Source organism: Varroa destructor, unplaced genomic scaffold, assembly GCF_002443255.2.
Source record: "Varroa destructor unplaced genomic scaffold, Vdes_3.0 BEIS01000001.1, whole genome shotgun sequence".
Classification (NCBI taxonomy): Eukaryota; Metazoa; Arthropoda; class Arachnida; order Mesostigmata; family Varroidae; genus Varroa; species Varroa destructor.
The window spans coordinates 61,228,698-61,300,786 of NW_019211454.1; the positions used below are offsets into that span (position 1 = coordinate 61,228,698).

The 72,089-nt window shown below is 39.8% G+C and overlaps 3 protein-coding genes and 3 long non-coding RNA genes across 19 annotated transcripts in view; 3 read left to right on the forward strand and 3 right to left on the reverse strand.

The window, feature by feature from the left end:
* The window catches only part of LOC111255248 (uncharacterized), a 171,444-nt gene extending 167,165 nt beyond the window's left edge, over positions 1 to 4,279 (forward strand). For all 6 annotated transcript variants that reach the window (XM_086987148.1, XM_086987157.1, XM_022817005.2 and 3 more), the window contains one exon: positions 1 to 4,279. This exon is cut by the window's left edge and continues 422 nt beyond it. The gene's annotated coding sequence lies outside the window, so the exon portion shown is untranslated.
* Positions 4,280 to 7,022: 2,743 nt separating this feature from the next.
* Positions 7,023 to 14,420, reverse strand: LOC111245040 (uncharacterized). The gene is made up of 2 exons (XM_086987679.1): positions 9,422 to 14,420; positions 7,023 to 8,680 (listed from the first exon to the last, which is right to left on the reverse strand). Exons 1-2 carry the CDS (start codon positions 9,431 to 9,433, stop codon positions 7,736 to 7,738), a joined length of 957 nt encoding a protein of 318 aa, XP_086843805.1. The 5' UTR covers positions 9,434 to 14,420; the 3' UTR covers positions 7,023 to 7,735.
* A 3,691-nt stretch (positions 14,421 to 18,111) lies between these two features.
* On the reverse strand, positions 18,112 to 30,053 carry LOC111255333 (lysosomal dipeptide transporter MFSD1-like). Of its 9 annotated transcripts, none has more exons than XM_022817205.2 (9): positions 29,729 to 30,051; positions 24,144 to 24,303; positions 22,977 to 23,119; positions 21,984 to 22,260; positions 21,455 to 21,660; positions 20,658 to 20,868; positions 20,213 to 20,441; positions 19,583 to 19,793; positions 18,112 to 19,346 (listed from the first exon to the last, which is right to left on the reverse strand). In XM_022817205.2, exons 3-9 carry the CDS (start codon positions 22,978 to 22,980, stop codon positions 19,216 to 19,218), a joined length of 1,269 nt encoding a protein of 422 aa, XP_022672940.1. In that variant the 5' UTR covers positions 22,981 to 23,119; positions 24,144 to 24,303; positions 29,729 to 30,051; the 3' UTR covers positions 18,112 to 19,215. The 9 variants fall into 9 exon arrangements, with proteins under 9 accessions (XP_022672940.1, XP_086843790.1, XP_022672933.1 ...); XM_086987664.1 differs by lacking the exon at positions 22,977 to 23,119 and adding an exon at positions 28,857 to 28,923 and having other exon boundaries at positions 24,144 to 24,300; XM_022817198.2 differs by lacking the exon at positions 22,977 to 23,119 and adding an exon at positions 28,857 to 28,923.
* Positions 30,038 to 31,592, forward strand: LOC111255334 (uncharacterized). Its single transcript, XR_015326826.1, has 3 exons — positions 30,038 to 30,177; positions 30,920 to 30,971; positions 31,504 to 31,592. It is a non-coding gene; the product is annotated as an uncharacterized LOC111255334 (long non-coding RNA).
* A 16,886-nt stretch (positions 31,593 to 48,478) lies between these two features.
* Positions 48,479 to 55,313, reverse strand: LOC147758903 (uncharacterized). Its single transcript, XR_015318477.1, has 2 exons — positions 54,041 to 55,313; positions 48,479 to 53,775 (listed from the first exon to the last, which is right to left on the reverse strand). It is a non-coding gene; the product is annotated as an uncharacterized LOC147758903 (long non-coding RNA).
* A 7,366-nt stretch (positions 55,314 to 62,679) lies between these two features.
* Positions 62,680 to 70,740, forward strand: LOC147758904 (uncharacterized). The gene is made up of 4 exons (XR_015318972.1): positions 62,680 to 63,228; positions 63,608 to 63,750; positions 68,155 to 68,246; positions 70,139 to 70,740. It is a non-coding gene; the product is annotated as an uncharacterized LOC147758904 (long non-coding RNA).
* The last annotated feature ends 1,349 nt before the right edge of the window (positions 70,741 to 72,089 follow it).

Genomic DNA, 72,089 nt, shown 5'->3' on the forward strand with positions numbered 1-72,089 from the left:
CTCGCCCAGACATTATTGATTACAGTCGAAAATCATTTTCTGGTTGCATTGATGTTGTTCATTCTTACGGATGTGCGGTTTAGAGAACTTGACGCCGGACGCTCGCAACATCAGTCGCAGCTGCAGGACAATACGGGGATTACATATGAAATCTATTAGGGCAAGAAAGAAGGAAGTCTGTGTGAGAGCAAGGTTGACAAGGAATCGATCGAGACGCTAATGGACCTAGAGAGAGATAGCAACAGCTGTGAATAATGTACAGAGTTTCATTGGAGAGAGCGAAAGAAGAGGAAGAAAAGAAAAAAAACTAATAACAAAGAAGAGCGACCTCATATTAACAAAGACAAAGCAACATCACGCCAACACAACGTTAACGGTCTAAACAGAGACCACTGAGATTAAAAAATCTAGCTCGACCGCCCGCACCAGTTTGTCTACAATGCAATACATTATTTTATGACTATTACTATCATCTTATTCGTGTTCTGGATCCCTGTAGGCGGAGAGAGAGAGAGAGAGAGAGAGAGAGAGAGAGGGAGAGAGAGAGGGAGATAAACGATGAGAGCGAGAGAGAGAGAGGGCAGAAAGAAAGCATGGACAAATGGTAAAGCTCTCGTTGGTTTCAGCCGATCCGAGTTGGCTGATAGCCTAGTTCTCAGGGAGTCGCACGACATGAACTAGCATCTTTCAGCACTAATCGACGACTCAATCTGCCAGGTATGTTTCCGTTTTGCAGGGGAACACGAGGGAGATGGGCGTCGTGTTATGACCATGTACATTGCTTACATATGACTACTTCTCGAAGTAAGGAGGTTGGTCGCTGCACGGCACTAAGGAGAAAAATAGCACCACCATAAACGGGTGACAAACGGGCACCACTTGCCAGAAGCCCACGGCAGTCGGACGTAGGCTGCGCACCGAGCTCAAGCCCCCGGAAGTGAGACGAAGGGAGAAGGTGAAATCCAGGGAGGTGGCGTACTGCGCCCGGCTTGCTGTCCGGCTCTCAGACGCAAATACAGAGGATACCAAAGAACCGGAGTCGACTCGACAGCAGCGTTAACTTTGAACGGCCCCGATTCACCTGTGGTTAATCACAACGCTACGCTACCCACGGGAAGCTGCAGAGCCCGCCATGCACAGGCTGACGTGTACGGGATACGCCTATATCGATATCTCCAGAAGCTCGCGGGTCAAAATGCTGTTCGTGCGACTGTTCGCTAGGACAGCAAAAAGGAGTACGAAAATCAGGCGCTGAAAACGACGACGTAAGCAATGTTGATTGGTGACAGCCACAGATCAAGCGGGGACATCGCAATGATACAGTCAGTCGGCCATTGTACACATAACTTTGATTGATTGGTCGATAGATCGATCAAGTGAGCATCGATTCATTGATACATAATACAACCGCATTGTATTTTTATTCATCTAATGACGACGACGACGACGACGCTGCTAAACGAAATTATTATCACTGTTCTTTCCACCCGTATCTGTTAGTACCCTTACTGCAACGATGAGTAATATATAGATGCTGAACATAATGGCGTAAATAATTTATTATCAGAAGCGGAAACACACAGAAGTATCCACACAAATAATCCAGAGAGCTACAGATGTTGCGCTATGGCAAAACAACGGCGTAGAACATTACCAATGTCAGAGTGATCAATCGGGCCAACTACGGAAAACGTAATATTTAGCGTTGTCGCAAATCATATTTTGTTTTTTTTCATGAGCAATGAAAAGATCCGTACAAGACAATGAACCACACGAACGTAGTCACAGGCGGCGTGAACAAGTATTGCTATACGTCACACGCTGACTTCTAACACACGTGGCAACACATTGATATATAAACAAAAAATATTCAAATCTGTGAAACGTTGAGCTGCTGAGGAAGAATAAGTAATATAATTTCTCATTTTATATTACCTATTATAGCTATAAGTATGGCTATTATAATTCTAATAACACCTATACATGAATATATACATAATTACAAACGTTCTGACGATATGATATAACAATTACTATGAATAGTAAGATGATAACAAGGATATTAATAATAATACTGTATTCATTTGAAACTAGACAACTTAGGTAATGCATATATATATATATATATATATATATATATATATGAAAAAGCGCGGGAAAATTTAAATTTGCGACCGACCCCAAAAGCAGTGATGTCACAATCACACGGGGTCGCTGTTTTGGAGGGGCTGGTGCGAGAACGAGACAATAGTCGAAAAAAGCTGATACAATAAGGTTTATGTATATAGTATCATGACACCAATTGATATATATATATGGTTATTACTGTAATAACCTACAGCGCCGATGGTTCTGTGCCAACCAACGTCCGTCTATATAAAACTCGAACTTGAAAAAACCTCATCATATTATTAGATTATTGATAACATTATTAATCTTAGCGACGGTAATACGGCAAACCTGGGAAACTCGCGTGTGCCCCATATCTGCGTTGAAAATTGTGCCTCTCAATAAACACAAAAAACGAAATAAAACTAGTTTACAATTAACTGCAATTACGAGCATAACTTTTAGACGCACGTGGGAAGTAGAAAAAAAAAACAGACAACTGGTGTGTAATCGTTTCGTTTTCCCGTATAAACACTTTTTACTGGCGGTCAACATGAGTTCGCTTTATATTTGCGTGTATTCCCGTGTATATTTGCCGTAAGAATATCACAACTAATTGCCCATTTATTAGCTGAGTTGAAGGGTTCCTCGATATCGTCAACCAATTCATAAAAGAATACCGTCTCAATATTATGCTTGTTATTACTGTAATATCGATAATTACATTATCACTAATATAATCTAAGATAATTATATTGTGAAATCTTCGTTGAGGTTTTAGTTTAGGTAGCACGATTCGTTCTCGCCCGGTGCGTTTATGTTCGATCTTCATTAGTTTCGTTACACACAGTACAGCGTCAGATAGAACCTTATGGATATATCTACGCGCTGAATGGTAGTGGACGCTTAAAAACTCGAAAATAGCTATACTTGCGTACGTATTAGGTCTTCGCAAAAACGTACTTCTTTCTCTTTTTTTTTTTTTTTTTTTTATTTTTTTTGATAATTCGTTTTACAGAACATGCGAGTACTATAATGCTGGTAGTCACAGTAAAAGCTTATTCGAGGAATGACATTAAAAGAAAAACAAAATAATTCCTGATCGTTGCGTCCTCTTTGCAGAAGCAAAAATAATCTCATACTGATACTGATTTTATGGCTGTCATATCTAGACTAATCCAATGAGAAAGTTCTGTACGAAAATACGATAATTATAAATATATAGACATATATCAATCGACAAGGATATATATGAGTAATATATAATATTACTATACATAAAAAATAAGAGCGAAAGTGAAGGATGAGGAATAGTTGTCATTGTACATATGAGGATAAAGCAGCACTCGTCTATTCAAATTTCAACACAACACTAAAGGCAAATTACCGTAATACTATACGAATTTTGATAATCTTTCCATAAAACTGACGGCACGCAACTCAGCGTGCCTGTTCAACCAGCCGAAACGGTCCCCAAACTACACAGACCCATTATGATATATGTAGGATGCTCTACGAATTAAATAATTATAGTTATCTAATTCATGTTTTTTTTTTTGCTTTTCATTGAATTAAGAAATGAATTGTAATTAATTGTTGCATGATATAATTGCGATCATTATCATCTTGCAATGTTTGTCGCGCCCTAAATATGATGCCGATGTCTCGGGTACATCGGGTGACATAATACAATAACCGACCATAACCGATGGATGAAAATATGTGTGAATGGCAACAGGAAAAGACGGTTGGCTGAAAGGAAGGAACAAAAAATCGAGAGTGGATTTGGAAGTCATAAACGAAGAGTGACTTTTACCACAGCGATCAAATGAAACGCGTGGTTCGTCTGCGTCATATTTATTGCGTCGATGGTGCGGACGGGAACGATCGCAGATTACCCCAACATACAACATACAAACAAAATGTATTGGTCAATCGTTGCGCTGATGCAGAGAACATAACAATAGAAAAATGCTTGCGACAACAGTAACATCTGTTGAAAATCCTGACAACGGACAACAACCGCTACAATAGCTCTACCCTAAAAATCGTTGTAATAAGAAGGTGGCGACATCAATGGGATTAACGAAAGCAACCCAGTTTACCAACATCAACAAACAAAACCCCATTACAAACCTCAATAAATATTTAGACTATTACAAAAGAATAATTTTCCTGTCTACTCCTTGTAGTTAGTGTAGTAGGACTGCAGACGCTTATGCTTTCCCTCTTGGATAAGTTCAATTTTGGCCTTATTCAAGCAGTAAACGCTGTTGAAATTTTTAGAACTAGGACAAAGAGCCAATTGATATTGGCTCATACGAACCGATTTGACAATGTTGTTAACTTTCGCCCGATTTCTAAACTGTTTTTTCCAGACAAAACGCTAAAGCAGAGCTACAGGTAAGGCTATTTTCAGCCTTGGCCTTTGGTCAGTCAACCTCGGTTGCCTATTTTGCCTCATTACCTAGTAGCCATAAGCGAAAGTTTTCGCAAAGAGGATGTAAATATATTAGTAAGTGGTGCCGTATGAAATGCTTTCAACAGTGCGCGATGTGAATATCGTCACTGGAACTTGTAGCAGGCAGGGCATCGCAGTGAACCATGAAAATCCGGAAAATTTTAATGATTAATGAATGCATTGCCGAGCCACGGCGGCACACGTAGCCCGTCATATCGACGTTTTAAGTACGTACCGGGGGAAGTAGCGAAAGTCGTTAGTTTAATTCTAAACTTGAGCACGAACCCGTAGTGAAAATCATTAACATCGAGCTAAGTTCTGTACCGAAATGGGTACGCCAAGTGAGAACCAAAAAATGACAATATAGGGCTTCTTTCTGCTCTCACGCTACAAGAGTGACCATATATCACTACATCGAACTGTGATTTGTAGTGACAAATGTATCTTTTAGGATCACTACAGATAGGCAAAGATTACACTAAAGCTAACGTAGATTTGCAAAAAAAAAAACCTATGGTGCCTGTTTCATATCTAATATAGGTATTATCAACCGTAGGTCACAAAATCTGGAAGTGTCGTGTTAACAAACTTCACATTGAGCAGGCAATAGAGTTAAACCGTTTTTGCTTTGCGGCAGTGCTCCATTTCGCACTGCAAAAGCTGTTAGTAACAAAAATACAAAAGCTACAATTGCTAGCTCCTTGTCATGCATCGTACCCATTATATATCGTTCGCGCAGACTGCATTTTTCTCTTGAAAATCTCGAAGAATTTTTCAAATTTCAACGTAATGTCGAAATTATTTTTCGAGAGTACATATGCTCGATCCACAGGCTTCTACGACCAGATTTAAATAAGTTATCACCGTAAGTAACATAGTTGCATAATTCAAATAGAAATAAAAGACCTACGTTTGTAACAAAAGATTCCAAAAGATGGAACAAAAGTTCCACTAACGCGCGTATAAGGAAGCTCAACGTAACATAAGCACGTTTGCCATTGACCGATCGTCGGCATAAGATGCTTGACAGCTTTCGGGTCTGCATAGTTAAATGTCTCTATTGGACATACATAGAATGAGAGGTAGTCTTACATTTCGCTGTAAAAAGCGGCGAAAGGCGATCCTTCCTTTGGGCCGTGTATAAAATAAATGTATACATTTATGTAGATATTCTCTTCAACTTCCGGAACCACCGGAAAAGTGTCTCCACTAAGGCTCTGCTAGTTTTCTCTGTGTTGGTAGTAGAAACTTCAAGAAAGGTATATACATATTCCTACCTATAGAATCCACCTGTTTTGCCTTTGTCAAACTTAAAAGTGAGAATAACATTGCTGATAGAAAGGTATCGAGTTCCGTAAACAAAATACAGAACGAACAACAAATAAATCGTTTATTACATCTTTTATCGATGATCTGCATTAAGGACACCTCAGATTTTTGAGGTCGACCTATCGACGAATTCAGTATCAGATTTCATTTTGTCCTAAATGTAATGAAAAAGTATTATAAGGTAGTTGAAGTTTCCTAACACCAGTCTCCGGTCACTGCTAGTGGCCGCTACGTGAAGACCTATTTAAAATATATTGCGCAGAATAATGAGCACGACAGTGGTTATCTAGACGTAACTGCACTATAATCAGATGTTCGGAAGTCGAATTCGATCTTGAATAAGCTTCAGATATTACTAAGTCCCTTAGCTGGCGTTCAAATCCTGTGTTAGTAGGCGCAGCATCTGACATGATTTATTATAATCGAGGCAATCGGAAACACAGATTTTCAGTAACGAAACTTTCACGGTGAAGGTTCAACAGCTGCTGAAAGAATGGTATCATAGCCTACTGGAAAAGTAAAAAATACCTTATCTGAATACTATTCAACTTATCCCTAGAAATGAAAAAAAGGGGTGGGTGGGTGGGTGGGTGGGTGGGTTAAAGCCTTCAGTCTTATCCCTTTAAAATTAGACTGATGGACATCTAGAGTCTCGGTATTGTAGTTATCAATGACACGGACACTTGAAATTATAGCAGTAACTGCGAAGATTTGCACCTAAATTATTAGATCACAGGAAATGACTGAAGAAACAGCGGATTACACTTCAGGACAATTATGCTTATTGTTAATTACACTTCGTTTGCAATAATCAACGAACGAAGATTTTAGCACCTGCTTCTATTTTAGGCAAATCCTTTTGCGTTAGCTAATTATGATGTATTATTATCATGTAAGGAGAGATAAATTTTACATAGAAGCTCCAGTATGCACGTATCTACTCTCGTATCCTTTTTTTGGCCACGTGTTGGGCTTCACGTCGAGTACGATCTTCACTGAAATTGACTCATCAGATTCAAAGTCTCGTTCTGCATGGCTTCCTAGATAAAACTATAATCTACAACTTATCTGTAGGAAGCTTAAATATCTACTGTAAAGCAATTACAATGTGTAAGTTGGCCTATTGCTGAACACCCGAATCTTTTATTAATGTAACTGTTATTCATACATATTGAAACGACTGGTCGTAAGCGTAAAAAATTGGGTTACTCAATCGGTTTTTAGCACATCAGAAAATACATTTTTATCTTCATTTGGATCATCCTGTCAGTAGTGTGTATATGTTAAATAATCACATTTACAAACCCCACCATTATACATATATATATATATACACATATGTACATATATATAATTATTATAATTTACAACACTTTTACAATGTACAAATAAACGGCTACAGACTACCAGTGAACATTAGACACGCACTAGATTGGGTAAAAATCGTAGGTAAAACACCACATTTGCTTCAACTGAACAAAGCAGATATGCCGCAGACGACGATGCACAAACATGCAATACAAAATGATTTTTCCTTCACAACACGAGAGCACTAGATCAGCATAATTCGAAAGTTTAGCCGTGCTAAACGGACAGATATGTGAAACATACATTTCCTCATTTGTTGTCATACGGGGACAAAAAGATCTTCATTGCTACATTTTTATAAATATATAGCACGAAGGACAGATGGCGATACAAACGGCTAACAGTCGCTGTACAAACTCGCTATAAGAACAGGTTAACAATAACAATCGAGGAAACGGGAAGGGACGATAAATTAGACATCAAAGATGACCACAATAACAACAGTAAGATATTGCTGACATTTCGCCTTCACCAACCGCCACTTCCGCCTCCTCCGTGACCACCGCCCCCGCCGTTCCATCCGCCGCCCCCGGCGTTCCAACCACCGCCCCCGCCGTTCCAACTACCGCCTCCGTGACCACCACCACCACCACCGGCAGTTTGAACCTTCACAATGTACTTCTTTCCACCGCCGTGTCCATGGCCGCCGCCCCCGCCTCCTCCGCCTCCTTTCTTGCCACCGCCGCCACCTCCTTTACTGCCGAAACTTCCTAGACTACTCAAAAGGCCACTAAGTTTACCACCACCGCCGCCGTGGCCGCCGCCACCGCCGCTCTGGACCCGCTTGATGATATAGGATTTTCCGCCTCCACTAGGGGCCCAGCCGCCGCCGCCGCCGCCTCCACTAGGGGCCCAGCCGCCGCCGCCTCCACTAGGGGCCCAGCCACCGCCGCCGCCTCCTCCATGTCCGCCTCCTCCAGCAGCCCAGCTGCCGCCTCCTCCATGTCCGCCTCCTCCATGTCCGCCACTACGGGAGAGCTTCTTTATTATAGCTACGAGGGCGGCTGCTTGTTGTGCGCCGTCGCCACCGCCACCACCTCCGTGTCCACCGGCACCACCCCCGTGCCCACCGCTCGGAAGTTTTTTGATGATGTAGGCTTTGCTGATGGCACCCTTGCCGCCTCCGCCGCCAGCCCAACTGCCTCCACTATCAGCCCAACCACCTCCGCCTCCATGTCCGCCTCCATTACCGGCCCAGCTTCCGCCTCCATGTCCACCACCGCCAGCTGTTTCATCTATTTTAATGATGATCTTCTCTCCTATCTGTGGGCCCCCGCCATGACCGCCCCCTCCTTCTGCCCAGCCTCCACCGCCTCCTCCGCCTCCAGCCCAGCCATCATTGCCTCCATCGGCCCAACCTTCTGCGCGGCCATAGCCGCAATAAGCAATGCCAACTAGTGTAGGTAACAGTAACTGAAATATGGACATAAAAATAGCATTAAGGTCAACGTTGGCATGAGCTGCACAGGCATTTTTGATTAAGAAAATTGACATTTTTGTTAGTTTTTTTACGCATAAAACGAGTGTTGATGCAAACTAAGTTAGGGAAAAATCCGGATCTACAAAGAATCATCGCTAAGTATGTAAATCGCGACGCAGACCCTTCGTCACTATAACGTTATATACAGGCGAAAACCTTCAACTCTGTTTTGTTATCCTACGTTATTGTAAATGGAGGATTGTAGCTGTTTGGAAGGCATATTGGTGTATATATATGATCTGTATCCAACGGTCCTCAATTAAGGGGTTTAGTTAAAAAATGTTCTCTGTTTTGGTTATAAAGAGTACAATTTGTTGAACTAAACAGATAGATTCCAAAAAAGAAAACGAGAGTGCATTTATGTGCAGCACACATCATAAAGAAAAAATGTGTACGTATTTATCCGCGCACAAACACTGTATCACAGGCGTGGCAATTTTATCCCAAGCACTAAGTACGATTTTTCACGCACAATCAGTTTATTTTGCACGAGATTAGCCATGCGCACGTATCAAGCACAGCACAAGTCACACATATACAAATCAGCACACTAATTAGAAACAATTACGTCCGCATATTGTGAGATGGGGCAAAGATTTCGAGGTTTTTCAATTTCAATCCTCCAGAAGCGTTCGAGGTTGCCGTTTATGGCATTCTATTGCAATAACACGTACCAATGCTCTCATCGTTGCAGAAGCTCTAGTCTCTAACACAACAAGGGGGTAAATTTGTAAGCAAACAACGTCCCTTGTTGCTTTTTGACGGCTTGTCTTCCCGTCAAGACGAACAAGCTCTTTTATCTTCAAGACGTTGTCAGCTGGCTATGGGGAAGACATCGGTTGTCTCTTTCACTTTCCTTTTTCTACTTCTACTTTTTCTTTTCTTCAGCAAAGGCATTAGGTCCAAGCGATGCCGGCAACAGCAACAACGCTAATGTACACATCTTTAGCTAAGAGGTGACGCAGCCGCATGTCAACTAACAGCAGCAGGTTAAAAGCTTGACGTGAATGAAAAAAAAAACTTAAGCATTTCAACATGAAACGCATTTGTGTGCGTGCGTGCGTGTGTGTGTTCAACTGTAACTTCTATGAACGATTGGCCCTAACACCGAAAAAACGAGCCCCTGATGACACCGTCAGCTTAAGTAATAATAATCACACACGCTTACCTTTGCGCTGCGCTGATGATTAGTTTGCCTCCAAACCTGGTAACATTGCAGCTGTATAGCCGTTGCGCAGTTGCTGCTGGTCTCGTCAATTTTTTTACGGTAAATTTTGGCAAATTAAATATAGCTGCGGCTGCCGTTGTTTCAATGATGTATAATGCGATATCTGCAATCATTCTAATGTCTACTATGAAGGGCAACAAAGTTGACAGCGTATAACAACTGATCATTTTGGTAAGGGACACAGCATCTTTAGATAGTCAAGCTAACTGACAACGTAATTGAGAAATGCATACGCAGAGCTATCCGGATTGGGATACATTTGTCCCGTATAAATTGACGTTTATGTAGTCAGTAGATGTAAAATTACTTTGTGTTATTAAGCACCGTGTACTACCGAAATAGTTCCGAATCACACTCAAGATATCTAGGTAGCACCTAGCAATAGCTTAACGGCTAATGTCATTCTTACTTAAAAAAAAAAAGTCGTTTATAAGGCCTACAATATTGGTGCTTTAATTAATTGCTCATGCTCAAGGATTTACTTTAACGGGGTGCATGACTTGACCATTCATTGCATGAATATTGTTAAAGTTAACCGCTAATACATTAGATTACGGCTTGCAGTAGACAAATACGACGAAGTGACCTTTTCAAACTATTTGGTGTGCCAACATCGCTATTCCAGGCTAGAAACGCCAAGAGTCAAAGTGCGATGCATTGATGTCCACACAGAACGTTGGTCTAAACAGTATCAAAAGTGTTTAGTGCTTTGTATCGGCGTCATACGCAGAAGTGCGAGAAATATAAAATATGTAAAACCATTGCAACTGCATGGAAAAATGGTGGCTGAAATTGCCTTTGTTTATTGACAGGTACTTTAAATATGGCTCATGCTTTATCACATTCTAAGTGTTCTTTTAAAGGATGCCTTTGCATTATACGATCTGATACATGAATAAATCAATCTAAATAACATTAACCAAGATACATACGGAACCGCAGAGCAGGCGTAATCGATTTGACTTCAAAAAAATGCCAAACGATTATTTGATTTGATACAATATAGAAACACATTTAGGTTCGCTGTAACGCTGCCGGCAGTATCAGTTGTCGTCCACGAAACCTCGCGTTAATCTGTTAACACGGCTATTCACAACAGAAGCGAAAATTGTATAGAAGCTTTGATATCTAATGTTATCGTCCTATTCACGATAGTGACTGCAGTTTGTCAGAAACATGGCAAATATCTGAAAACATACCGGGGCTCAACGTTATTTTTCAGAAGTAGTATTGAAATGAAACATGAAAGTATTGTGACCGTGCATTGACCATTAATAGATTGCCGTCAGATGCCATAAGAGATTTGGAAAAGACTACACTTAAAGATTCCGCAATAACCGATCCTCTCATTACATAGAACTTCAGAAAAGATTGCTTGCTAACAAAAAGTTATCAAACCACTATAATACATGTACTCCCTGAAGATTAAATTAACAATACTGTAGTAAGCTGTACTAAATTATACACGTAAATTCTACACATTAGCGAATATATGTAATACGATAGTGATACAATCTACTTGCGACGATAAGTTCCTGATGGGCAACGAGAACTCGTAAAAATACGCTGGCATTATCCGATGTTGTATTATGTATTATGCGATCTGCCGACCGGAAAACGACATAAATTTACAACCAATTTTGAGTGATCGCAAGTTCGCGTCGTTTATATATATGGCCTACAATAAACGCCTGTTTATTGTAGGCCATATATATAAAGGGGAACCCGTTCGTCACTTCTTACTCAATCAAGCGTATTCAATGTTATTCATTTGTTAATTTCACTCTAATACGAGTACTTGCACGAAACCTCTCTATTGTTTTGTCGCCAGTTCAAGCCAGTAAGATTTGTGAACAAATATAGCGGAGTAGTTTATTTTACAAGTACGATTCGAAAATCATTGTACAGGTTGGCTTTCGCTGCCTTTCGAACGGCCACAGACTTTGCTAACCTAGCTTCGCTAAGCGTACTTCTATAGTAATTATCGCCCTTAAAGAATAACTAAATTGGTTTGGAAATGAACCATTTAAAGTTCCCTTGTTTCCTATTACTTCATAAATTTATGTTTGTCAAGATTTTTGAGCGAAGGTCTAGGCCACCTTTTCTGTTTTGGCTATCTTCCTATATGTATCTACTGCAATGGCACGTTTGAGCGTAATAGCCCTTCGTAAACATTAATTTGAAATTTTTTTTTTAGTTTGTCTACATAGCTCGGGAGTTAGTTGTGACCGTAAGCTACATATTCAGCACGCCGACAAACAGAAACAAGTTACTCCTCCAGCCCGATTAGGTTTTGAACTCCAATTTTGTAACCCTCATGTAACTCTAATTACTTCTCCATTTCAGTTAATAATCATAAATATTTAGTTCTTATTCAGATAGCGTCAATCCTGCACTCGCCCAAATCTGTATAGTTGATACGTATAGTTGGAAACACGTGAACGTGAAGTCGAAAAAAATATACTAAAACAAAGCTTCTTATCGGTATCATTTTATTTAGTCGTTCACCCCTCGGTCACAAAAGAAGCTGTATACTATCTATCGTTAGTTTTTTTTTTGAGGTTAGCTTTAAAACTGACTGGGTGGATTTTGTCGCTGCGGTGTGATATCTTGACTTTTCTGATTCATATGAATTGTGCCCACGCAAGCGCTCAATCATCAATTTAAAGTCATTATTTTGCCTCTATCTCTGTCCTACTTTGTTGTTTTTTAGCCTTTAATTTTGACATACTGCATAGGGGCCTTTAACTGTATAACAAAACTCTACCACAGCGTTTAATTTAAGGAACCAACATTAATAAACGAATCGTTAGTTATTTGATTGCATTTATTGTACGACGTGGGTACTTAGCGTTAGTCAGATGTGAAATTCCGTAAATTAACAAGCCACAATCAGTGCCCGGAGTGAGCTTCAAAATTTAAGCGCGTCTCAACTATTTCTGCTTTTTTTACATCAAAAGAAAAAACATTTTTTGTATAACTTAGCGTAATGGAACGAATTTCTATAGACAACTGATTCAAATGTTTTGAGTGTCGCTCGTATTCTAGTGTCTACGGATAAAATAAACATTTTTTTACTTAAGGATACGATGAACACATATGCTACACTGTAGAACCAATGAGTTTTATATTCAGCGAGCAATTTTTAATAGCAAACGTCATTAACAACACGAATATAAGTACTCTACATAATTTCGTTGATTTTAACATCGATCGCTCCTCGTGGCCATCGTCGTTTTTGTGACTAGTCGCCGTAACGCGGTAGCATTAACTTGCTCTAAACGTGGCTGGTACGTCGCTACCAATCGCTCGAAGCACTAATGCGCTGTAGAGATAAATTGTTTTCGGTTGGCTAGAATCTGCAGTCTAAAATTTGAGGTACAAGGAGCAAGGATCTTCCTGCGCGTCTACCCACATTTTAACAGGGAAATCTGCTGCTTGTTTAACGCAGTCGGTCCCAACGATGGCGCCTTAGACGAAGGCGCAAGGACACGGGGTCGCAACCCTATCACGACAGTTGTCGCCGTTTTCCCCATTATCGTTCGAAGCCATTCGAAGCGACATGTAGAAAAAGAAGAAGATCTTCAAGTACTAGAAGTCTTCACGAAATGACAAATGGTCGTTTCAGCTAAGGTTGATGCTGTCTAGATGAGATAAATGTAAAATGTTTACATTTTATTTTGTTGACGTCGCTATTGTCGATAGTTAGTTTGTGTTAGTTAATCGTTACGTGCCATGGCTAATACGCGGGAAGGCAGCGCTTTTTATCAGCGGTGCTTGAAATGATACAAACATGTTTGTTATTTCCAAGATCCCAAAGTATCGGACACCTATTAGATATTTTTTTATCTGAATTGAAATCAAGATATTTATAAATATACGTTTATTAAAAAATATTAAGTTTGTTTTTATAGCATATTGGAAGTAATGCACTCTGTCACCATAAATGAATGATGTGCCAATGAACTCAATGTTGGGATTTCAGTACTATTTACTATAGTCGAGTTTCAGTAACGGAAATGATTAGGTTTTAAGTACAGCTGCTAATTAAGTTACGACGCTTAGCAAAGGCTAAACTTATTCTTCGAACGTCAAGTTGTTTACAACTGAGAGCTACACTATAAATAGACTGTATTAAACTTTTATAAGTTTTTTATTCGATAAGATAATTTTTGGTCACATATGGTAACAGTAGCGTGCAGCTATAATAAGATGAAGGTAGCTCATCATTCTTTAGTTACATATATGCATGCAGTTTAGTGTATGCAGTTTCACCATAGCCTCGAAATTGAGCAAAGCCAGCTGGTGATCTAGCATAAATTCATTGTACACTACACAGTGCGGAACAAACTCATACACAGTCAACGCATGTGGTTCTATTTTTCCCGTTATTATTATTATACGTAACGATATTTTACCACGGACCAGGCCGTCGCTTTGGGCTTTTTGTCTCTTAGAAGCCCTCCTAGTATTCCGGAATACCCGTTTAGCTGATTCACACTATATGTCTTATGCAATTAATACCTATGCTTGGCAACGTGTTCGTAGATAGAGAAGATGCTAACGCACTTGAATAGAGGAAGTCGTTAGAAAAAAAGGAAGCACAGTCAGTTCACGTCCTTCCTACAATCCAGACAGTCTATTCGTAAGAAAACATCTGTCCAAAAAATAGTCCCGCTGACTATAATCACAGCGGCCATCATATTTCACGGCCACTGAATTCTCCAATCCAACAACAAATTGCGTCTTAACGGGTGCAAGTGGACCAATTCCACCCATCTTTGTTATACAAAAAAAAAAAAACTACATTTCAACCACGACAGCAAAGATTTGTTCCTTTGAAACTCGAGCGAATTCAGGTAGGTCACCATAAAAGTCTACCGCTTATTAAAAGAATATGATTGTCTCGTATAATTTTTTGTTAGTTTTATAATTGTAGCTTTGTTGAAGATAACTATGAATTCACTTGATCCGTTCGTTTGCAATAAATTGACGACGAGATTTTTCTTTATCCTTATCATGCCCAACTTGTCTGGTTTTTTGGCGCTTTTTACTAAAAAATAATCACGCAGCGATATTTGAAGGGCTCAAAACCACTAGACAAGATAGCTTGTCGCTTAACCCGTCTAATCATGATGCTGCGTTAAAGGCGAACGCATTAATAATATCGACTGAACCAAAATAATAAATAGCGCATATCGTTTTGTCGAGTACCAAAAAGCTTTCATTTCTGTAAAATGGATATGTGCAACAGGCTGTAGGAACTCATGATTTTTAGGCTGGATAAAACACGACACTTGAACTTCAGGCTTCGAAGCAGAAATCTAAGGAAATTGCGCACCATTAAATTTACGCTCAACAAAATAGATCAAGGTTCAGATGCTTTTCTAAGACATTAGGCTTAGTTCCACCTAAGTAAGCGTCCCTTCGACTTGTGTATTTACAGATGTTCTCACCGCCAGCCAATCCATACGAACCTTCCATGGGCTCTACTGATGCTGTCTACTATATTCTGTTCATGTTTATGTTGGAACTCGAAACTTGCCGCAACACTGGATGTGTTTGTGAAGAATCTATCCACCTCCCTTAGAAGAAATAGAAAAATTTTCGCAGATATTTCCCTTCAATTCAATGCGCTACTTCTATCTACAGTCACTAGAGACTTTGCTCTGACGCTACGAGACAAGCTACTGCGACGAAGTGCATAAACTGGAAGAAAAATATGTTCAGACGGCAATTGCCACATTCGATTCCTACTGTTACAAAAACGTCGTTGATAAAACGATTTGAGAAGCTAATCTGGCCTATCGCTAAAGAAATGGTCTTCGATAATGAGTAATGCTACTTTGCTTCGAATCAATGATACCGTATCCTTTCAGATGAATGATTTCGTCTGCAATACAGCCCCAGTGCATCACGAATTTACTCGACCTTCATTCACTAGCGATAGGTGCAGACAGGAGCTGATCGTATGCGATAAGTTAGTTGCATGAATTAAGTAATATTAGATGCTATACATGAAGGTGAATAGGTCGCGTTATTCACAGTGTTATTATAATACGTACTTAAATTAATTATCGCACTTTAATAAACAATAATCTAGAGAGTGTTCAATCTATTTTATATAAGCGACCATCGATTACGGACAGCGGTGAGCAATGGGGTGGGGCGATGGACCCACAACAATGAGCACACGAATTTTATTCCATAGAAATTATTTCTTATTGCGAGTATTGCGTTTACTATAACAAAAAAAAAAAGAAGATAAGAAGATAGTCGTATTAGAAATTGCTTTAATATGACAAATATTTAAAGTTTACTATTTTGGGAATTCAGAAATGCACGTTTAGGTTAAATAGTCTGGTTAAGGCTATTTAATTCGAAATTCGGCTCTTCGAAATTTTTGACTGGTTTTTATGACAGGAGTAGGAGGCATTGGGAGAATTAAAATACTTTTGAACATAAAAAAAACTAAAAACTTCTTGATCCCAAGCGTGCTTTCAATTCTACAAACGTCATGTAAGATATTATGAGATTTAGGATATATTAGATAGAATATTATGCTTAGTTTTTACCGCTATTTTTGTCAATTTATCCACTAACTTTATTACTAGGTTGTCGAATGAAATAAAGAGTAAATTCGGTAACACGATGAATAGTCCGATTGAAGAACAGACTAAAAACGACTTTTGGAAGATAATAAAGAAAAACCGGACACTACTATCTTATTTTAATATCTTTCTACTCGTTATAGATTTACAAAGATTAGTTTTTGGGTTTGGCATTTAAAAAAATCGAACTTTATCTCAAGAAACAAAATTTCATATTACTGACATGCAGAGTAACCAGAACGCCATCAAAATAACTGTTTTGGAAAATCAGATCAATGGCAAAAGGAACTAATTTATACAACAGAAATATATGTCGGAACGTACCTGACAAGATGCTATTTTACGATTATTTTAGTTTCCCGACCACGTGATTTCGTCCTAGGTCTACCTAAATAAATTTTCTTTTCCAATATTGGTTTATACTTAAAATAAAGAAAGTTGATTTTGCAATTGAATATTTAGGCCCATTATTGTAGACCTAGAATACACTAAAATGGATTCGATGCATGGCAAGTAAATAGTAAACACCTGTCTTTCCACTGTTGATGTATTGCTCTTTGTGCACATAAATCGCCATAGCCGCAATGCCCATCAAATTTACACTGAATACGCTAAAATATGACAGATATTATTTCAACACGATATACAATTTTTTACCCTGCAAATAGATTTTATTTGACTGGACTAGATGGCGCCACCCTCGCACCTGTTAACGAGTTAACTGCTTCTGATCGTTCCATAGATTGCCCTGACTCTGACATTTAGACCAATAAATTACTATGTATCTAATTTTCAGAAAAACCTCACCATTCGCATATCATTGCGCAATGATTGTGTTTTTGAAGGTGACAATCCTCACTGTTCAATGACATTGTACCATACAGAGCTAATTAGTTATGTAACTGAGGAAGATCCTAATAAAACGAAAAATAGCTAGGAACACTAAGAAAAAAAAATCTTAAAGAAGCCACGTTGATTTTTACTGAGATTAGCACCGGAGACAGAAGCCAACAAGGTTAGGATTTTTTGCGTACGAAAACACCGTAGCTGCTCTTATTGTTGTGGATTAGTTCAAAACGAACTCCAGTGTGGAGCGGGCACAATGTGATCATCTATGAGTAATAAACAAACCTACACCCCAAGGGCTGCTTCAATCCAGAGGGTGTTTTGCCAACGAGGATTACGATACCGAGCTGGGCATCGATGACGATATGAACCCCAACCATAATCTAGATATAAATGATGAGCCATGCACTAATGGCAAACTATACATAACCAACGGGTCTGACGTTCTGGAAGAATCGCACGTTGATGGTGATCACACGAAATGGGTTAGACATCGCTAACGAGCCGGACATTTCTGCCATTGATGAGCAGAGTTAAGACTTCCTGCAGTCTAATTTGAAATAGCTACTATTGGCCCAATCGAAAGGTTCTGCTCTTTTAGCTTTATCGTGAAAAACTACTGTACAGGAACATAGAGCTTATGACTCAGTGTCGAAGAACAAATAACTAATAGCAGCCGTTACGAAAGTTAAGTTTGAATTTTACTTTATTTCGTTACAAAGCTCAAACCATTGTACGATAGTAGACAATAAATAACAATCACATTTATAATCATGGGAACCTTATTTTCTAATTTATCACATTGCTGTTCATGTTGGCCTATAGGAAAGTGATCAAATCATGGCGGACTGCATTATGCTAGCAACTGCGTAATACAATATGTTCCATGATTTCAAGTAAAGTTAAGATGTTCTAATTTAGCTTCGCGGATCTATTTATGAGCGGCATAGTCTATTTACCGATATGTTAGTTAGAATATACACGACTATGTACGTACTCGCTGTTTTCTGCATCGTACATGATGAAATTTTAAACACAAAAAATGGCTTAGGTGTCTTGTAAAAGAGAAATAGAATCACACTTCGCTAATAGATTGAGTATAGTATATTGTTCTTAGTATTTTACTTTGATATATATATTTCATCGAAACAAAGGTGTTTAGCTGTTGTTGCGGCCCGACCATCTCCGAACATACTCCGTCGATGTGGTGTAGCGTACATTTGAATCATTCTGTGATTTACTTTATTCTGTCACTATTATTACTCAGCAAAGTATCGTTCATCCTTTGCTGATAACCTAACAGTGGAAAGCCTTTGTTCGAATTTTGTCAATTTTAAAGATATGTACCTAGAAGCACAAGTGCTTTTTCTCACATTCCTCTCCCACACATTCTCGGTATGCAATATAAATCGAATTGTTTTCAATAATACTTATACAGGGAAACCCTTAAAAAGTGCCATGTAGATCAGCGCGACATCGCCTGAGGTTGATGCCACTCTTTAGTAGCAACGACAACCTCAATAATAATAATGACAACAACAACAACAAGCCATATTCTTTATTATCATAAATTGGGGCTGCTAACTGTGGAGACAAAAGTTTGCCCATAAACCCAATTATTAAGTCGTTCAGCCCACCATTTCGAATTAAAGGACGTTTTCACAGCTGAATATGCCAATAAAACGTATAGAAATTCTTCATTTACATTTAGCCTAATTCACTAATTCGGTTAATTGTCGACTATTTAGTTTTTGTATAGTATTATTTGTATAGTTGTTTGGACCTAGTCAACAAGAGGAACTTCATCTTCGTTTTGCCGACAGCATCTGAACCGTTCGCGATACAGCGGAGGGTTGAGCCCGCCCTTGATTGCCTTGTTGTATATCTGAAGCACGATGCAACTTGCGATCGCCACTATGAGGGTAAAGTAATAAAAATGGGAAAAGTTAACGCCAGCGCACTGAAGGTTATTTCTCACTGTTATTCACGTAAATTAAGAAGTCTGTCATATGAGAAAGGTAACGAGTAAATACGAGGTTACTCTGTCATCGCAAGTCGATAGACGTGTAAGGAGTATCTGAGCCGTTCACGGAATGACACCTAGCAGAAACTAAGGAACCATTATAGTCGAAGGGAAGGGCTATACTCACAGGATAGCCATCCCAGAAAGAAAAATTCCACCCAATCGTAGCCACCGTGATCCTTGATGACTCCGACTAACTGGGTGACAACGGCTAATCCGACATTCTGGATAGCCTGCATTACGCCATACGCCGTGCCTAGCTGGTGTTCAGGAATAACTATTGCGACCATGGGCCAGAAGGCGCACGCGAAAAACGAAAACATAAAACCTAACGTAGTCTAATGGACACAAATAAGATAGAACACACGAAAATAAAACGAATAAGTGGAAAAAATGAAAAATTAAACATAGCTTACAGGTTAATTTGCCTGGTCGTACTTATACAAATGCAATTTAAAACGGTTGAAATCCGTGTTTGTATTCGTGCCACCTTACGGTCACCGTGACCGTGGCACTTACTTTGTCATTAGTACGAACTGCCGACAACAGGTAAATTTCCATAGATATATGAGACTAAATATCAAACTATTTAACCAAGTAGCAAAATTTATGCAGATGAACATGAAAGCCTTACTACTATCACAATTTACTAGAAGTTTGATTAAATTAATTCATCTACTCTGCCAACGTTAGGACGTCTCTTTGTCGTGGCTCAGTGCAACGTATAGACTTCGCTTGCTAGCAAGTTACTACCAACCATGACGAAGTACGGAAGAAGAGGACTGATATCCATCGGTGCGAAGCTAAATACCAGATGACACGCGAAGCTCAACACGGTGGCAATAAGCGTCCAGAAGAGATTTAATCCAAACACATCACAGATCAAACCGCATAAAGGCGATATAATAGCGCTCACCAAATATGGAAAACTCGTGATTTCGTTAGCTTTCGCCTCCGAGAACTTGTACTTGGTTTGAAGGTAGCAACTATAAACAAACGATATAGGAAAAAAAGTCGGTTACTATAAGCCATTTACACAGCCGAAAATGCATATACTGAGTTTTATAAAGTAAATGCACAAGCTTTAAATTAAAAACAAAAAAAAATGTGATCGACGTTTTTGTTAGCTGTTTTAATTTCTATTTTGTTAGGTATCTACAGCATACGAAAAAGCTTCGTGCTAACATAATTTAGCGACTCACCTGCCGAAGCTGATGAAAGGAAATATAGAAACATAGTAAGTAACACAGACAAGACAAAGTAACCAAAATTGGACTGGAAAGTAGAGTACGTCCTTAATATTCACTGTTTCACCAGTGCCGTGAGCTGCTCGGTTGAGAATCCGCTCCGCGCGTTTGTCGAATGCAGCCAGGATGATTGCGCATATTAATGAGAATATACAAAGAACGCCGGCTGTAGAAAAATATGACGAAAGTAGAAGAGGCATATGAGTGGCTACAAGTGTATATTTGCATTTTAGAAATGCAGGTATTAATACAAAGCAACATTTGGCCCTCCATGCAGCTATACCAGCCTCACAAACCGATTAACATGGCAGGAAAGGACTCCTTTGGGAAGCACGAAAGTCATTCGGGCTTGCGTGGATAACCTACGGCACACTCTATAGAAATTTAGCCCAATTAACATATTTCCCATAGCACCCTTTGCGTATAGTTGGTTTTTCTTTTTTGTTTTTTATTAAACTACGACCTAACAGCACTAATATTCGTACTTATTTACGTTTTCGCTATTTATAAACACAGATCAACTTACGTCAGGTGGCAAAGACGTATTTTCAAATAAATAAACGTTTTGATAATGTTGTTTACTAAATAGTTGAATTTAAACAATTTAAGAAAGTATTCCTTAGTACCTGCCAAGGCCAGTTAAGTAGCTTAATAACCCGCGTACAAGCAGCCCATTCAATAACTCTAACGCGCACTATGGCATCTCAATGTAATTAAACTAACACTAAATAATTAAAAAGGAATGGTCTTACCTAACATGAGAGTGACACCAAGGGCCTCATGGCCCTTGAAGTGTTTCATGACTTCGTTATAGACAGGCACCATTGCGTTGAAATTTACTAAACTACCTGCCCTAGCAATCGATAGCAACAGGCCGAACACTGTGTTTAGTTCTTTGTCACGAAACCATAGTACTGCGTACGTATTCTGGGCGACTGTTAACGATTCTCCTCCGATACTGTAAGCCAGATAAACATTTTATTATATTTATTATTATGTTTAGATAAACATATTAACAAAGCAGAGGTAACTTACAATGCATTAACAACTTACTCATGGCTCGTATTGGTATTAGGGTCTCATTACTTAAAACTGACCCCATTATTCTACTCCGATTTTTTAAAGGCGCATAGCAAAAAATTGAAAGCCATCTTAATTAACAGCGATAAGTTAAGAGGCTTGACATACATCAAAACCTGAACATCATCAAAAAACATTTATTATCATTTGTTAAGTCTACTACCGTTTTGTATGCACATCATAAAAAAAAATGTTACGAACCCAAAAATGAATCGTCCGAATACCATCACCCAGAAATGATTAATCAGAGCTCCCCCGGCGAATATGATCTGCCCTAAACAGGTAAACCCTGCGAAGACGATTGTTCCCATACGAATGCCAAATACCGAATCGATAAAGAAGCCACCGAAAAAGCAGAGGATGACGTTCGGATAGGAATACCATGAGTAGAGATTAGCATAATCAGCATCGGTGACGTTCATATCTTCCATAATATGCTTTTGCAAGGCCGCCGGGTTGTCATAACAGAAGTAGGAGCCTGGAAAAGGATTACAGCACAAATTTTGTTCTTTACAGACATCAAAGTTTTAGTGTGCAATATTTAAGATTTAATCTAACAAAGGACAAGGCTAACACTCACAATACGGTTCTGAGTTGTGTAAAATAAGTTCTACGTTGCCTCCAGTCACTTAAGACACTAATAATAATGCAAGTTTGACAGGTCACTTTCGATCTAAAACAGGCTATCGACAACAGGCAGAACGACGGAGCAAACGGCAGTGTAATGTCACCCTTGGCACTCGCGTCATTTGCAAGTGCAAATTATAAAGCACCTGTTAAGTCTACCTACTAAAAATCGGAGACGTAAAAAATCTAAAGTGTTCTGCAAAACAATTTCCAATGAAAGCGTTTGGTCTTCTAATTTAGCCCGATTGGGGCATTATCCACGGCTATAGAAGAAATAGATTGCAAGAAAATGGATTATACGATTATTATTATATGCAAAATGGCTGTCTACCAGACTATTAACACATCAGGGCCGTGCGCAAAACGTATACAGGAAATATGTGGATCTTTAACCTGTTATGCTAGAAGCTCAAGCGTTATTGCATGCTGTAGGCGTTATTATTATTTGTTTCAAGCATATGCATAAGTTCGTTCCTTTTTACGCTCTTTACTTCGTAAATGATTATCACTATTAACGCTATTTTTGCGATAATAGTGTATACTGAATGGTACAAATAAAAGGTTTACCCATGATAAGGAAGTGACAACCCAGACGGATATCCACAGGTATGTAGAATGCTGGGACAAATATATCCACAGCTGACGAATCGGTCGTAAAGAGTGTGGTATTGCCTTTCCGCGCAGAACCCCATTACTGCGTTGGCGTGTGCCTACCAAAGTGGAACAAATTCAATCTACACGGACGGAAAACACACACGTTCTCGCACAACGTCTAAGGTATAAATAGGGCCTAGCAGATAATGCGGCGGCCGCCTAACATTAAAGATTAACAATCTTATGATTAATTTCAGCTGAAATTTCGTCCAATCGTCGCTGTCCTGCGGGTCGATCAACTTAATCAATGGAACTGATTTTAAAACAATAATTTTTAATGCTCATAATGACTGCTGGTAGATTTAAAGAGATCTTTTCCGCAGTGTTGCGTTCGTTATAATGTCATAATAGGGAGAACATGACAAGTAAGTCACCTTCAGGGCAAAAAAACAATGTATTTTTAGCGTCTAGATGTTGCTCTATGTGTCACCGTATTTCAAGTGTCACACCAAATTAACTAAAGCGAAACATGTCAAAAAGAATAAAGATAATTTATTGCAAAAATTACTGTAATCGTGAAAAGTATTAACTTGTATGTATCACGTACACAAATGTTTTTAATAAGTCATTCCAATAATCTGGCGAACGATGCCCCATGCAGTCAACGCACTAAGCATTCGAAATTAAACAACTTGAAATCATTTAATTCACATAAGTTCAACCAAACTTTATTATAGCCTAGTGAAACGTTAATCGAGATGTTTATAATAATAATAATTCGTTAGTACTCCGATTTTATAAGATTTTTACCTAATTTCGGATGAATGCTTCGTATTGTATCTTACAGATTCCTTCATAATTAAAAGCAAGCCTTCGCTGATACACTTGGAGAAGACTGCGGCATTGAAAGCACAAAACGCATTTCCGAAGAGAGCTTCTAAGAGATTCCCCTTAAGCATGCTTCCATCGATAGACAGACAAGCCTTACTTGAATTAGCTAAAGAAAAAAACGGTAAACTGCGCCTGTCTTCGCATTAACCATATATGACATGACCGTATGTTGATATCACTGCTAATAATTCCTATGAGAAATAATGAAACGTAGAAGTGAACTAACGCCAGGGACTGTGATAGACGTACCAAAGGGTAGTAGACACATAAAGATGAAAATGAAGTACCGATGAAGTCGGGTGCTTGGATTGCACAAATCACAGCCATTATAATGATGCCTGAACTCCTGCGATTCGGAATATTCCGAATTCAGCAACGCATTATGGTTCTCCGGTTGGGCCATTATCTGCTGAAATCATAAGTGTCACAAGGTAATAAGAAACGTAAGGCAAAGGAAAAAATACCTCAAGTGAATGATGTAACTATAGCGTGTTACGTATTATTATAGTGATTAAAATAACGTACTTTCTGATCCGTAACTATGGTTTAGAGTTGCTCGTTAGAACTGTATATGATACATATGTAGATTAACGCATGCGAATCTAAAACGTGCATACGCGGCTTATGCATGTGATAAAAATGAATTCAAGAAACTATTAATATCATGCAAAGTCTCTGCAAACCAGCTGAGAACAAGCACTGCCAACAATTAGTTGTACGTGGAAATTGAGTTGTGCGGTACAATAACTGCCTACTAAGTCAACCGGGCTCATAGTTATTTCTATTTGAACCCCAACACATCTCAAACGTTGCTCATTCTTATCAAAAACCATCTTGTATTTCTCAGGTTGTCAATTTCTTAGTGCGTAGACATTCAAATAATCCTTCAATATACGTCTATTAAAGGAAAAAGAGGAAGCAAAGTAACTAAGGAAAACAAGATATCTCTATTCGACTATTTTCATGCTTCAAAAATATGGCTCAGGTGAATTAATTGAGATTTGTTATGGCATGGCTATTGGTTCTCTTGTATTTGATTTAATTATTAAGTAAAAGATCTATGATCTGGAGTGGTAGTGAATAGTTGCCATCAGTTTAGCAACCTTTTAGGTATAATTGGATCATGCAAGATAAATCTTATAAAACTTGTGAATGCAAGGTGATTTCTACAAGTTCGTCTGCGTTCAGTGGTCAATATATATAACACGAGGTATCTCGAAGCTCAGTTGGTATCAATATGTATAGTGCTGAATGAATCGTAACTTGATTATTCTGCGAACGATACCATTATAATAATAAATGATGTAACCGACCGGCTAATATTCTGAGTCGATAATCTGGTGTTATCTCTGCACACACCCCTTCTTTGTCGTTCATAAGCGCGTAAGCTACGCGGACAATTGCATAATGAAGTGTAGCGGCTGAGTCTGACGACGTAACAGTGAACGGGCGTAAAACGCATCAGCCTACCTGTTCTAATTCGATTCAGTCTGCACACATAGCCATTTTCATTAGGTAAAACATTGTGAACTCTCGATTTGTACAATGATATTATGAACGAGGACGAACTCGTTCAGCCGTTACTAAATGCTTCCTCAACGCTACATAGACTCTCAACACAATTAAAGGCAGACAAACGCCCACAATCACACACATACGCATAAGCATAGATTCTGTGGAACAACTATCTGACTCAACGGGTTGACTCATTGTGCCTTGATGTAAAGCAAAGCACTTGCAATACTTAATGTTCTCCTGCTATGCACCCTTTCGATGCTTCGAGACTCCGACCCGGTTCAAGATTATATTGAGATCATGGAAAGAGTACCGCCATAGCAGATCGAATCGCCACCAGTTACTTAACGCTCCGAACGTGTACTACTAAATGACACTTTATTGCCTGCGTTGCAGTGGTACATTATATTCAGTCGTTTCTACTCAATCGAACTATGATAGAAAACACCTATGCGCTCCTTACGTAGTAACAGTATAGAGAACACTGTGCTCTCTCGCTTATACGTTCACTGGTATGATGCTTCAATGTGCTTAATTAAAGCTTTGTTTTTTTTTTCAATATTTTGTACTTACATTAAAGTTTGGCGCTTTGCTAGGTTCTATATGAGGCCGACTTAGAAATATTTTTAGGATATCCACTGGCGGCTAAAACACAAACTTTGTTTTTGATACAATACTATATCGCTCACCTATCTCACTCGGTAGTAGGCTCACCAACATAGTCATTTGTACAGGTAACGAGCAAAATGCTTTTCAATAACTCACCCAGTGCTTAAAAGTGCTTTGTCAGTCTCTAATACCATTTTCCAGGAATATATCTCATCGTCATCATCATATTGCACTTGATAAGCGGTTTATGATAATACCGCTAATTTAATTATAATCTACTCCCGATACTTTTGAGAGAAACAGTGAATATTAATTGTAACCTAATTAATTAATCATTGTCAGCTAAATAGGCCTGTATATCATGCCATAACAATTGAACTAATTAAACACAAACCTATTTTTTTTCAATTGTAGTTCTAAAAGCGAGATTCGATTATAGTTCATCTAAAGAACCGGAGTGCTAATATGGACTATGTTTGGGTAAATCAACGTTTACGACAGTCCATATATTTAGCACGTTATTTTTGCAACAAAAAAACTTCTAATAATATTTTGTAGGGAACATATATATGATTCACAAACGAAGCTTTATAAAGACAAGAAAAAGATAACATAATTTGTTGATTAGTCACGACATTTCACTAATTTTCGAGCTAGGTTACAAGCGGTCTATAGGTCTCAATCACAAAAAAGGGGTTTGTCAAAAAAAAAAGCAATTTTTTAAAAGTAATCAGTGATTGAACAAAGGTTCTTGTTAAAAATATATGTTTTATTATAATAATAATAATAATAGTCTTATCGATAGTTTTATCGCTTGCCTAACCAATATAAAAAAGTAAAACAAATTGAAAATATTTGATAATAATAGTAATAATAATAACAATAATTTATTTTCTCTTAACCAAAGAGCGCGTCTTTAAATGAATTGCGGAATAACTTGCCGCAATAATAATAAAAAAATATGATATGTATATGTTTTTTCCGTTCTTGTTCTTTTCTAAAATTTTCATTACTAATGCTTAAGGCTAATACACCGTTGGGAAGCGCTTTATACTTCCCGATGCGTTGTTGAGATCTGGGATCAAATCTGGGTTTGAAACGAAGTGATGTGCCCCACTTTACAGTGCGATAATTCATACTGTTAGTTATCTTCTGTGCTCATGCAGATTTTTTCCCCAATAAATTCGGCTGTTTTTTTAACAACGACTATTAGTTCTGGTTTAATCATGTTTTTTAGCCTTCCAGTCCGTTTTAATTTGCTATCATATACGGTCACATTCCTTATTCTCGAACATGCTTTGTGTTTCTGAAGCATCTAGACTTTTTTTTGTAATTTTCTTGTAATATTTTTGAAGTATCGGAACAGACCTTTTACTATCTGCCCTTGACCCAAAATGTTAATTGGGCAAAGTGATGGTAAAATGCTTGCAGAACAAAAAAGGGGTTTTGCATTTAACCATCACCAAATAAAAAAAATTAAAAAAAGATACATAAACGAAAACGGCAAGCTCTGATAATTATATATTTTGCTAAATGGCGATGAAAAATCGTGGGAGGGACGTTTATCTCTGGTACACTGAATAATGATTGCACTAACCTCTTATTAGAATATAACTTTGATATACTAAATTAAATGATAGTAGCTTTGAATATAATGATAACAACCTACGTAGAGCTCAAAGTGATATTCTTTAAGCCGAACCTCTAAAAAGTTACGTTATTACATAATTTTAACTGCGTCTCGTTAAATTGCCCGTTAAATGACTGAGCGAAGTTCCTTCCAATATGGATTTCAGTCATATGATTAATGCATCCACAAAAAGCAAAAAGATCGCACTTATATAGCTAATAAATTGGCTGAGTGGTACTAAGTAAATTAAGCTATCGCTAAAATTATTAATCTCATATAAAGATAATATGTGCTAGGCACAAAACCTGGTGTCCAACAAAGAGGTTTTTAGTTTTAGTTATGTTGTTTCCAAGCCCAAACGTCACCGCGCAATAATCTCTGGTAGCCATTCTTTCGGGAAAGGGCGGCCAACACATTTTAGCTAACAGTCATTTCGAGCATTTTGATCTATCGATCCTAAAATTAGGTAGCACAAAGGCTATAATATGCTTGACGATGCATAACTCTTGATAATACTTATTTAAGGTGACGAATCACAAATAAAACCCAATTAATTTATAGAGTAGTACTCACCTAATGCTCGAGGCACCCTCATTTATTACTTATATGTTTATACCAAAAAGCACTTTTTAACATACGAAACGTATACTACTGGCAATGTCAAATGATTTTTGCACAACTCAGTTTACATAAACCTAATACACGCTTTAGACAGTAAAGTTGCTCTTTTAATATACCTAGGGGTTCATACAAGGCGTCTTCTTTTGAACTTAGATTTGAAATATAGGTATAACTTCGTGACGCTTACTATGTGAGAACATGGTTTTATTGTAACCTATATAGATTAAACGTGAATATGGATTATACCCGTTTGATATAAGCTTAAAAACTTCGCTACTTTACACGATTCGCGTCGTCTGGGTCTTATATGCAATATGGAACGTCCTGACAGGCTTTCAGACAGAGTTGTTTAAAAAAATCCAATTGTTTGTTAATGTTTTTGATATGTTATATTTTCAATGAAATAGGAGGATCCACTTTCACGTAATTTCTAATGCCGACTGAATCTTTTTCACGTTCAATTCTGACACAGCTTTTCGAAGATTACTTCGTAACACCGTCGCAATATAATAAGATATAGCAATTAATCTCTTACAGTAAACGTTCGCTATGAATAATACAGATCTCAGTATTGTTATGACACTTACATAATGAAAATCGTTTTCGAAAAAAGCCGCGTCTAGAAGTGTAGCATTTTTTCTCTATTGTTGATCACTGCAATGAAGACGAAATGCATATTGTAATTGTACTTTAGAGCTTTTGTTACTTGCTTAGAATTTGATATATTCTCTATTAATTTTTAGAATCCTAGATGCTACAAACTACTAATCATTTTTGAACTAATGAATTAAGTAAACTTCGTCAATTTTATTGCTAGAATGATAAACAAGTATCAGAGTAGCAAATGACAATTGGTTCTTAACACAGGACTGTGTTTACTAAATTTCTAGATGACTATAGAAATATCGACAATGCGTGAATAACGTGATCACTGCATTTCTACTTGGCTAGGCTGCTCTCGAAAAAGGTTGTTTATCCACAACATCTCTACGCAAAACTGCTATCGAAACCATTAAAAATCTAATATATTATATGCAACTATTAAGAGAAAACATTAGAGACATCTAATGCGACATTACGCTATAAAATTATGAAAAGTCTAAACTTTGAAAAACATTATTTCCTGTTGGCTATGAAACCTGTAATATACTGACTTCAGTTCCTATTACTATGTGAATTTCTATTCAGTGCAGTCAAACACGCCTCCTTACTACAAAGTTGAATATAAAGCTAAATTGGTACGCATTTTATTTTAAATAAGTTAATTATGTAGCAAAAAAAATCTTCACTGAGGGCAAATGCACATTAAGGCCAGAATGCACAACCATCAACATCGCTAAGCATCAAGTGTGGCCGCTGATGTTGTGGTCAACAATCGAATTTCTACAGTTTAAGGAATGGGCATTACCGAAAAGAAAATATTTTTTAATTTCGTTTGCATTTTCGTAGGACTACTCACCTGATCCCGTTTGTCAAAAATAATCGCGCCTGCCCTCAAAGAAACCTGCGTCCCTTTCATAGGTGGAAAGAAGGCCGTCTGTTGATGTGTCGAGCGAGACACATTCACTCGAGAGTGAAGCGTGCTATTGCTATCAACTAGCAGACGACGATGGCGCAGCAAACTTGTGACGTGTGCGTGGAGTCGCAAGCAAAATATAAGTGTGTGTGCAGTTTGAGGTACTGTTCTGTAAATTGTTATAAAACACATAATAGTATCGTGCGTGGGAGATGCTGTAAACCGAAAGAACATCGAGTAACACGAGACGAGTCGAGGTATGATATTTCTTCCATCTTATTTCTATCTGGAAGCGATTCGATTTGCGTCACGTGCATTCATTCATCAGATGAGTTCGAGCTTTCCGAACGCTTGATGGTCTAAAAGCGCTAAGCTCAACGTTACTATCCATTGTAGGTCTCATGAAATACTGTCGGATTTTATAAACTCTTATTCTGTCGAACAAGAAAAGTATAACGATTCGGATAGTTGTGATGGCATAATCTCATCTAATAATTCATTTAATCTGTTTAAATATTTTCCTCGCATTTTGCTTTGTATTTGCAAGTTCACAGATATCCGACGCTTCTCGATATAGTCGGAAAGCAAACAAGTATTATACGTTATGAATAGCGATTTTTTGAGTAAGCTGCTGTTCTCACTTCTTTTGTGTTGTCACTTAAATTCTATTTTATTGATGCATTGTTATACTCGCAAGAATATACGCAGTCAGTCACTTTCGTTTCGGCTCGGAAACTCCCAGAACATTCTGAGAATTACGACGCTTCGCCCGACGACTTGGTCGATCTTTTGACGTACTGCTTCATAATCTAAAATAATAACTGAATACGTTTAAAAATATAAATGACACTATCTGAATGTGTGTCTTTATGTCTCATCTCGCATATATTTGCGTTAAGTTAAATTACTGCTATATCAAAAAAACTAATCAAAAAAGCACTTGAATTAGATATTACAAAACGGTATTTTTAAATATCTTTATTTTTATATAACGGTTCTCCTTTCATATGTCAAATATTATTGAATATATTTACATTTTCCAATTCATACAATTCTGTATAAGACGTGTATACCCATCATGTTAGAGGATTTAGTTCATCTCAGTAATGGCACGTTGTCGTCTTCAAATTTTAGGCAATTGATACCGTCGGACTCGCCGAAGCGAGACTTTCCCCGAGAAGATACGGTAACTAATAGCATATTTTATTGTCGAAAGCCAGAAGCTTTTTTGTCCATATCTTTTGCACTTGGACAAATGCTCCAACAAAAGCGTGTGACTCTTCACCACTATTCGAAAAAAAATGTCCTATTAGACTCGTTAACGTTCCAACATAGGAGTAGACGCCAAAGTGAAATCTCTTGAAACCACAGTGAAAAAACAAAAAAATACAATAATTTGCGCTCTAAGACCCAATGTTGCCCTGTTTTTTTTTTTCGGGATTAGCCTTATCATCGTTTTTGCTTCATCGCGTTGTTGGAAAAACACTTTAGTCAGAAATAAAAAAAAAGTAATGCTTTTTATAGGGTGTAGTAATAACCGAATCATAATAACGTTCGTATAATCATTACTTCAAGTATGTACATAAAATTCTGTTTTATTTATAGTTCATACAAAAAAAAAATCGTCCCAGACACATCGTTTGTAAAAGATATACACAAACTATCCAGGTGTTATAATAGCCGCATTTATAGTATATTTTGTTTGCAACCAATTCTAGGTTCCACCTCGTCTTCTCGAGTATCTGCAAGGTTCTCGGGAACTTCGTACGACCTTGCAAAATCCACATTTACGCGATCTGTTAACCAAATTAGCATCTCAGTCAGATCCCGCAAGAATGCTGGATCAACTGATGCAGGCAAGTGGATAAGTCAACACTGTATTAAACGATACCCATCATTTATTGAAAAAAACACATCTGTACTACCTAAATACCTAAAAGAAATATCTAATAAGTTGTACCTACCACTAATTATCGACGCCAAGCAAAATAATTGTGTAAAAGAGAATAAATATCTTTAAAAAGTCGGAATTAAGTAAACCAGCTCTGCCAGACACAATGAGTATAGTAATGATAACAGTTTTATAAGTAAAGTTTACTTCCACTTTTTTTTCATCAATCTTACGGTCGTTTTTCAATCAAGGTAATTGTTTTCATACCCATTTTTCGTTGCAATTGCAGGAACCTCTTTTCATCGAGTTTGCCGATGTTTGCATGAATGTCATTGAGCCGCCCGAGGAATAGGAGCTTCACTTTAATACCCTTCGTTCATATTCAGTTCGTAAACTTTTGTAATATTACATTTGCAATGAACATTCACCCAAACTCAAGTAATATGTTGCAAATTATTTGAAGTCCTTATGATAATTATCAACTGATATTGTTGAGTGTTTTCTGTTGAATATGAAATGAATTACAAATAAATACATTTGTTAACATATATGATAATAAATGTTTCAAGCTCTTTTTTTATTGACATCGTTATTATAGAAAACGGATGACCGGAATTGAACAGATTCCGTGTGCTTTATCGGAATTCCAAATATTTACTCCAATATAATACTATGCCAGAAAGCATGATTTATCGTACTAAGCGATGATGTAAATTATACTACCGTCAACTATAAATTATTAGGTGCAACCGTTTCTAGCGACACTTTTATTTGCTAAATGTACCTGTAGCGCTGAAGATAATATTCTGCTAAGATTTTGCTCCGTTGTAATCATGAAGCCAAGTATTCTGGCATCGAAGGAGCCAACGATTGAAATGCTGATTCGCAACCATATGGATTCTTTCGCCGATAAGCCAGCTCTGGGCCCTTGCTAAAAATCGGTCTATCGTGAGCCCTGGTCTCGGAAAACATAGGCATCTTAGTGCTGAGAAATGATAACCGCCTTGAAAATCCGCGATTGTTGCTTTACTCTATCAACACGATGGGGATACATCTTCAACCTATACAAAAACAACATACGATACACCATTTCTACGATCCCGTCATAGGAAAATCACTGAAGTTAAAAAGAAATATCGGATGTTTTTGTTGACACATTTGATTAATGACGAAAACAGCTAGACATTGTTCTGCTCGTTAGCGGTTGCACAGTAAGCGCCAATCGGAAAATAAGGGAAACGATGATAGGAGCTGCCATATCAACACCGTTTATAAGAAAAACGAAAAAAATACCCAGATGAGAAAGATACGCTTTATTTTGCAATATATAGCAGCGTAACAACTCTGCATTTTTAAGATCCACTATATCTATATATGGCAAAATACCTGTTTTAGTAACTACAAGGGTCTTTTAATAGGTACAAGTATACAGCGAATTATAAATTGCAGTCATATAATTAGCATTTAATACTTATACAAGTAGTATGCATTTCATTTGTAAAATTTTACTTCTTATTTCTATATGTTATGGCCGAGAAATCGTCGATCCATTTAATGCTACGTTGATATTGTAAAAGGCTTAGACTTAGCAAGCGTTTAATTGGGGCACTACATCTTTGATTGGCCTATTGAACTGGTAAGTATTATTATCATTATTACGTAAATATAAATATTCTTCCAATGTTTCTAAGTTCTTGCTTTGTTACTTAAAAACGTTCTAATTGATCGGTTGAGTATCACTGCGTACAATTTAATCGCAAAAATCCTCAATTATTAACCGTTAACTCATGTAAGTATAAAACATCTAACCAAAATGTTTGTTTGAAAGTATCTCATGCCCAGGTAAAAAATGTTTACAGCTATTTTGATAATTTCATCTGATTTTCAAGGAGTGGTCAGTCTTTAAAATCATCTTTACTGCACAAGTGACCACTTTTATTTGCGGAACAAAGGCACATGTTACCTTCAGATTATGGAAGATACAGCGTTCTAAACTACCGCGCAATTTGTACTACTACAATAAATCTAACGCAAGAGCTATGAAAGGTTGGTGCACCCAATACTGGAAATGATACAGCCTACATCGCGGCAACAAGTTAAAGGAGTAAAACTAAATGACTATATACGGCTTGAAAATCTAGTAGCTAACCGAGAGAAGCGATTAAGTTCAAACTTAGTTTAGTAATACATGCTGTCTTGAATGTTTGTCGATTAATTTGTATTTCGCTGCATTCGTAGTAACCTGCAACAACGTTCCGTAAGCCCCGGTGTCCTTAGCACGAACATTGTCGTTACGGTCGTTGCAGTGTTTGCTACCCTGCGCTTGTGCATTTTTACTTCGAACTTTATCTGTCGCTCATCATAGATATATTTACAAATAGAATATGGTGACCAGTACCAAGAGGACCGGAATAATCTATATCTATATATAGAATTGGCTTTGAAATGATATGTAGGGTCAGGAAAAATAGATCGCAGCACTAATGTTTACGGTATATAGGTTGATTTGATTTGCAGAATGTTTCATGGTGGCTTAAGTGGAATGGTCGTAGCACGATATCAACAAGCATAAGATATCCCTGGTTGATTATATTTTTTGGCTCAACAGTCCAAGCCATACCATGTTGTCCTCCTTCTTGCTCACTCTTTCCTTCTTTCTTTTTCTCTTAAAAATGTATTATGTATATAGTTTAACACATATAACATACCACTCCGTTTGATCTCCAATATTCTTCTCTTAAACAAGCGAGAAGCCACCGCGCTGATATACGATGCTGAAAAACGTTTTTGAAAATTGCGGAAAGTGAGCCACGTAGCAAACTAAAATTTGAGTGTGTACATACGTCTCGTGATTTCCCCACATGAGAACATTCTACATCGAAAGAAAAAACATATTTTAGAAACTCCTATGAACATCGGCAAACAGTAACTGGTAGTAGAGTTTCTGATGAAACTGTACCACCTGTATCATCAATTAAAGTACTGGTAAAAATTCCAAATTTTAAGAGAGAGCATCTAGCAAAACATCTTCGTAGGCCTTCGTCCGAAATGCACTTTACTTCATTATTCGTTGTGCATTATTCTCAGCCGTTCCTGCGAATTTCTGCGCAAATACGTCTGATTTTCTACTTAAGGATTTCCGAGTATAGTGTAAAGAAAGAAAGACGAATTTTTTTCCAAATATATGCTTTCCTTTTTGGTATAACGATAATATTAGTGGTCAACAACAAAAATAATCATACACGTAAGAAACGTAACATTACAGACTTGGAATCTTACCCTCATGTATAGGGACTATATTTCAACGAATGCTTCTGCATTCCGAGCTTATCTGGTTGACGTGGGCATGAATATCGGTTTTTTGCTCTCCTTACAATTTTCTCGGAATTAAATGCTAGGAAAGTTAACATCCATGGGTGCTTCTGTGTAACCACGGGTCAGAATCGCCCTGTAGATCTTTTCCTGTGAATTCGAAAGCATGAAAATGACGCAGAAAAAGCTATTAGAACGTATCACACACCAGTCACTAACCTGCATATGCAACACATATAGCTTCTAACAATTTTCGATTTTACACATGGTTTTTTTTATGTGCAGATTCGTGACGCTGAGGCGTCTGCTACGGTTGTGGCGAAAAAGTGCGGCTCTAATGAATGCCAATTTTATTGACCTGAAAATAAGAGCAAATGTTTTTTAAACTTTATTGTTGTTTGTAGAAACTAAATGTATTAAATGCAACTATAGGTTTTTTTGTGAATGAATTGCCAAAGTGTGCAAGGTCATTAGCGTATATTGCGTTAAAATGTTTGTAGGGATCGAAATATATTTTGAAGATTTCTTATGTTTTCAAGAAAATAAAAGTTCAAAGCTATGGTAATTGTAACGCTAAAGCAAAGAGGTAAAAAGCGTTACCAATGTTGTTATCCAGAAAGCAAGCATAACTCAAAAAAAGAGAAACAGAAATTTTCTCCGTAAAAACACTCCGTAGTTCTCGACTCGTAGGCAATATTTCACGACTTAATGAAATAGTTCAGTCGAATCTGACACTGAACACACTATGCAAATATCATGAAGCTCCTTACGCGTCTTTTAGAACGATTGATACTTCAAAGGTCCCATTTTTCCACAGGCTGTGTATCTCTATTAAAATTTATATAAGCGATTAAGATCCCATAAAATTTCACAAAGACTTCGTGCATTTAGAGATGCATTGTGTAGGTATCATCGACCTCAGAAATAAATTTATGAAAGATGTTTATCAAATTTTACAAGTCTGGCGGTGTAGCTTGACTTGTATGGTCGGTGGCAGTTTTTTCAAATACTTTAATACCTGTTGTAACCTGCCGGTTTTTTTAAACATTTTTTCGACGCGTTCTTCTCAATTGGATCATTGTTGATCATTCGGCCATTTAACTTGATCGCATAATGATCAAGCTGTTTTTGCCTTGTTATCCAATTAACTTTCAAGATTCTATATCAGTATGTTTGGTCATTGCCTGTTAAAGGAAAGGATGTTAAAGGGAAAATGTGTGTACAGGAAAAATATGTATATATATAACCAATACTGACAGCATTACAATGAAGTTGAAGCACTTTTTGTGCATTTTCCCCACATTGTATTCTTACGGTTTTAATCTAAATGTTTCGAATTTACGTCCGGCACCACCATTAGACATTCCGTCAGACGAAAGGGTGGCTCCCAGTATGAAACAACGTATGTCTATGCCTAGATTCGGACTTATACTACCAGGCATTACTAAAATTAGCAGGTAAATACGTTAGTCACTAAGTTGGCACGCGGGATCAAATCTAAAAGCTTTGTGAAGGCCGTTTTAATTTCATCATCATTTTTAGCTTACTCGATTATATCTGAGAACTTGACAAGCCAGTCGAATTCTTACGTATTATTATTGTTGTCAGAGAGATGAAAAGCTCTGGTGCTATGACATTTCACTCTGCAAAAGATTTGCTTCTAAATTTGTTGGAAATCAAGCGGTCGGTTATCTGCTTAATTTTTTTGGCTATTTTAACAATGTAGTTCTGTATTTGTTGTTTTAATTCCTCATTGATGAAACTCTCCTTTTACGTTCCAGAAAGTTTTTTAGAATCTTTTAGATAGGTATATGTAGGCTCAGTCAAACCTGTTGCTCAAATAGCAAAATGTTACAGCTCAATAAAAATGCACTCAACCTAACTACACAGATTGATAACGCCTATAAAACTAACTTAAGACTTTAAAGTAATATTGAAAATACTCCAAAAAATAATTAAATTTTATCATAACAAAATTTTCCATTATCACAGATTTTTTAAACCAACGTTACTGCCTATTGAATATCAATACATATCATCAATTTGGTTACCATTAAATAATTCGTGTTTTCCGTCAGTTAATGAATCCTGATTTACTTTTATTGATAGCCGACGTTGAAAGAACACTTGCCAAGCCGTGTGCTTCGCTAAACGCTGCGTTCGTCGACTTCAAGACAGCCTTCAGCTCGGCGCGTAGGAACAAGGCTATGCTCACGCGGACTAAGGTGGATATCGCTGTGATTGCCCATAACCTTTCCAATACGATTCTCTAGGAAAACAGAATAACCACCGACAACAAAGTAGCCGAACCCACGTTGGCTCGCTCTAGGAAGACAACGTAAGCCCTTACTCTCCATCTTGCTGGAGGACCTCCCTAATCAAATAAAAGGGCCCAGAAAATTAGTCAAAGTCGTCTTGTACACAGATGACTTAGAAATATACGGGTCGAACTGGTTTGAGTATGGCAAGTGTAAAAGTTACAGACTAGTGATTTACTGTCAGTCTGATTAAGAAGAACGCGATTAAGTTTAAAAGGGGAGGCAGGACAGTGGCCATTCATGCATTGTACCTCACTACGTCGCGCTTTGCCTTGCTTTTCTACGCAAATGGCAAAAGTTTCACTGCGCACGACATCAAAAAAGAGCGGGAAGGCAGTGTTGGCCGCATGAACAATCAAATTGCCTTATCGTTTGTCCCTCGCAATCAGTTTTAGCTTGCTCAACCTCGAAGTAGCTCTGATTGCAACGTGTATGATACACGTGATTTGGAAAAATCTAGAACACCTAGAGAAACTGAACTGCGTCAAAGCCTCCTTTTTCAAAAGAGTACTGACTACATATAGTGGCCCAGATTCTGTGGGTCTTATTATCTTTTGGCCGACTCGTCACTGCTGTCTTAGGGCCTACATGGTCACTTTGAGCTTCCAGCAACGGAAGCTTTCAAAAATGAAACTCAAAAACTAGAAGCAAAAATTCGCAGAGGGTCGACGGGTGTCTCAATGCCTAGGGTGCGACGAGAAATAATGAGTGAACAAAACGAACCGGCTAAACAGATATCTCGTTACTCGCTTGACCGCGCATTGGTTCCACTATAGACTCTGCAGGAACGCAGGTTCTCATGACTCTAACGATAAATATAAGTGATCCAGATGCGAGGAAAACTGTGATAGATATCAAACCACCTGTTGCCTCATTTTTACAAGACTCGACAAGTCTCTCAAATTAGTTTTATGAACTCAACAAAACTCGTATAGATTATATTACACAAAGCGTTTCAAATGGTTCTGTGTATTGTTTTTGACAGTAAGGTGCTGTGATGTTGACTTGTGTTTTTGACGGTTTCGACTACTATCAGTAAAGGTGAATAAATTAAATTTGATCATAGCTCAGTCATAAAAACTCATAATTTATTTGTTGTAGGAAGATGGAAATTCAGTAATAACGAATCTTTTTTTTTGTGGGGATACCACTAGATTTGTATATTTCCTTGGTATCCTATAGCTAGTTCTACGTGAAATGAAGCATCCGATCTTGATAAACAGGTGTACTTACGTGTATTTCTATACGGTTATAATTTGTATTATATCGACATATTTCTACGATAATTATTTTGACGGTACTTCATTTTGGATATTCTTTCTAAAAACAGAGCAGTCCCCATAAAAGAATGGAGAAAACGTTTATGCTTTCTTTTCGTAGACTGCTTTTGATAGTCAATGACCTTTGCCTTATTTAAATAGAGTGGAGTAACGACCGCAATTCTTTATGATGGTTCTTGTTTCTCGTTACCGACATGTCCTTGTCTTCCAGTGGATTGGCCAATATGTGGTAGAGGTTTAGAGATGGCCTATCGATTGAAGTACTCGTTTGCTCCCAAACCATATATCCATCGTTGGCCATTCCGATAGTGACGTCGAGTACACGGTCATCATAGCTGCACGTAATACATTTTCGCCCTATCGTTTAGAATGTGACGTTTCAGAACTTAAATAACGTGCATCGAGTCTCTCAGCTATTCTGATAATTTTTTTCGGCCATTAAATACGTCATATACGTTAATCAACATGGTTATCTGCAGTGAATTTTATATCGTACATTATTATCGTTTTACATCAATTATAGGGTTTTTTCGTAATGTGAAATTAACGAATAAGATAAGAGTAGATTCGGGCAAGTTCGATAAAAATAACTACAGAAATGATTACGTTAATGAATGCGGCAGGTGAGTAACTTTTTTTTTGACAGAAGTCAACTGCATGCACTACTTTTTTTTAGAAGGTAAGTACTCAGTGATATGTAATGAAAGCTAGCATAATCGGACGATGCGGTAGGAATTCTAATTTGGTTAGAAGATTACGTAAGTGAAGAACATAAGGTAAGACTAGTGCATTACATTATTGGTAAACGCCAAATAGAACGGGACGTTCTGCCAATATTCAGGGAAGTACGTAGTCGAACCGGACACAGTGATTCGAGACAATTTATACTTGAGATTGCTTTACAAATTCTGCGAAAATGAGGTTTCTATTAAGCAAGGGTTCATAAACAAACACTGCTTCCCACTTCATACGATGGGTACTCCATTCACCGAATACCGTTATATGCTATAAAGCTATACGCTTATGCGGAAGTATTAGCTGACGCACTTAGCATGAACAGAGTCATTCCTCTACTTTTAAAAGTAACATATGTGATAAATAAACCCTACTTTTTTTTTAGCAAGTTCGCCTAAAATTAAAAAAAAATAGCTGTTATACGAGATAAATTCAGGAGCAGAAGTAAGTTCTTAAAAAAGGAGTTAAAGTTTATTCTGTGCTAATATAGCAGTGTGTGTTTTAAAAAATATCTTACTATATATGCACATATATTTAGTAACATTATGCAGAACTACAAAGAGAATTATAGGGAGCCAAATAGGATCGTTTAATCAATGCACCATGCCTGAAGCGTGCTTACGCCAAACGTAATCCATTTGTTGCCACGACAATTTTTCCTAAAGCCACACGGACGTATTCTATGGAAAGACGTATGAAAAAAAAACGTCTAACTGGAAAATTGTTTTTGAATAATTATTCACAATTACAATAGAACGATATGGTAGGGTATTTGAATGTATAGAGTTCCTACATCAACGTAAGCGTTTATTTCAAGACATTTAGGGTATTTTTTAGGACCTTTAGGATAGGATATTCAATATTACTACTACCACTAATAACAATTAACATTCTTAGTATTTGGCACACATGATCCAACGGCGCGGTCCGTTTTAAACCATTTCAGTTTGTATGTATGGTAGTTGTTTGACATGTTTACGTGTAACGTACTCAACAATTAGCGCCTACAGCATTCAACTGAAGAATAAACTAATTCAATGTGTACTTAATCTAAACATACCCTCGTAATAATTGTTTATATGTGCTAAAAGTCGTATGCGGGGTCACGCTTTCGTATTTGCTGGTGGCTTATTTTGCGATCTTTAATGAATAGTAAACAATACAAAGCGGCACAGACGTTCCAGTTTTCATTTATAATAAGTTACCCTCTTCACAATGTTAAATAATGGGCCTACTTAATTGAAGTTTATTTTGAACGGTTATCACCTGCGCTACGCAGTTCGGAATGACTAGACTGTTACGGGCGAATTTGGCGTCTCTAAATATTCTTTAATATGGAAATTTGTGAGTGAAACCGGTTGAGTTCATTTCAGGAGAAATTAGTAAAGGAGGAAAATTCAGTGTTGAAAATCAACGCTTAGTGGTGACTGGTGAAACAAAAAAAAAAGGCGTTTTTGGCAGCACAGTAGGTAAACGGTGCAAATGTCTCGAGAACTGTGATTGAAGTGTCCAACGCCAGTGAAGAGATAACCAGATGTCGGGACCCAAAACGTATTGTCGCAATCAAGGAGACTTTTGAGGGAAGCGGAACCTAGGGTTTAAAGCTTCGTCGGCGAAAACCAGCATTTGAAATGTCACATGTTATAGAATTTTAACATAAGTACTAAAAAGAAATGCACGAACTGAGTGACAAATGAGCTTTCTATTAATTGACTCCAAGCCAGTTCTAAATGCGTAAAACTTTCTTCAACAAAAAATCGAATATGTCGGCAGTGTCGAGTAGGTTGGAACGTAAGACGATGCTTGAACTTGCAACAGCCATCACAAGCATCCGCTACTATAAAAAGCTCGCCAAAAATGAAACAATGAATACAGCCCACTATCTCGAATTCCCCAGGGGACTTATGAACCGTTGGCACGGCGTTTGAAAACATGCAGTCTGATTACTGGGGATGACAACCCCAGACCTCACTGTCATGCTTCAATTATTTCTTAAATTGGGCATAAAAATGCTCAACCTTGACTTCAACTCGCTTATTCTTCCTACCTAAGTCCATGCGATTACGGGTCCTAAAAAGCCATCTGCTGGGCAAGCATGTCTTACCATCAATTTATTTAGAAAATCCATACATAGGGATTTCAGATATGGGAACGCAAATGGTGAGTAGATGGCTGTTCTAGCGCTGGGACAAGTATATGAAAAAAAAAAAATAGAAGAAAAAGAGCACCTCTAACAGCTACAAAACAATCATCATTCTTGCTTAACCGGCTCAAAAGTTACTCAATTTGAAAATCTGCAGGATTTGCTTGTAACAATCTAATACTCTGTATCTTCTCGTTCGTAATTGAAATCATTTAGGGTGTAAGCGTATTTGGTCAGTATCGTTAATGTGATTCATTTTATCAGGTTCAAAAGAAACAGCGTTTGCAGTCAAATACGAATTTTATTGAAAACCAGTATTACAGAAGACAAACGTGTTCATAGTTGTGTGCTTCATTAGATCTTCGATAGACCATTGAAGTAGTCGTGAGACATTAAGCTGCTAATTTACCTTGAATATAACCGTATTGTCTGTATGACACGAAGTTAATACTGAAAATAATGGGTGTGGACTATTTGAGCCGAGGTCGTATAGCCAGAATATTATTTCTTGGTTTAATCATAAATTTCTTCACACAGAGATTTATCGGTCCATATCTTTCATATACAGTACGGTGATCTTTTTCAAATTTCTTTTGTTGCCCTTTCTTGTAGGAAGTAGACCGTCTACATGCAGAGTAAGTGGCTGACAAATTATGTACAAACAGATGATTGATGAGAAAAACTCCAACAAAGCCAGGAGGTCTATACTCAGTCGTTGCACTCACACATCGATCTGAAGCAAGAGTCGTTGGCGTTATAACTATTCCGTATGCTCGGATGACGTGCAGTCTTTTACTAATACTTTTTTAACTTTGACCTTTTTTTACTCAAAGTACACCTGGCAAAGAATACCTTTGGCGCTGCTTAAAAGGGAAAAATTTCTTATAGTTTTCGCTTGAACGGTTACAGAATGAATTCCCTCTAGAGATCTACTGCTGTATACGGTCATGAATTTATTTAAAATGTCATCAAATGTCATATTATATTTCATAGTATTATATAATAGGTCCAACGTTGTTAATATACGTCATAAATTGACCAGTGGATGGTGCGCGAAGGTGACATATATGTGTGTATACACAATACGAGCAAATTGGCTTTTCTTTTAGGAATGATATTAATTATTGATCTGTCCCCGCACCTGTTGTCTGTGGCATTATAAGCGAAATAACTTAGATATGTATTCCGCTTATCAGTATGTGTACACCAATATCATGCCGCCGGTTCGACGGCCGTCTTGTTAACGGTTATTGACTGTTATTCAAAGACCTGGGAATCCACAGTATCGGCCAGCGGCAATTGCCTACTGTAATGGAATGTATCGTTCGAAGCGGTCTCTCGACCGTTGTTACACCAGCCTGCGGTATCGATCTCGTATTATAATAGATACCAAAGACCTCAATTGTTGAATTAGATCTTGCAGTTCTGGCTATGACAGTCGTTTGTCGTAGATCGCCGCAACGTTTTTCTATAGAGGAACCCGGCTTGTTGTTGTCGCAGCAACTGCGGCCCTGGGTCGAGCCGTACGTATTTGCGGGGTGCTGCTGAGCTACGGTTGCAGTTCTCGTCGATCGGGTTGTGGGTTACGCGAACAAGCAAACCGCACACGCTTTGTTCGATGTTGCGTCTGTCGATGACCGATGGTATCTGCCTGTCGATAGCATCTCTATGTTCAGACAGGGGTTAGAAAAGTGGCAGAACGCGCAAGAAACGATGGCGGAGAAGGAGCAGGCGTGTGAGAGGAAAAAGAAGCGCAAGACCAACTCGGAAATGGATGAACAGCCAGATGAGACCGCAGACCGTACGACTGGTACTCCTCGGTGGTGCGCTCTTGGTCTTCGAGCCGCTCACACGCAGGTTGATCTCATCCTTTCTTTGCCACCGCCGCAGTTCTCCTTTGCCACTGCTTCTATAAATTGCCTAATGCAATCGCATCAATCCCTCAGCAGCCCACTCATGAGCGCCGCGCAGCTTTCTGTGACTAGCAACTGCTAACCAGCGCAAGCCTCAGCGTACGTCGGTGGCGGCGCCACCGTGGTGGATTTTGATTGATGAAAATGTTTTGCGTCATATCACGAACCAACGGACGGCCGGCCGGGTGGACCTCGTTGAGTATTTGCGCTCTCGATCGTATTACATAGCACTCTGCCTCTACTAGCGGCACCGTTCAGATACTTGAAATAAGCACAGTTGCAGCGGTTTTTCCACTCGTCCTCGGGGTATCGGAGTGAATTGATGTCCACACATACGAATTTTTGGCTACCTCTTGGAATGTTTGTATATGTCAAAGGTCATCTCAATGCGTTTGATACATTTGGAATTCGTCAAAATCTAACCACTGTAAAGTCGCAGACACTAGAACCGTTAGCAAAAACTCAAACGTTTAGACGAAATCGCTAGTCGAGAACACACTGCACTGAATTCGTTAAAGTTCTCTATACTCAACACTTTCAAAAAAAAAGCCCCTACTGCATTTTTAAATTTGATATGTAACCGCTCTAACCTTTAGCTGTTAAGTAAATCTGGCAGACTATTAGTTCGTTTGGTGTCAGACAGTTCACTGACTGGTATTTTTTTCCTGCAGTTGCGTCGAAAATGATTATATTTTGATATATTTTTCCTGGTGACTGAATTTTTTCTTTTTTTTTTTGTAATTTTTTCATTTGTCGTACAGTTGTGTGAAGGCCGGCTTCTTTTGGCCTGAAGTTAAATGTTGAAATGAATCACTTTCGCTTCTACAAGCAGCGCCGTTCTACGTTTTCATAGACTTACGTACCGAATGATATAAAGCAGCAATGTTTTGAGAATTCTATCAACGAAGCGGATAATACCTATTTTTAGTTGTTGTCAAGTCGTATCATCGAGCATTCTATAGCCTTTAAAGCGCATTGAGGCCTTATGGGTATCTTGTGATATGCGTTAGGGAAATATCATGAATTATAAACACCGCCTTTGTTCAATTTTTCATCAGCAGGTAGCCATGAAGAATTTGTTTAGTACTGTTGTATATTATGCTGTGACACTATGTGCTGAGATAATAGCCATCAACTTAACAACTAGGTTCTGCTGTATCCTTGTTGTCCCTGTTGTGGCTTTTTTTGAAGACGTAAGGCAGAAACTGAATAAAGAAACGCGAAGATGTCAGATCTGTTCTTGTTAACAAACTCTACTGCACAACTCCGATATACATGCAGCCGCAATTACTTGACTATAAGTTAAATTATCAATCCTATCGTGAGGTCGCAGCTGTAAACGAAGTAGTGCAAAACAACGTTAAACCTAGCGTCGCCAAAGGTCAACAGAATTTTTTTTTATAAAACAAAACGTACGCATATTAGAATGGTGGACTGTTTGCGACTTCGGTCACTGGAATACATCCCTATAGTTGACTCGCTGAACGAACTTCGGGCTAAAGGCAACCTCGAGTCAGCAACGGTTCACCGATGGCGGTCTACATGCTCGCCTGCCTTCTTTACTACCTACTTCGCAGACCCGCTTTGTTCGCTTCATTAGGCACAAAATAAAAGTCAACGGGGCCGAACAACATCTTTCAGTGCCATTCAGTCGATGTGTGGGCCAGCTCGAACCGTAGTAGTTCGAGACAGCGTGTAGCGGGACATTGTCGACATCCAGTGGCACCATGGTAGCGTTTACCGTCGACACGACTAACTTCCGATCTCTGATTTTCCGTTCCCTTAATCTATGACCTACAACTGCTTCCCGTCGAACAGACGCATTCATCATTTCGCCGTTGCAACCAGTCGTCGGCTATAAGGATGAAGTAATATCAATCGACCATTCAGTCGCATTAATGCAGTGTTACCTCACCGGCTACTTTAAACAAGGGAAAAGCCGTAAACTCTTTTAATTCCTTCTCAAACTAATTGCGAGATTCTAGCCGAAAAGAAAAGCCGAAATGATGCTAAATTAGGTTTGCGTAAAAGTGATTTGACCGGCACAAAAAACGGACATGTCACTATTGCAATACAACAATGGCGAAGCTGGTTGAACTCAGCACACATTACTATATCCCTTCTCTAACGAGGAAACGTTATCTTCCTACCATTCTGCCTATGGTTCCTATCATCAGATGCCATATATTTAATTTAAATATTAGTTGCTAAGGCTAGTATTTTTGCTAAAAATAAATTAGCCGTCATCTCGTTAGTGAACGGCTTGTTATAATATACGTATTTCATTTTTACGTAATACATCATACGTAAGACATTTTATGAAACAGAAACTCACAGAAGGCATAATTCTACTATCAAAATATTATTTTGTGCTAATATTGTTTAGTTGTCTTATGTTGACGTATCCCGAGCATGACCAGAATATGTTCCTGCTATCTTAGTTTAGAGCGTTTAGATACAACATTTGCTCTTATGTTCAAGACTTTCACGACTTCTAAAGACTTCGAGCGTTATGGTATGAGCATTGTACTACGCGAGTCACCAAACATTGAGCATGCCTGTGAAGACGTGTAAGACTGATGCTGCGTATGATCTTGCTCGTCCTCTTCTGCTTCTCTTAACTTTTCAGCTTAACGTCTTTGCTTAACCAGACCCAGAATAACAGGCTGATCTTAGCCTTTTCTTAACTTAGTTCTCCTGTGGGACGCCAGTCAATGATCGTACTAACTTAACAGTTTCTTGCTCGACGCTATAGTAACACAGGACCTTGTCCCAAGACAAGACAATGGAACTATTACAAACTTAACATGGCCAGGCCACCTCTGTACAAGTAGGTTCACATATTTCCTCTTATTTTACAGCATGTCGTCTAAGGCCTACCGTTACTTGATTTAAAAATGTAAGCTCTTTGCTGTTAGTCCTTGAAAGCTCTGCAAACATTGCTTCGCGGAAATTGGAGTTTAGATAATTCAAACTTTCCTATTGCCACATTGGCTTCCTCTCTCTCTTTTACCCTTATTCTATTTAGCCGATCATCTGTCCTTCGATGCTGTTCATCGCCTGCTGTTCTTTAGAACTGACGCTTTCCTTAGCATTTTCATTGTTTCTTTTCTTAGTTGACCTGTATTAGTCAGTGTAGGTAATCGTTCTAGATGAAGGATACCATCTGCACTCTGCTTGACACTTTAGTAAAATATATTTTGCAACGTTCATTTCTATTTATTGTCGATTGGATAGCTTGAGGAACAGATGGGAGTTTGAGGCGTAATATGTGTAAAATGACATATATTGGTCCTTCAAACTATAATACTGTACTATCGTCTTGAAAGATTCCCCATGTTCATATATGATATGAGGTTTACATCGAGTATATCAAGTTGATAGTCATTTTATTTAAACAATGAGTCGCTCTAGCCATGTAACTAAAACTATTTCAATTATCTGTCCTTTGGATTGCCCCCATTATAACATCCTTCTGATTGCTCCTCCGTTCACTTCTTTCTGCTTCCTTTAAACAGTGGTAAGAATAAGCTTTCGCCGCAGGTTTCACATTTCCCCTACATCACGCGGCCGTTGAATTCGGTTCATTCGTTCAGCCACCGCTGCTACCACCGCCAGCCTGAAAAACTAGCTTTCCGAACCGCCCACAATTTCTTCTGCACAGGGATCTGTTAGTGGATGCCGGCGGGCTTCTAGCGTTTGGTTCTGATAAAAGTTTTCAGAGTTGTCTTTGCTCCGTCACTGGGTTTCCCTCCGTTTTCTCACAGCTTCTCTGACTATCGTTGTCAGCCACTTTGTGGCCTTCCTTGAATCGTTATTCTATACAGCAACGCCAGTCCTTCTCGACTCTTCTCATCCCCTAAGCAGAACTACCCGTTCGCGCTTTCACGTCAGCAGCCGTTCAAGTCTACTCGTCCTTATGACATGAGGATACAACATGACATTAATTCATGTCCGCTAGTTCTGCAGGGATTTAGGGTGCGGACGGGTACCGCGGGGTGGGGGGTACAGAAGCACCGCTTATGCGTCTTATCAAGGGACGTACGGCCAGATTCTATTCTATTCCCTAGCTTTTCCTGCTCTCCCTTTTCCCCCAATGCTCGCTGCAACCTTTACCGCTCAACGCTAGCAGCCAACACGAGCTAACGAACCTCAAGCGTCTTGCTGGAAGAGTAATGGACTAAATTTTAATGTATTATACCGAACACTAGCTGCCTGGTCGGCGCAGCGGTGGTTTGGAGTTCGTGCTTCAACTTTGGTCTTATCGGTGCGCTATTTTCGCTGTTCTTGGCACCGGTCACCCAAGCCCCACCCGTCCATGAACCTCACAGCAGAATAGCGCGCAGATACCTGAACAAGTGTTCGCTACCACCAGCCCTTATCCACAATAGACTCTGTGTGACGTTTTTGGTTATTGAGGAATGTACTCCTTGAGGTCGAATATGTATTTTATATCTGAATGGTTTCGCATTGAGGATGAGTGTCCCTTCTTCGTTCGACTCGTAGGATTTCATCGGTAGATATTGATTGCGCTTGCTTATACTACTTTGTAGTAGCTGCTCAGAAACAAAGGTAGAATAGGGAAAAAGTGGTAATAAATCATAGGGCACTATTTAGTACGGTTCTGCTTATTCCTGATTTCTTCCGAAAGGCAGGCTTGATTTGGAAACAATAGTATATTTGTGGATTTACAGCATAAGTACAAAGGAGAACACTCGAATGCGCTTTTACCGCTAGAACTGCAGTTGTACTGCAATTATTATATTGTTTGTTTTTTTAGGTAATCGCGTAAGATATATGCCGTTGACGGGGTCTGAACCAGCAACCTTTCGTGGTTATACATGTAATGAAAACACTTGTTCGGCGCTACTTTACACCGAAATAGTCACTGCACAGAACATATTAATCGGAAGCGTACGGGGAGAAGGTACCCGCGCACTGAAGACAACAGCCCGTATCTCTGTGGGTCCTAGCCATCTATAATTCGATATGTATATTGTATTAAATTGTATCTTTTTCATTATTTTTCTTCTATATCAGGCCCGTAACCGTAATATACTGTCAGCAGCCGTACTGAATATGAAATAACAAAACGAGAAAGTGAACATTTTGCTCCTGGATGGCGTTTATTAGCTTGTTTTGACCGTGTTGTACAACTGGTCAGCAAGAGGAACTGTCAGGAACTTTCTTAAATATATGTGATATTGAGAATGTCTGCTAGCGACTCCAGGTTGTACAAGGGAAGTTAACAAGTACTTGCACGTAATTTCAGCGCAACTTATCAAATACATCATGCGATATTTCTTTAAGGGTCATCCCAGAAAGCGTATCTATCGTAAGCACATGAGGAATGCATTGGAAGACTATTTGGCTACTCCAGGACTAGGGGTGATTGATTTTAATTGAAATTACAAATCAAGGTTAATCTACCTTATCGGCATGCTCCTATAGTATTCCATGATATAACTGAAAAGGTACTCTTAAACTATATGAAAATTGTTAGAATAGCCATAAGGCAAAAATGAACCTTATGTTAAGCCATGAATGTAGCCCTTGCTAGGCAGCAGTACGGCATTTGTCCTAATCAGAATCCGTCAAGTTATACATGAAGTGTAACCCCCAAAGTCGTTCTTGCGGACAGCGTTAGGCGAGACATCTTAGCGAAACAATACCAATGATGCCGTGGCCTATCGTTTTCGCCTACCTTAGCCTGTTACAAAGGATTTCGCGGTGCTTTGAGTAGAAAAAAAATAGAGAACCCGTTTTCTGCCAAGTGAACATGCAATCGAAGAAACAGTCGCGGAGCGCAAATCCTTCCTTTGCCATCTCTGATCACGTTCGCCTATAATAATTTTCAGTAGAGAAAGCTTCGGCGACAGGCCGGGGGGAAAAGACGCAGATCCCAAGATTCTGGCGCGCCTAGTGCTTGCCATATATAATGCTTGGAGTCTGCTGAAGAGTCTGAGGACAGCAGGAGACATCATCATCACCACCGCAGTAGCTGTACTTCGTTCGGTTTTGGCCTACTCCGCATTTCATTCCATGCGAGGCCTTATGTAACCTTAGCCGTCTTGCCGAAGGTCCCTTTTCGTCGTCCCTATTAGTTTTTGGTCCCGCTCACCTCAGCTACCCCGCTCTCTTGCCCGCACCGGCCTAGTCGATCTTGGTCAAACACACGCTCACGCTCGCATAGAAGCCCACACACACGTCGCTATGCACATGCCCGTAGATAAGGCAAGAACGTGGGTCTCTGCTTGGAGGTCCAGGCCTTCCCATGTGGACGATGGAGTTTCTTTGGGAAGCAGCTCCAGGAAAAGTCGGCACGTAAAGGAAGGTGGCATATGGTTATTCCAAAGAGTAGCGGCCGGGGGCGCTGATACCGGAGAAAATCCTGCTTTAATCAAGACGGATGACGGTGAAAGTGCGGGGGCAAGCGATAAAGAATCATAAGCTATGGGTGACCTGCAATATACAGTCTAATTGTAGTAGCCGCCTTGTGAACTTCGTGGACCTCGCTCTGTAAAGAACACCGCCTGTTGTTAGAGAGCATAACTTTAGTATGACTACAACTGCAAAGTATACGCATCGATTACAGGAGATACATGCTCATAGTATTTAGAGACGCATCAAGGAAAGCTTTTTTCTTTATTTTAAATATCCTTAGCTAGCTTGTGGTGAAATGAAACACGTTCTGGATTTACCCAAAAAGCTATATTTAAGCCAGTTGCAGACACCTGTGTGACACAGACACTTGTTTATTAATATTGTCATCGTCATTATGAGTCTATTAATAACAATAACATTAGTTAAGTTGAAGTCAATTACTGACGAAACGGAATAGAGTTCAATAAATGAAGTACTTTCTGATGTTGCTGGTCTTAAAAAGAAAAGTGCTAAAAAGAAAGATATATGATTCTGCGTAAAAAAGCTAAAGAGGGAAATTTACTGTGATTTTAGTTAGCAACAAATAAAATCGTAAATCATTAATTGTTCAACTTTAAAATAAAATTGCTTAGAAACTTGAGAAATAGACATAAGGATATTTGCGCGAAACTAAGGTTCGGCTTTATCATTTTCCGCTATACAGCGCAACGTTGAAATCAGCTTCCGTTAGGAAGATACACGAACGTAATATCGGTTCACTTAGGAGCAGTAACTGTCAACTGTAGTATATGTTTGATACGAGCAAAAACATTGAACAACAATTACTCTACGGACTACGATAGTGACCGGATTTACCCAGTAGACTTTACCCTATGTCACTTTATGCCCCGTTTTCAGACCTCAAAACCCCTAAATCATTTGATTGTCCTCAGATATTTACCTTTTTTTTTTTTGTAAAATTAAGTAGTCTATAAAACTGTTTTTGACTTTTCTAAATTCTAATAGTGAGAACCTTTTCTGTAGAGATAGGATCTATTTTCTTATAAGAGGAGCTTTTCTATAAAATGAGTTTAGCTAACCCCGTTGCGTTTTGTGTGGAGTCAGATGAAAAAGAAGTTAGTCGTTAGTTAGTCCGACGAATCCGGCTATGATAAAAAAAAAAATGTTAATTTAGTCTTAAAGCTGGGGAATCAAATTTAATAAATTAAAATTATTTGTTACTCACCTCCTACTAGCGAAATAGGTATTAGAGCGAAGAGCACATTGTCTTACGCGCCAGTCTCCACCTTTTCAATCGATTCATTATATCTCACAATCGCTTATTGAAAAGAGAAATGTCTGGCAAATATTCTGCTCAAGCTTTGAATGTCGACGCCTCTTTGTCCCACTGACAAAGAAAAATTTCTCTTATTAAAATGCACCGCCCCGATCAACGATCGAGCTCGACTTTTCAAAAACCTTCCATGAAGTAGCCTACAGCATGGTTTGTGAACACGACGCGCTGTAGCACACCTGAAACTGCTGCATTCGGAAGCCGACCAGCCTGTCGACCAGCGACTGCCAGTAAAATCGTCGGTATTTACCCTTCAATACCTACGGCGCAGTTGACGTCGAAATGATGTAAATCTGCTACTAATTGTCAACATCTTTTCTGCTATCCTCCGTCCGCGTAAACTTTTCTGTTCATTTTACACATAAATAGTTGGGGCTGGATCCTAGACAGATGAAAAGTAAGTATGATGGTGCTCTTTCGCTTTTCAAGTTCGGGCACAGTGAGATCTTGTGAAGTGAAGCTAGCAATACGAAACATAATGGGAGATTGAAATCCAAAAAATTTAATCAACACCCACATTATGGCTTCCAATAACAGGAAGTCGTTAGCCCGTGTCCCAGCAGTCCTCCATCTCAACTCTTGTTCTCCTTCCATCGAAGCGTTCAAAGGAAAAAACGCTTTTGATGTGTACTAAAGCTTCAATATATCGAACGTCACTCATGTCAATGCCCATTGATGATGACCTATGTCACTTACTTACATATACAGCTTCAGTAAGGTTGGTTTGAGTTAGTTAAGAGCACATATCGAAAAAATCATACGAAACTTCAAGGTCTCTGCGCCTTGATGACGATATGTTGAAGTCGTAAACGAAGCTGATTTTTGATTTCTCACAATGCATCTGTTTCGGGTCACTAGATTGACTTGAAATGCGTATAAAGCCGGTAGCTAATTTTTGCTGTCCAAGTTACCGAGTCAGTTGCTGAGTGAAGAACTATAAAAGAAGAACTTGTTGTCAATTGATAATAAAAGAGCTCCGCTACCCCGCTAAACGCATGCCGTAAAACGATTACGCCACCAAATGTTTATTCGTGGATCTGATACCTGCGTTAGCTGGGACCCGAACCCGTTCCTATTACAGTAAAGCTAAATGAAGAGTAACCCACTTTATTTATTTTAGAGCCAGTTTCATTATATAGCTTAAGCCATTTAGGAAGACATTTGGAAAAATCCCATTGAAAATTCGAGATGACCGGTGACATAACCTTTTCGATCTCTTTCTGGATAGCTATACAAATACCATCTAATGCACTGTAATTATATAATTTTGCCATTCGAGGATTGCTGTGATATGCTCAGACTCGAGGTTTGTTCGAGCTGAATAAACTTAAGGAGTACCGCTGATGAAAGTGTATAAACTTAATAAACCGATATTTTGGCTTGAGAATAATCTTAGATAAAAATTTGCTTGATATTAACGTAATTTTTCCAAAAATTATTTAGCTGCTCCCTACGCTACAACGAAAGTATTCGGTCTAAATGCGGAGACTTGCCTGGTGAAGCCTCGTATCAACTTGGTTGAGCAACAAAAAAATGATGATGTACCATAGCATCGCGTTTATTTCGAACGCCGTCACGTTAAGCATGAATCGCATCGTGCGGATCGCGCAAGTTCTTCCCCGAAGAACTATACATTTCGTCACTGTAGCAGGCAGAACGGTTAATACATATTTTACATCCCACCACATATACTACTGAAGTTATGTATTAAACAAATCAGCACAGTCGACCAAAACGACACCTTAACATTTTAGCTCGTGAATTTAGTATTGGATTTTATTTCTTTTTAATTTTCTGCCTCGCTCTAGTTCTATTTCAACAATGAACACATAGAAAAAGCCGTCTAAGTTGGATGTGACGGGCTTCTTCGACGGACGAGCTTCACCTCAGGCTCGGATATCTGGCCAATATCAAGCCGACTATCAGGTCGACAACCTACAAATCCTAGTTCAAACTCACCCTTGTACTGTCCCAGTGCGTACCGAGATGGGCCATGTTAGCTAGCGGTGGTAACGCGCGGGGTAGGGGGGTGACGGCTCAATATCTCATCTGAATATTGTACTTGCTGTGCGAAGATACTTGCCACGGTCCGTCTTTTAGCGCCCGTCGGGACGACGGTGGCGACGTTCGCATCGCATAAGTGCGTTTCCATCGATCAGTTATCAACGTAGCAAGCTACCTACGTACGTATTCTTTCATCAATGGTGAACGGGTACAAAGCATTGACAGCTTATGCGCTTCCGCATAGTGACAAGCAGGTAACACAACGAGCGCTCCATCAAACTGGACAACCGATCATAACGAGACCGTTCGAGTTTCTCTCTACTTGACCTTCACAAGATCGCTGTTCGAACGATCTTCTGAACGCCGATTCTCGAAATTTGCTATCTTAGTGCCAGTAGGTAGTTCTATGTTAGTTAGACATATTCATGGAATATAAGAGCATTTGATATATAAAAATACTATCATGGATATCTTAGCTAAATCGTGAGCTAGTAGCTGGAGCAGCGATTAAATGATCGCATATGTATATATGCAAAAACATATGCTTATAACTTTGTGTGTCAGTGTACCTTCATCCTCGCGACCGTTTTCGTTGACACCAGTACCCGTCTGTGGTCTGTTCTTAGAACCTGCCGCTGCTGTTGTGGTCGCAGCGTAACACGTTGACCTCACAGCCTCTAATCTCTCTCAAACCGATTAGCGTGTGACGGGTTAAACGTGATAAACAATAGAATGGACGAGTTAGCTAGTATTATCATAATGATAAGCAAGAAGCGTGTATATTCTAATACGTAACCATTTGGGGGATTCACAAACAGTGTGGTATCGTCATAAAAACAAAGTAAGTTAAGTCTCGCTAAAACAACGAAAGACCAGAGATAAAGATGCGAGCCTTATGAGTTGCTGTTTGTGCAGGTACAGGCGTAGTAGTTGTTCACCTACCAGTTTGATGTATCGTGGAGACTCGTTCTTAGGCTAGTTCCTTACCCGCAGCCAAATGGTCAATGTGACAAATGATCTAACGGTGGTGTCTGCCTTCTTGCCTCTTTGCCTGCTAGGAACGCCAGTGCTCGCAGTAGCCATTCAAGTGACTTCACCGGGGCGGCCGGCCCAACTTTAAAAGATAAGCTGTACTCGTGTTACGCCGGCGACTAAATGTCTGACCGCCCAGCGCTTCGTTTGCGCCCATCTCGTCTCGTAGCTTCTTTTCTGGCGTAACTCCTCTCACGTTTCTGTTTAGCAAAGCAACACAGTAGCATCGTCGTGGACTAGTGGTCGCGCGAGGGACGATGTACAGAGAGTTTGCTCGTACCTCGTCTGCCTCTTTTCGAACCCGAATCGACCATTTGCTGCAGTGGACAGACGAGCAGTAGAAATAGTGGTTGTAGCTGGAGCAGAGGTAGGGAGCTTCTGATCCCTTTAATCGCAGTGATAATCCGCTTGACGTTTGTCTGTCCTGTCGGCGTTGGGTCACCTTTTCCTCGCAGAACCGTGTACAGTGTATCCGGAAATTTTCCAATAAGAAAAATATTGTCGCCGAATGAAAGGGATGCTAAGTATCTTTACAGTTTGAGTTGGTTCGCATAAAAGGGCGTCAGTGGTAGGGTGGCTGGATTGTCAAAGTTGCAACTATTAGGCGGTTGATTTGATACCCGGGTGAAGCTCAATGATTTCTTTAAAATATTTTATTCCTTAATTTGAGCTCAGTCGTCAGTTATAAGTTGTTTACTGTTATTTCGTTATATATATTTTTTACTCTTACACTCTCAGCTATTATTTTTATATGAACAAGTTCTGAGAATCTGAGAAGTACCACTCTTCAACGTCGAGAACTTACCCCCCTCCCCCCCATTAGGAGTTTAGCGGTAATAAACCTTGTTAGACTTACTTTTTTCCCTTAATTTCTACCTACAAACAGCTATTAAAGTTATGTTTGAGCTGCGTAAGCATTACTGTGCTCACAGCTCGTAATATATATATATATTACTCCCACCAATATCCATTACAAGGTCCATAAATACAGCAAGCTGGAATCCAGTAAAACGGAATTATAGATGGTGGCACCAAAGGTGTTTTTGTAAATTTGCAAACAGAAGAAAACTACGATTCATCCCGAGTCAAGCCAGCTTCATATATAACTACTTTTACGTATTAAGAATTAGCTACCGAAAGTTGGCAACGTGATCCTATGATAATTCATTTTCATTTAAATATATTTGCCGAAAGTAAATTTAATAAAAAAAAATAATCGGTTAATAACAAAATATGAAGGTTGTATTCCAAACCGTTAGCCAAAGACTTGGAAGACCAAAACTCTTAATTATAATACACCATATTTGCTGAAATATCAATTTAGCTATTTTTCCCCCCCTTATACCCTAGACTGCTGTTAAAGCCATTTGACTCGCATGAAATATCCTTTACAAATCGATACTCTGGTTCAGCCAGGGGGTACGCAAAGCTAATGCAATAAATCTTTAGTCTTCGGACACCGTACTAATTACTGGATCTGAGCTGCTCGAATTAAGAGAGAGAAGCTTTCTGGATATCTAGTTTTTACTTCAGTTCACGGGAGCGATCGCTTTTAATTGCGACGAAAACGCACATAATCGAGTTAGGTTTTTTGATAGTTACATGTATCGCTATATAGCAGTACAGCCGTAGGTGATAACAAAGTTCAGCATGTATACCAGGATCACTGAGAATTTATAACAGCGGCTAACGAGAGCTTGAATGTCCTTTTATATTCCTATCGCCCCTTCTCAAACGATCATTCGTGTCATCCATTGCATTTAGTAGTGCCGGGATTATTTGTTTTAACGCTGATGGCATTCGTAAGGCATCGTAGCTTAATTGAACGGTTTTTTAGCGCAACAACCACCGTCCTTTGCGTCGTTCCCCACGGCTGAGTTACTGACTTCGACTAAACTGTTATACTTCGTTCGTTCGCTAGAAGTGCTTACCACACCGAACCGCTTTAGGGCATCGTTGAGAGAAGGATAAATATATCCTCGAATCCTTCTCGCCTCCTTCCTGGTTTACCTTTGCGCAAGATAGCTCCACTGTGCAGAAATAGAGATTCGACTACAGGGGGCAAACAAATCCCCACTTCTTACTAGTAGAGACTGTAGGACCAGCCGCACGAGACAAGTGAATCTAGTGTACCAAGCAAATTCAGTCCTTAGTAGGCCGTAATGGCACCGATACATCTCGCAAAGATCGACAGAACAAGGTCAACTAGGTAAGAAGAAACTATTGCTAAGACAGCAAATTGGTCTAGAACATACAAAAAGAATGGATTTAGACTAAAGTTGTTGCATGATGACCTTGTGTGTTACACTTCGTATAGTTTGACTGTACCTAGGGCTCGCTGATGTTAAGTTAATGCGTGGTCTAAATATAACAAAACAAGAACTTGACCTTGGTAGCTGTGCAAATGAAGCGACCTTGTTTGTCATCACCTGATTCCATATGCGTTGTTATAATAACAATAAAATAGAATAATAACTCAGTAATAATTTGTTGTTATTATTTTTGAGAAAGAGCTCGCATGAAGTAAACGTCGAAGTGTAGCGATTCGACAGGGAAGAAGATTGCCGATGTCATAGAATTTGTTTGCACTCCGACGACAAAGCACAAACACACCCTAAGTCAGAGAACCGTTCGAATAAGATTTATGTCCGTAATGGGAGCGCGTACACATACACGCACCAAATCGGTACGGCGTAAAAGAAACAATGTTTATGAATGAAAAACGTAAACACATCGATCACCTTTCTGTTCTGAACAAAAGAAAGACTGTTCGAAATCACTTGCATATAAAAATAGTTACATGTAACTTGTCTTTAGTAACCATACTAATAATTTTACAGCCAAAGAGTTAAGCAATATCCTAGCACAGAGCATTTTCACCTGAAAATCGTCATGATTTAGCAAATGTTTGACTACATGCTTATAAAGTCACTTACAGAGACCCGATACCGATACGATCTGTACAAGCGGCACAGGGGACCAATCACATTACTCGGCTATTCATAGGGCCGAAATTACCATACTAAACGTAGTCGAAAAATGATGCCTGACTGAATGTCGAGTTGATTTAGTAATCGAGAATCTTATGGGAGAAAGCTAGCTTGTTCCCTGTTCGTCAAACGTTTGCGGCATCCATCACTCAAGAACTGCTGTCTGCACAGGAAAAAAAATCGACAGCGTATATAATAATAACGAAAGCAGGATCTTGACCTTAAATAGGGCCAAGGTAACTGTTGGCTCCAACCTCAACATAGACATATTGATTACTGTCCAAATTAGCGGTACTAGTATTGGCATTAATGAACGACGCTATCCTTTAAGAAAAGCGTGAATATTATTTTTATCGTCCCATCAGGATATTCATAAAAGGAGGGACAGGTGGGTTAGAGATGTGACGAAAACACGCTAGTGAAGCTGTAGCTTGCCATGGCATACTGAACAGCCGATATGCCGAGAGTGGGGCCGAAGTACATTGCTGTCATCCTGGGGCCATTCTTGTTGTGAACTGGAATGCCCTTTGTCATTACAATATGTTTCAGGAGAAACACCAAATTATCTCTCTCTGAATTTCTAAACCTTGTTGATAAGCGGTGGGACGTATGAGGTTGCGTGTATATACGGAGGTCAGTAACTAATAATCAAGTAACTCAGTCAACTGGAATTACGTCCCAAAGACATTTTGCTTGAGAAGAATAAATAGTCTCTAATACGGATTTCCTAGCGAAAGGGGCCTTGTGACATTGAAATGCGTATTTTCGTTATGACCTAAACGGTTCGCCGTATAGATTGCCGTAAAACATCATTTCTGCATTGCTATTTAGGTCGGTATCGATCAGCTAAACACTACGTATTTAGTTGCGATTCTTGAGATGCTTGGTCCGCTGCTCTCAAAGCCGTTGTGTGCCTTCCTTCTGATATGTCCTATTCCCAGGCCATTTAGGAACCACTGCCAGATGAAGGGAATTTACATAATTACCCGATATTAGGATGTTTATCAAAACTCCTCCATATCGGTCACACTTGTGCTATTGTTATGGTTCGCATAATAGATGCACTGGCCCGAGGCATGCGTGACAACGCAGTGGTAGAATCATAAGTCTGGCATGTACAGTTTGAGTACGTAACGGAACCGCGAATAAGATTATATGCATCGGTATTTTTAGCAAGATACCGATTTGTATATATATATAGAACTATTGGTTCGCATGCTCGTGGGTCGAGGAATCTATAGACTGGGTTTAACGTTCCGCACTTAGTTAATTCCACAACCTTGTCAGGCTTTAATCCTTCGAATTGACTCGTACTGCTGCGCCCGTTGAGCCAGGTCAATCGTTCTTGGTGACCCTGTTATACGCAGTCGATTTCTGGCAACATTATAACTTAATCATCTTAATAGCTACTTCTATGATACAAATGTCGTCTGCGTACGACATAAACAACTCCCGCCATTTGGCCTCCTTTGTTAGTCTCTGGAACGTAAAATTTTTTAGATCCCGAAAAAATCTTACGTTCTAGCTTTACTGAAGTTTTACACAGTGAACAAACCATAATATAAATTTTTATTTTCGGACAATTAATGGTAATAAAGAGTTGTACGTGCGTCAATGTTCCTTCATCAATGCTTCATATGCTACTTTCTCGTTGACGTATAGTAAAATGTGAATATTTCACGTCGAAATAGCCTTCGTAGCTCCCTCGATCACCGTATCTGTACGCAGGCTTATGACTATATTCATTCAGGCAACGTCCTTTGTTGTCCCGAATCATTGATATGTCGCGTGGGATTTTCCGATTTATTTTAAAGATGACATTGTGATCTCTGTCCTTACCAAGGTATTTTCCATTGTTTAGTAATCATTCATGATTCTAAGGTTCTTCGTTTGTTTTAAATCTTTGCAGATATATAGAACGTTTTAGCGCGTATGCGGTTTACATTGCTGATATCCTTTAGCGGCGGCGATTGTCAAACTCCCCGTTTTACAAGAAAGCCTTCCTGCCGAATAGTAAACTTTTTATTGTAGAGCGTTCCTAGATCAGTTCCTGCTATTTAGATAAGATATAGTCGCACACCAGAATTGATAGCAAGAATTCTTATTTCGCATACTTTTAAACTTTTGCGGCGATAGCGCTTACCGATCGTTGGAACCGCGACATAATGCAGGAACGACCTTAGGAGTCGTTTAAGCACTAGCGTCTCTACTAATTATGCCGTACAAACCAAGCAGCACATCTCGAAACGATGCGCCATTGGCACGTTAAAAATGAAAACATCATATGGTTCTTGTGTACCTACATATCTTCTAGCCCTATTTGCTCTATTTCAACCTATCGTCATGCCGAAATAAACAGAAGCACTCGGACCCATAAATAGACTTATTCTCAGATCCTTTAACCGGGTCCGCAAAACAAAGAACTAAATTGGCTTATGCATTGTTTAGTGCGTCAATTTCCAAGCACCACTTCACTAGGGGAAGGGTCTTTACGAAGCCGATGACACATCCTAATTTTAGGCCACGTACAAATATTTGCTAGAGCGCAAACGCGACCAATGTGATCACATCTAGGCTTCACTCAGTAAACCCAGTTGCTGGTTAGAAACATGCGGCGCCCTGCAGTGAGATACAATGTACTTCGATTTTTATGTTCCTATTTTTCTTTTCGTCTAAACATTGAACGGTTATTGTCAGTGTAAGAAAAACGGATAATGTTCACAGTGTTTTTTCTCATTTTTAGGAATTTCCTCGTCGGAGCAATGCGACTGGGATGAACAGAACGTACGTTCTATAAGCGATAAGCGGTCGTCGCGGTTGTACTCGGAGCTCAATGTCTTTTTCCTCGTTTTTTAGCTCTTTTTCTCTGCGCACCGACGCCGTTTGTATCGAGCCGCAAGCCATCTATGTTATTGAAGTCGTTCCCAGAGGCGTCATCTAAGATGTAATATGGGCTCTGATTCAACTCAACTATGGTGTCAAGGAGTCAGAGCTTATATTGGTACTTGTGCGAAGATTCAGAACAGAGACAAAGAAATGAAGACTGAAGATGGTGTCGTTTCCTGTTCAATGGTGCTGAGCAGGTGACCGTGACAGTGTCACAGGCTTGGCGCGCTCGCTTTTTTCGTTTACTTCTGCTAGTAGCGAACGCAGCGCTTCCTACTCGATACTGGTATTGCCCGCTTGTTCCATATCGTACCTGCCGTTGGTGGTGCCACTCGTTAGAGCGCTTCCTCAGCGGCAGAGCAGCAGCGGTGAGAACTGAATCAGACTTTGCCGTTGCCGGCCGCGTCGTCCTCGCCGTCGGCGACTACAGCTAAAGTAATAGTTTGAGTGCGTTAGTGATACCAGCAGTGGCGCGAGTTGTAGTAGCCGTAATAGTAACAGAAGCTTATGTCGGGCTCCGCTAAAGTAGCGCTGCTGTCGCTGGGGCCGCTGGCGTCTGCCAAGGGCAGCTGCTAGCACCGGCTGTAGTAATGATAATAAAAAGTTTGCCTTTCCTTGGGGAGCGATTGCCACAGACGGTGGTTACGGGAAAGCAGGCCCACGTCCTAACCATAATGTATGTAGTATATCGTAATACGCTGCTCTTGCTCCAACAACGAGTAGTATCTGTAAGCAAGTGTGTGTGTGTGTGTATTTGAGACTTCGCTCTCACTGCCATCGTCGTCATCTTCGTCGTTCTCGTAGCTGTCGTCGTCATGAGCGATGGCTCAATGAATGGGCCAGCAAGCCCGGGTCACCTGTACTCTGATCAACCCAGTACAATCTTCTCTACTGCTATTAAGCCATATAGACCTTACCGCATGCATAGTTCGTATTGCACTGTTACCGCGCCACCTAGCCAATACATGCAACCCATACATACTCATTCAGGTGACTGTAAAATATTCCTATTTGAAAATGATACGAAGTGTGCAAGAGAAACAGGCGTATTGATGTTAGTGGGATCCTTTAGCCTTACTTAACCAAAAGAAGTATTACGACTTAGCAGCGGTGACGAAATATTTCGAAGTAATTCTAGTACAGGTTAAACCTTTTCCCATTACTACAAGCTTGGGTAGATGTAAAAATTGAGCCGCCGTAAAACATCTGAAAAAAATCTTACCGAGAAAGGCGAGCCGAAGAATGTTCGAGAAAGCTGGAAGAAGATGTGGAATGGGACAAGTTCGAAGTGGTCCTGGTCTTCCACCCGAAAGGATGGACGCACTCGAATGGCTGGGTCACGAAAAGCTGAGCAAAGAAAGGCAAACATAGGCAACAGCGCAGAAGACGTAGAACTACCGCTAAGACAAAGAAGAAGTCAAAACGCACGAGAGACCGAAAAAGACTGATCAAGAGAAGGAAGAGGTTGGATAATAGCATAACAGCGGCAGCAGCAGCAACAGGAGCAAAGGTCGGCAAAGGGCAGAGTCGACGAAGTCTACGGGGGTACCAGCGGCGGCGGCGGCGGCGGCCTTTCGCTGTCTGTCGGAAAGGTTAGGCAAGATCCCTCGGCCAAAAAAAGAAGAGAGCAAGGGAAAACAGGAATAGGCTGTCTCGACAGACACTCAGAAGGTCGCAGAAGGTCAACGGATTAAGGTAGTAGAGCAGCACGAAGGCTACGGTAGTAGTATTATAGGTCGAAAGGTTCTGCGGGTGGGGAAGGAAAAGGGATCAAACAAAGCAGCGAAGCAAAAGGCAAAACCAACTTCCAAGAACATCTAAATAAATGATCGACCCTGATCGGCTTAAAAGGAACAAGCAAAGCGCAAATACAGGAACAGTGCCAACGATGGCGGCAAACAAAGGTCAACAACAATGGCAACGAAGCTAAGCAACTGCATGCCCAAAAATAGGACGAGTAGTCCATTTACCCAGCAGCATCTGACACAGTGAAATTTCACTAATAGGTTAGATAGAAAATCGATGATAGGCACAAATAAGCAAAAATTAGAGAATACCGCGCTACATAGAATATTATTGTAATACAAAGCGACTATTGTTCATTGTCCATCATGACTTGAACTTGCCACCCGATCATGCTCGATTATTTTATCCACCGAATAGAAGCACTCATGGCCGTACGTTCTGCATGAAGCAATCATATAGAGCGGTTCAGATTAAATATATGTCATATATTTAATTATTTATTAGTACGGAGGTATATCAATTTCAACAAAAAGAAGATAAAAAAAAAAAACGCTCAGCACATATAAAGGGGATAGAGAGGGAACATTACAAAAATCTCTATTAGCATTAATGTACCGATTTGCTTCGCCAATTTGAGCGTATCCCATCTACAATGTGCCGGATTTATCATATCTAAGGCTAAAAAAGGTTTAAGGCCCTAAGTAGATTTGTCGAGAAGTCGAAACTGACAAGCGAAATAGCATTATATGTAGAGCAAGTTTCTGTTCATTAATTTTTCTGACATTTGCGTGATGCCTGCCGCAGCGCGACATATGTCACTGTCGAGATTAAATTTCGAGTGACCATCAACAGGTAACAAAATAGAAGATGAGACTAGCCTAAGACAGGCCTCGCGATTAGGTAGCGCCACTCAAAAAATCGCACAAGGAAAAGACAGGTCTGTATAATTTCAGACGTTGTTACACATAGGGGCATCGTGTCAGTTTCATACTGTCGAAACCCGCCTCGACGTTATCATCCTCACTAGTGACGTTTTGACTTGTCGGAGTTAATAGGCGTCTAAGTTTGTCCATGTGCCTGTTGTATGATGGTACCAGTGCAAAGCGCTGCTGCCAAAACTGAGTGACACGCACGGCAGTAGCTGATACTTTTTTCTTCCCCTTAACGTTTCAGTTGCATCGGTTGCTGCGACCACCGAACCGTGACTGATCCCCGATGAGGCCTTTGGCCTGCTTTCACTGCCGATGTGGGAGCGTACTCGGCTCGGCTATCTGCGCCATCCAATGAGAAAAAGACAAGAAGCATTACTACCGCAAGCAAAGGACACGAAGGACAAAAAGACAGGAGGTGGAGGGAAAAGTTTAGCCTGCAATATGTTCACGAGTCTAACCCACTTGCTTCGAAATAATCCTCTAGCTTACTGCAGTTTCAGTCTTCGGAGTAGCTTCCGTTCATCTCTCTTGATGTTCTTAGTCCGTACGTATATTTTCGCTGTGCAATCTAGTGGTACTGGCTAAAGGTTTCACAGGCTGGAGACAGGTTACTTGTTAGCACTATTCAGAGTTGAAGTTCAAATAATGCCGAAGAAATAGTTAAAATGAAAAAGGTTACTATCGAGTCGTTATCTGTTTATCAAGAAGGTTTTGCACGTCTTGATTAAAAGAACACCTTGAGCTTACTAGCAGAGATAAAGTCATCTGTGGGAAGAAGTAGATATTACCAGAAACACCTTTGCAAATGCTCCGCCTGACGAAACCATTTGATCTTGTCCGTCGCCTAGGAGATGGATCCTACGACTAGGTACGCTTTCAAATTTCGATAGCTGAGCGTATTTTTTTTTTGTTTTCATAAATAGCCAATTACAGGGCATTCATATCTACAGACTCTCCCAACCGTATTTGCTTGAAGAATCGTTGACGCTTATGGTTGTTGCCGTTGCCGAAAACTACTCGAGTGTTTTGCACTTTCCATTGACACAATGTAATCAATCATGAAAAGGTAACTGACCATCAGCAGAGTGGGCACGGGGTCGTTAAACGTTACAGCTACTTGTGTCCTTTTTTCATTTTATTTTCTTCTTTTTCTATTAATTTATATTGTCCCATATCCTAACCGAAGCACACTCTAATAATTTAGCATAACGCACTTGAATTGTGAGTATCCATACGTGTACATACTCCGTATTTCTTTTTTAATCTGACTTACTACCGTAGAAAGACAGCTGAAAAGTAAAAGGGGGCATTATAGAAAACGTAATAACATTTTCTATAATGCCCCCCTTTTTTCTTAATAATAATAATAATAATAATAACGCTGAAAACGCAGCAGGATTTCACGCAGCGCGCAAAACAAAAGGTGGTGTTAGATGCAGGGAAAGGTAGGAGGCAGGAGAGCAGCTTCCCCATCAAAAATATCCTTTGCCACTAGTATCTCGATATAGCCATCGTCATTGTTTTGATCCGAGTGATCCGGGCTAAGCTGTTTGGCTTATTCAGAGAGGATCGTCTGGAACTCGTAGCGAAACAGCTAAGTGGCCTTTTGACGTCACTTGGTTCGATGCTGCGGTGCGAAAGCGGAATGAGAAACACCGGCGCTAAGACACGCCTAATGTAGTTTCTCCGCTAAAAAGCTCTCATATCCGGCGCGTTTGCACCACGAAAAGCAGCGTAAACAGATCGACCAGTAAAGGAGGCTTCAAGGCCAACGGGGAGGGATGCCAAAGGCACTGTTGCTATGGCTGTCAGTAGCTACTGACGGGTATAGCTTCGACAAGAATAAGAGCGGCAGGCACAAGAAAGTCTTCTCTATCAACAAACATTGCGCGCAAGACAGCTCGTGATGGATGGAACCCGGGCAACGATCAGGGCGACCGTTCTCAACCTTGACGAACGCGCGCTAGCATAGGATAGCGAGGGCCAACTTGGGTAAACCAGCTTCTAAGATTCGCCTGATGATACAATTTCATGCAGAAGTACCAAGAGGTCTGTGTTACACCAACACGACCCGACTATCGGCCGTATGTTTCGTCATTACATGATTGCTTATTTTGGAGAAAATCATATATACCAATATCGTTATGTAAAACAATAGAGATAGGAGACACTGAGGATATGGGTATATCGTTTGTGCCCGGAGCACACCATCTGATTATAAGTGAGCAACAACCGTCAATTCTGAGTAACTACTGAGTATTTGTTAAGTTATGTTAAAGGGTTCAACTCTAACAAAAATAGGAACATGAAATGCAAGACATTAGATTGACTCACAGAACCAAATCACATTTGTGATATTCATGAACCTTCGAGCATGATAAATTCAGGAGGAAACATTTTCCGCAATACAACATATGTCTAACACGTTTCGTCAGACCCAGATCAGTTACATATCCGCAGGTCACCTCGCTACCTATTAACTTTTAGCCACATCTGTATACAGTATATGTAACATTCGTACGGCGTCTGATTCGACGGACGCGACGCTCGTTACTATCCATGCACTTCTTCGAAACACGACAACTATATAATATTATGTATTGAATGTTCGTTTATTTGAGAAAAAGTATGTTTTATCTATCTAAATAGATCGTCTAGATTAAGTGGACGCTTCATCAGTTTGCACTAGCCAGTTCGTTGTTGATAATCAGGAATACAGCCGCTGTCCTTTTAGGCAGAATGGTGGTACACTGTGATGATCTGATTATTGCGTCTTATGCCACGGCTAGGGAAGGGGAGCAATGCAAACCCGGAGGCGATGATGCACCAGAAAGGTGCCTGTCTATTTTAGCAAGCGAGGATAGGCAGGTACACAAGCCTCCTTCATCCTGCTTCACGACCTGCCCCCCCCCCCCCCATTCCCGATGGGTTCTATATACAGTGAGCGAGCGAGCAGATGAGTGGGCGAACGAACGACGATGACTATTGCCATCGGTTGCCATCGCCGCTGCTGACACTAGTACCATTACCGGCACGGCTGAATGATAGGAGATCGTATCGATTTTTGCCATTGGCTTTAGCTGTAGTAGTCTCCAGGACGAACATGGACGCTGTTCCTACGATAACCCCCTGGCGGGCCGGCTGACTAACGACCAGGCAGTCTCCCTACTACAAGTGGCTGATTCCACTAAAGCTTTCCCTGTTCCCAGCTACTATTAGGAACGCTAGTAGATCCTTTCTGCAATCGTTAACGCTGATAGTCCTGTGGCAGTCTTTGTGGGGGAATTGTTGCCCTTTGCTTGGCTCGCCACCGCTACCGCTGCCCTATACAGTAGGATACAGCAATAGGTTCGGCAGACCTAATTCTTTTTGTTGCTACCCCCTGACGAAGCATTGGCCCACGAAAGCTGACGTAAACGTCTACGTGGTTCAGAGACGAAAAAGAAAAGAAACAGATGCAAACAAGGTAAAGCCCCAGACTAAGTGGGAGCCAGCTAAATTGAACACGGAAACAATTGCCTTAGAAGACTCTTTGTCATCTAGATTCTTGTAGGAACACTTACACGTACATGCAGGTGTCTTCATAGTCACATCTAAAAGGGGCAAGGTTTAAGCAGATATCAGTCTTAAATATAGGCTATACGAAGGCTATTATAAAGCTGCGCACTTTGAGGGGGTAGACACACTTTGAGAGGACAAAATATTTTTGGCAAATCAATAAAGGCTTCTAGGACATCGGGCGTTCATTTGGAATTGTAGGGGCTATCTTAGATGGTCGTCTGAAACTGTAGACTTGAACAGTTGACCAGATTGTGGAAATTGTATGTGACAAACAATGTGGCGCTGTGCAGTCAATGAAGACTGACTCCGAAGATTAATCGTACATAAAGGCGCACAGTGTACTTAAAAGTGGACAGTTCGGCTTTACCCCAATGTTTACATATATCTGCCAGCAAATAGTTCTCTTTACATTCTGTGTGACATTTTTTTCCAGTCATCTTCAGTCTTTTCTTCGAAGTTTTCTGTCTGTCGCTACCGCCTTCGCAGACACCATGAAGATGTCATTGCTTATCGGTACAAGTCAAAACAGTTGAGTTGGTAATTCACTACTGCTGTTGGCATGCAATGGCACTAGATGCTAAAATATTTATACGGTTTTCTGAATAGCGCGAACATTGGGGCGTTGCTGCTAATCAAGTTCCCACGTTATTGACACGAACGTGACTGGAAGAAAGGGGCGTTTATGCTACTATATTTATACATATTGAAACATCGAAGGCAACAGGACGAGAAGACCGACAAGATGCGACACTGTCGTTAACGTGGTCCGTACCCTTGACGACATGACAACGTCATGGTCGATGACGGTGCTGGATAACTAACTACGCTGTGAGACTAGAAGGTCTTTTTTGACGTGCCTGTGTATATACATTCGTCTAAAACGACGCGACAGGCAAAGAGCGTGCCTTTGTGGACTCATGGTGGATAAGGATCATATGGTCGGCATTGCTCATTTCCTACCAGGTACCGCTAGGTTTGGACTATGAGAGAGTTGTGAATAATACGAGACCGCTACGCTACGGGTAAAAGGTATATTTTTTCTAACATGTATAGAGCCTAATGCTCAAATAATTATTCTTATTAACTTAAAAAGTTAATGGGGCAAATGGCATTATTCTAAAGGATATATTCTCCATCCTTCGGCTTGCACTTGATCAATTTAAACGGTCATTATGTAGATGCTTTTTTCTTCGTTAAAATCATGTGTACGAGACTATCCACTTAGTAGATGAACTTCTGTGTATTTAATAGTGTCGCAGTTAAAATAAGTTCAACTGTAAAAGATCAAGTTATGGGTTTGCTTTCAGCCCAATGCGCGCCGGATCGCTTCTGTTCAAAAAATCTGGCGTCCTACTGGCGGAGTCAAAACCGACAAAGCAAAAATGGGATATTCTGCTAGAACAGTTCAATTTTCATTACCAATAACTTGCGACCATTCAAGTGACTAAACTATATTCTTTTGCATAGAAGTTTCTTTTCTTTCTTATCCCATCTGGCAGTGATTGTGGCCGTATGAAAACCTAGCGACTTACACGCATAGAGCAACGCTTGCATGACGGTGGGAACGGGTAGCTATAGCAACAAGCAACGCGTTCTTTTATCCATAAGGGAACAGGCATCGCGGTTGGGTATCCCGCTAATGCAACAGATCAAACAGCCAACAACCGACAACGCAAAGAAACGCGACATATAGTTTCTCATGCAAAGAGGCTGCGGAGAGGCTAAGCCCGCGCTACGATGATTCTGGCCGGAAATTTTGGTGGACCTTTTCTTGAGTGAACCTTGTAGTAATACCTCATTGCTCAGATCCGGGCTGATTTACTATATAAGGAGTAGAGAATAAAAGTCAGCCGTGGGTTGATGGAAAGAACTTTTTTTAATCTCTTCTTATTGTATTTCGACATTTCAGGTACATCGTTTGCCTTACCACATCACCATGCTATATCGCCAAGATCCAAAATGTCATAATGAAAAGAATAGATTACCAAACGATAGCTCTACGTAAGTCCATTGTTAGACCCTTCTTTTATCTATAGTTTAGATCAGTCTGCCTACCCCGTGTTATCCTGTCGTATACTAAAGCTCTTTTTTTTCAGTAAAAAAAATAATCTGAAATTTCGTTTTGCTCACTGGAGACGTCTATTCAACTTTTTCTGCCGACCAACATCTTACCGTAGCAGCCTAAATTCGCAGAAACCTTATTTTCCAGACGCGAGATAGATCCGATCCTGTAGGAAGGACACGATTCACATTACTTCGACATTGCAATTAAATTTGACAGGACGGCGGTAGCTTCGTATCCGTTTTTGGTGGCCATCAGACCTCCTCAGCGTCGTCCTCTTCGTCTTATTCAGTCTACCATTTCGACGACTGCTACGCATTGTACTATATCATTTGTACGTCTATTGATCGAAAAGGAATATATCAGTTTTTCTCTACTCACTCGCTGCATGTAGGCGTTCACTGTCGGAAACGTGATTTGGTATTCCCTTAGTGGCGAAAGGATTTGGTCGAGACGATTGAACGCCGCCAAGGAAAGAGTGATGGTGGAAGAGTTCTAGAGAGCAGCAGCACCCCTTTTGTCTGCCCTTAACTGCTGCCGCTAGGGCCTGCCGCCTACCTGCATGCAGTACTTCCATCGGTTTTTCGGTCAGGCAAGAGCCGTCGCCTGGCGAAAGCGGTAATGGTGTTAGTCGCATCGACCGGCAAAACGGGCCCTTGAAGTTGATTTGGGACAAGCGGAGACAAACCCAGTTCGTCTCGGCCTTTGTGCTGCACCCGATTCGTTGCAGAGGTAGCAGACAGGATGGGCCGCCCGATGCGCCGAGTGCTTCTCTTCCGCTTTTTCTAGTAGTGTCTATACCTTTCCGCTGGTACCCCGTCGCCAGTCGGGTCGAGCTGTCCTCACGTTTAGCGAAGCGCGAAGCTACAGAAGGACCAGCTACTCCGGAGCTTGGCTGTTCTAGCTTGCATTAGGCTGGGATAGAATGTGCTCGCTTTCATGGCACAAACGGCCGCCTGTATACAGGGGCACACAGATACGCCCCGAAACGCTCACGCACACCAACATCGTAGTTGTTCGCTGAACGAACCGGCTGTGAATATTCAACAGGACTCCTCAAAAGACGTCATAGACACATGGGCTATTGGTCTCCGGCGAATCAAGCTGGACTGAGCGGTGGACTAGTATGATATTGTCAGCAGCAAGTGAATTGGTCCGCGGGGAAATAGGTTTGAGCATAAAACAGCATTAGTTCTAGAGAACTACATTCATATACTATAGGCAAGCGTATCGTATAATATAGGGTATTATAATGCTAACTGCGGGTATCTTTCCCTAACGTATCGAAACAAGATTACCATAGGGGGAAGATATTTGAGAAATTACATAAAGCAATGATATTTTACGCCTTTTTTTTTTTTTTTTCAAATTTTCACCGTTACTATGTTAATTGGAATTATTGAGCGAAATCAAATTTTGTGATGAGAAGAGAACAATCCGTCCGTGTTCTGTTACACAGACAAATAAACACGACCATCTGCAATCGGGTTTGATAGTATACACGAAATGTTATCTCGCTAGAAAGATAGCACGAAAACTACATGCTAGAAAACCAACCATAAGTCGAAGCCGCGAATAGTGAACAGTATTTTTGGTGTGTGCTTTGCGTGTTGGCCTATTACCATGAAATCATGCTGCACGGAGGTAAGAAGCTCATACATTTTTATTGGGTGGTGTATCCGTCATGACGAACACAGCACTGCCTGAGTACCTATATACCCAGGTATTGAAAGATTGGTCGTTTCTTCTGACAAACGAAAAAGGCAGCCGATACGGCCACGCACGTTTAAAAGACATACGAATAGTGGTTTTGTGTACTGGCCTGTTGCAGACGGAACCGAATCTCATTAAGAAAATGAAGTCAATTCATAACCGTCGGATGCTCTCATGAGGCACGCTCTCATCTTCTTTCGGTTCCTAGCGGCAAGCGCCCGTACTGTCGTGCTCAAGAATGGCCTCAAGGAAACGACTAAAATGTCTGCGGGTTTATTTATGCAGAAATATCTATTTTTTGCTCATAAATCCATCCCATTAGGGACATGTTTAGTTGTTTACTACTAAATTGGTCACCATCTAAAACCTATTTTTCTCGTACAAAAATCCTGTTTGCCTAGAGCTGGACACCCATATGTTCGTTATGAGACATGTCCAAGCTTGAAATAGCATACCACAAAAATTTTGCGCCTAAAATTGATGGATCGTTCCTATCGTAAAGTTGCCTGTTTTTCTAAATAAAGTGACTGATCCTGCGGGTGAGAAATAATAGCGTAAAGCCTCAAGAATATGGGATTTAGGTTATTTTGCTTCCTTTCCATCTAACAATTATCTGTTATTAATTATAATTATGACCTGAAACTCGCTGTATTCAGCCGACACGAAGGACGTAACTAATTGATCTGCAATAAAAATAAGTTAACTAAATGTTACTCAAAATACCCACTAACGGCATAATAATTTAACAAGTTTGTCTTTAATATGTCAGTTAGGTAAAATCTACTTAAGAAATAGTAGTTCTACCACTTTCTGAATGTACTTTGCCCTTTCAGCATCGATAGTTTCCCTAGTTTTACGGTTTCGCATCCACGGGAGGCGAATATTGCTTATATCCGCAGGCAATTCCTGTCTAGAACATTTCTATCAACTCTTAATCGTTACAATGGGTCGCGTCTTTGTCTGTCAAACTTGGGGACAGGTGGAGGCATGTCTGAGTATTTGACTGTGGCAATACTTAGGGGTTTATCTACCGGACGTAAAATGCGACAAAGCACCACTGCTGAAACAGTGGTGCAAACAGCGGATAACAGTAAGTATTACACATGCACGTTCTACTTTGCAAGCTTATAGAGTAGTTACCAAAAAAAAATACATTATTCTATAAGATTTGTTTACAAAACAGTTTAGAATCAAGTGTATGTGGGAGGCAAAAACAATTATACTAATATTCGGTTTTCTTTTCTGCTAACGGCGTTCTACTTCGATTGGATCTGAAACCCTGACCTGATTGTTTGGTATAGTAGTCATTATGCTTTGGTTCAATTTGGCGGACCCAGGGCTGTCTGACGAAGAGAGGCCGCTGATGTTTTGGAAAGGAGTGGGAGGCACAGGGTTAGGGTAAGAAGCGAGGCTTTTCGCGCCGTTTTTTTGTGGAACACACAACGGGGTAGGTCTGATGGCTCCGCCTATGACGCTGTCCGCCCTGACAACCTTAAACCTTTTCAATTGCTGTAGGCAAGTAAACGTAACAGATACGAACAGGGCAGTGCTTGCTCAACGCGATGACCGTAGCTTTCTGCGTTCCGCGCCGTATCGCTTGCCCTTGGCGACTTGTGGCACCCGTCATACAGCAACCGGTGAGTGTACACTGGCTGCATCGTATGCCGACTCGAGTGTTTAGGCCTTAAGCCTGTGACTGTAGCCTTTTGAAGCGTAATGTAGGTCATGATCAACATGGTCTAATTTCGTCTCTCTCTCTTACAACTAACTGGAAAGTTAACAAATGGGGCTAATGATCGTATGTGTTTGAGAAAAAAGGAGTCTCAACTGACAAATGCTGGGCGAACATGCAATTGCGTTTTTGTGCAAGAAATATCACGCGTATAGACCAATCGTTTATTTATCAATGGACTAACAAGTACTGCGCTGAAGTAACCTGTGATGACTGCTTTGCGTATTTCTCTTCTTCAATTGCGTTTCATTTACTAACGTTAAGCCCATTAGTTAAATGAAAACATATGTCCTGCTGTAAGACTTCTGGTCGGGTTATCGCTATCGAGACTGTTCGT

Coding starts and splice junctions, on each gene's coding strand:
- LOC111255333 (XM_086987641.1), bottom strand. CDS start 30,019: ATGTTCTTTCGGTTTACAGCATCTCCCACGCACGATACTATTATGTGT. Junction 19,794..20,212: donor TTCTTCCGTACTTCGTCATG/GTTGGTAGTAAC, acceptor TGTGTCCATTAG/ACTACGTTAGGTTTTATGTT. Junction 19,347..19,582: donor CTTTCTGGGATGGCTATCCT/GTGAGTATAGCC, acceptor TTACCCTCATAG/TGGCGATCGCAAGTTGCATC.